General features: G+C 42.0%; 1 protein-coding gene across 2 annotated transcripts; it reads left to right on the plus strand.

Annotated features, from left to right (window-relative positions):
* The first annotated feature begins 11,601 nt into the window (after nt 1-11,601).
* Nucleotides 11,602-28,861, plus strand: OLIG1 (oligodendrocyte transcription factor 1). Of its 2 annotated transcripts, XM_069945418.1 has the most exons (3): nt 25,706-25,791; nt 27,876-27,898; nt 27,986-28,861. In XM_069945418.1, the coding sequence occupies exon 3, from the start codon at nt 28,127-28,129 to the stop codon at nt 28,820-28,822; it is 696 nt and encodes a 231-aa protein (XP_069801519.1). In that variant the 5' UTR covers nt 25,706-25,791; nt 27,876-27,898; nt 27,986-28,126; the 3' UTR covers nt 28,823-28,861. The 2 variants fall into 2 exon arrangements, with proteins under 2 accessions (XP_069801520.1, XP_069801519.1); XM_069945419.1 differs by lacking the exons at nt 25,706-25,791; nt 27,876-27,898 and adding an exon at nt 11,602-11,711 and having other exon boundaries at nt 28,231-28,861.
* Nucleotides 28,862-72,089: the final 43,228 nt, after the last annotated feature.

Consider the following 72,089-nt stretch of genomic DNA (forward strand, 5'->3'; position numbering starts at 1 on the left):
CCTATCCGTATTGATATTAACTGCTGGTGGACATAAAAAAAGGCCCTACACACTTTATATTAAGCCTCTGCCAGTGGTGGGATAAGTATAAAGTATATGGGGGACTTTTTTGTTCTCAGAGAGATAAGCCTTGCAAATCTGGTTGTATTGCATCTCCTATGAAGGGGCTAAAGAGCAGACCCTAAGACCTTTACCAGGGAGATTCCAAAAGTTTTAATACTTATAATAAAGCAAATATAGTAATAACAGACACACATCTTGAACCAGGCATCCATCTTGTTAGGATAAATGGTGGTCCCACAAACATCTATAGCGGAAAGAAATCTTTAGAGCACAACTTGCCGTACATCTATATAATCATTATTGGAAGTTTATAATGGAAATGTCCCTGTGAGCTGCTGCATAACTTGCTCCTATAAAGGTAAATCTGGCTGAAAAGTGGGATTGTATTTTGTCGGCCTTCAGGGGGTCTTGTCCCTTTCAGTAAATATGTTAATGCCCCTTCTGTTAAACCTTCATCTTAATCCAGAATGATTTAGCAAGCTGGAATAAGGACGAGTGATGCTCCCTAACGCTCCCCGCCGTAACAGACGTGACACTTATGGAAAAGATGTAAGTAGCACAGGAACAATCATTTTAGGAAAATTTCAAGATTCAAGGGATTTTTACTAAACATTTTTTTTAGATAAAGTTTTCAACCCCCTCAAAATTCAAGAATTTATTTATTTATTTAATTATTTAAAATTTTTTTTTTTAAAAAAAAATAAGAAATTATAATTTTGGAAATTTTGAACCAATCTCTGTACAAGTGTAAATTACACTTTAGACGTGTCTTACTAGAGGGGTGAATACTTTGTACGTCCCAATAAAATTAACGGAGTACACTGCGATGCCCATACCGTATGCTGGCCTAATAAAACTTCTATAAAGTTGCCTAAATAACAATTCTACCTGGAACAGTCACCATCATGTGCTGTAAGGTGGAGTTTCTAAGTAAACATCGCCATACAGTACTCAAGTTAAACCAACATAGTGACTATCTATCTCCTATCTATCTATCTCCTATCTATCTATCTATCTATCTATCTATCTATCTATCTATCTATCTATCTATCTATCTCCTAATCTATCTATCTATCTATCTATCTATATGAATAGCTGACCAGAGGGATGGTGTCCTGCTTCTGGATGTCCCATATTTACCTGTGGGGAGAAGAACCTAACAAAACATGTTCCGTAGAGGAGAAATGAAGCATCGCCTACAGCCCACTAAAATAACGGGCTATCCGTATAACGCTAAGTCCTCCAGGGAGAATAACTTGCTTTGTATGGACTCTTTGTGGGTTGTTTTTGAAAGCCTTAACATTTTTTGGAAGAGAGCCCCTTTAAGCAACTCTAGTAACCCATTGTGTGCTATAATATCACGGCCTATTGTCGGGTTCCTGTAGGGTTGATGCTAGATCGGACAAGGTCTGGATATTCAGATTCCTGCCATTAGCTGACATTTCTCTCCTCATCTTGCTGCAGGAGATGGGCTCCATAGACTTAGGGCCCTATTCCACCGGACGATTATCGTTCAGATTATCGTTAAATCGTTCGAATGTAAACGATAATCGTTCGGTTGAAATGCAGTTAACGATTAACGACCGAATGAGAAATCGTTGATCGCTTTATAAGACCTGGACCTATTTTTATCGTTGCTCGTTCGCAAAACGTTTGCAAATCGTTGCAGTAGATATGAACGCATTAGCAAAGAAATAGCGAAGAAAAAACGATCGCAAATACGATCATAAGTAACGATTATCGTTCCATGGAAATGAGTGAACGTTTTCAGGTCTTTCGCAATAGCGGTCGTTTGAGATCATTAATCGTTAACGATTATGTGAACGATAATCGTCCGGTGGAATTTGGCCCTTACTATAGAATCCATCTTCTAGCTGTCAGACCCTGGCCTATCAAGTCTTTTCAAAAATATTTTAAATGACAGCAAAGCACTTTAATGCAGCTCATGTATCCACAGCAAGAGACAAAAAGCACTCTATGTTTTTTTGCTGCAAAAATTTTAAATTCCAAAAATGTGATTATATTAGTAATGAGATCAATGTTTACGGTACGGGATCAGTGTTGGAATCTAAAGAATAAATGTGCAGTATGAATATAGCCTTAAAGTGATATTGTCACCCCCCCCCCACACACACACACAATCTATGTGCTGTTTTTTGCACCATCCACAAGCTTAGATGCTGCATATTTAATATATACATGTATAAAACTTGTCTATGTCTTCTTTGTGCTCTAAAATTGCTTTATTTTATTGGTGGACAGTGTCAACTAGGCTGAGCTTTACGACAGTTGGGCCCTCTCTCCAGCCAGGCCCAACTGCCGTGAAGCCCCGCCCAGTTGACACTGTTAAATGAAGTCAGAATAAGGAGGGTGACAGTATCACTTTAAGGGAACAATTGTCCCATCTTAGAGCTGCGTCGCTTACTCTATTGTCCTGATGTATAGTCTCTGTTTCAGCCTGAACCTGCATTGCTCAGTTTACCTATTCCTCCATTCTGCTCCCTTCTTCTCCTTCATCTCCTGCTATATTAGCTAATAACAGCTTTCTCCAGCCTCATTGTGCGGCCACCAGATGCTATAACCAAAGCATCATCTCACTGCCGTTAAACTTCCCTCCAAATGAAATTAAGCAGATTATCCAGTAATTTCCATCCTGGGCTAATACGCTCCGTCAGTGTCATCATCCATTCCTTGTGTTGCTCCCATATGTTCCATTAAACGGCTCTCGGCTCACATACCCCACAGGACCTCTATTACATTTGTTGAACATGAAGTATGACCCGTGATCATATAAAGTTACTGATTTGGACTCAGCAGTTTTGCCCATATGTTTACGTCTATGCCTGGTTAGGTTTAGGTTACCTATTCATCTTCAATTTTGCCTGGTTTGCTGGTGGTGCCAGACCCTCACAAGTGGAATTTGTTATGATCTGTCATCTCCTGTGTAATGCCTGCAGAACGTCACGCCATATGGTAACGCAGAGCAAACACTTTTCCCCTTTGGTTCGCTAACATAAATATGCGGAGCAATATGGCACGGCTCTGCTACATGCTAACATGTCACTGTCTTGTTACAATTTGTAGACACTCCTTTATGTTATAGTCCTGTGCCTGTAGTCGACTGGTCGCTGCTTATACCTTGGGAGAGATTGCAAGCAGTAGCGAAATACCCGCCAGGGATGGGTGACCTCCTCCATGATCATATATACCAGGGCTAGGGAACCTTGTCTCTCCAGCTGTTGCAAAACTACAACTCCCATCATGCATGGACAGCCTAAGCTTTAGCTACAGAACCAGGTGAGGTGTAAGGGAATAATCCATTGGAATACTGTAAGATTTACAGATCCCCAGGGCTGCCCAGAATTCTGGATCTGCACTGGTAAAACATAGAATTCAATAGCTGGAACATATTATTATATAATTACATTTTTCTATAGCCTTACAGAATCACAATTCACTGAAAGCTTTGTCCCATTTCCTTATGATCAGACTTTCCCTTGTCCTAGAAATGACACATAGTAAAGCCCTAAGGGGCCCGAGGGCCGTCTCTGTTTCCTCCACATGATGGATGGGCTCTGGAACACCAACCAGGTGAGTAAATGATGAAAAATTTCATGAAGTCATGAAGCTGAAAATTCTAATATCTGCCCCATAAGGAGTCTGTAGCGAAGGGGTGAGACAGTCCAGCAATGTACACACATATACCATTCACCATTATACTTAGATAGAGAATATTTCAAGGAAGAGGGAAGACCGCCAGGTCCTACAGGTTTAGGCTGTCATAGAACGTTTGTTTTCAAACGTATTTTTGGACGGCAGTCATTTTCATAATTATGATCATTATTTACGGTTGTAGTTTCACCCCAAAAGAAGGTTGTGGGAACATAGCCTTAATAAAAAGAATGAAAAATATATAATAAACTGATGAAGTAGAATTATAAATTGGTGACATAATAATAATAATAATAATAATAATAATAATAATAATACATATAAAACATATGATCTATTACATTCACATATTATTTATAATAATAATACAAGTATTATTATTATTAATAATAATGTTAATACATAATAATATTATTATTATTATACATAATTATACATGTTAATAGATAATGTTATTATTTTTGTTGTTGTTGTTATTATTATTATTATTATTATTAGTAGTAGTAGTAGTATTATTATTATTTCTATAGCGCCAACAAACTCCACAGCACTTTACAATTCTGGGGATACAAACATGGACAAAGTCAGGTATTACAGAGATACACATGCAACTATCTAGTCCCACATGGAGCTTACAATCTATACTCTTGCTGCTCCCTGCTCCTATACACAGTATGCATCACTGATCTTGTACACATACGTCTGCTTTGTACACAGACAAAGGTAATTTTTACATTTTGATACTTCATTCACTCCAATGGAACTGAGCTGCAATACCACCCCCAAACTGAGGACTCATTGGCGCTGTTTACACTGTGAACTTGCTTGCTCGGCTGATGTTGGGGGGAAGAACATGGATGCTTTATTCCGGAAACATCGCCTCTCCCATCCTTAGTTTGAGTGCGGTACTGCAGTTCAGTTTTTTTGAAGTGAATGGAGCTGAATTGTAATACCACACACAACCTGAGGACAGGGGTGGCGATGTGCTTTATCTAATGTTGGATAACCCCTTTAAGGCTTTCCTTGTAGTTCCCTGATATACTCTTCATTGTGAACCTGTACTTATTTTTCTATTGATTTAGTATAGGCCATGCTATTGTTGGTGTATGGGGTAGGGGGGAAACATAAAGGGGTTGTCCAGCGAAAATCTTTTTCTTTCTTATAAAAAATCTCAAGTCTTCCCATACTTATAAGCTGCTGTATGTCCTGCAGGAAATGTTGTTTTATATTCAGTGGCACAGTGCTCTCTGCTGCTACCTCTGGCTGAGACAGGAACTGTCCAGAGCAGCAAAAGTTTTCTATAAGGATTCATAGACAACCGAGACAGAGTTCCTGTCTCGGCCTGAAATGTCAGCAGAGAGCACAGTGTCAGACTGAAAATAAAACACCACTTCCTGCAGGACATACAGCAGCTGATAAGTATGGAAAGACTTGAGATTTTTTAATAGAAGTAAATTACAAATCTATATAACTTTGTGACATCAGTTGATTTGAAAGAAAAAGATTTTCGCTGGATGACCCCTTTAAGGATTGAGTCTGCACCTATATATAGGACTATTAGTATATACAGTGTTTCTGACTTGTCCCCATCTCCGCATTAGATGACCCCCTCCTGGTCTCACAGAAGGTGGCCATTTGGAACAACCTGCTGGTGTTTGTGGACAGCCAATCTCTAGGACTATTTAGGCAACAGAGCCAGGTTAAGCAGGTTGATAGGGAATCACCCAAGCTTGTCCTAAGGCCAAACCAGAGAGCTCCTAATGACGGTACGGAGCTGATCCTCACCTGGAAAACAAACAGGAAGGAAATGATTTAGAATTAAATCCCTTTGCATGAACTCCAGAGAAACAAATTGTCCATCTCTCTGGAGGCAGAAAAAAAAGCCCTTTAAATCTCCTGGAGAAGTCAGCGTGTCCATGCAATTAGCAACATGTCACCTCTGTGCTGCTGCGGGGAGGGGAGGGGCCTGCTCGCCTCTTTATTTACATAAGAAATAAAAAAATTCTTTTGTGTGTTATGAAGAACGGAGCTTAAAGGGAAAGATGTCGTATTAAGAAGAAAGCTGGTACCTGGGCAGAGTTGCCTTTGTAAGGTGCGTGAACCACGGGTCACCTGGAGTCTGCTAATGAGACGTCTGGCATTTCCACTCTACCAGCAGTCATTCTCCTCCTGTACTTTGCTTCTGTCCCAGATCACGGGTGACGCAATTCTGTCTTTTATACGCTGAAAATGAAATAAATTCAAATTGTCTTCGCAGACCTTTGATGAGCTTGGCGTATAGTCAATTTATACTGTGAAAGTGGGAATAATACCAAGCACCTACTTACTTAGAGGGGATGCAGCACATTTAGGGTCCCTTCACACAGACAGGATCTGCAGCAGATCCGCAGCAGATTTGATGGTGCAGATTTGATGCTGTGTTCAGTTATACAGATCAAATCAGCGCTGCGGATCCGCAGCGGAAAATCCGTCGCGATATGGTGTGTGAAGCTACCCTTACTAGGAATTATCATTAAATATGTCATCCAAGATTAGAAAAAAACATGGTGTCACTCTCATCCTCAGGTTGTGTGTGGTATTGCAGTACTTTTTTTTTTTTATTGAAGTGAATGGAATTTTATTGTAATACCACAAACAACCTGAGGACAGTGGAGGCAGTGTTTTTTTTTTTTTTTTTTTTAAGAGAAAACAGCTGAGGTTTTTGTAATCTTATCCAACCCCTTTAAGGGGTGTGACCTATGCATGAGCTAAAGTGGGTGATACAGAAGGCCAAGGGCTTGGGATCACTATTTTAATATTATTTGTAATATAGTATTATTGAGCTATTGTTATTAAATTAGCATTGTTATATAGCATTGTTATTCGATTAGATTATGGGACTGTTTTTGGTTACAGTATGTGAGAATTATTTGTGCACTATATGGCTATGTTCACACAAAGGATTTCTGTCAGTCTTTTGGTCAGTTTTATAATTGAAAGATTTGCACAGCTTCTGTTTTTTCAACCTACTCCTGGATTTGGTTAGAAAAAGACTGACAAAATACTGTGTGTGAACATAGCCTATGGCAGTGTTTATACTGTGTGGCACATCCATTAGAACATAGATACAGCCATAGGCCATAGCCTGCATCCACCTTTTCCAGAAAGTGGGATGCAAATGACGATTGTTTGCAAACCCGAATCTTTGGTAAGTTCGCTCATCTTTAGTGTTGAATATGGTGAGGGCACTGTATAGCATTATTATTGGCAACTGTATAGAAGTGTATTTTGGTCAATGTACGACACTGTTTTTGGGTACCATCTAATTGGGCATATGCTATTTGGATAAAAAAAAAATAACAAGTATATTATGATCTCTAGAGATGAGCAAATCTGAGTTTGTGGTATTTGATTACCAGTGGTAATGCAGTTTGATGCTGCTCTAGGGAGTCCTGGAACACATGGATACAGTCATAGGCCATAGGCTGCATCCTACTTCTTCAGCCACCAATAATCAAATGCTGCACGCTCGGGTTCAGATGAGGTTTGCTCATGTCTAGTGGCCTCCTAACTCAGATGTAAAATTGGGGAGAGAGAGGTGAACCATGTAGGAGTTCAACATATCCTTTTGCTCTTTTGTGTCTGTCAGCCGCTTTCTGCCCTCTGCCCATTCATGCATTCGTGCCCTGCCGAGCTGAGTGTGAATGTATGTGTGGGGGTCAGGAGTGATAGTCAGCCAAATTAACACTTCAGCTATCTGAAATCTATGGCCAGCAAGTACATTTTCCACTGGGGAACGCTGAACAGACCGCTGAACAGACCATCAGACGATCTAAGGTCAGAAAGATGGCATGTCCCCCTCTCCTAGTACGGTCATTATAGTAGGCGGCATCTTTTGCTTACAGGGTACGCACGAAAGAGAGTAGTATAAAAAACATGGCCACAAAATACTAGGTTATACCGTCACATACTGAAAATGATATCTTAATATTCATTGTAAGGCGTGGCATGACTATAGTGAATAGACTAGGTAATTATTACAAGTTTTAAGTGCCCAAAGAGGAAGTAAAGTCCGTCGATCAAAAACATGCATTTTCTGGCTTGCACATTATATTATAAGTACGCATCAAATTGCAGAAATTTAACAGGATTACAATGTAACATCCAATCAATAAGGATAAACAGTGCGCCATTAATGGTGTTACATAGTCTCAGCAGCAAAGGGATCAGATGGGAAAGTAATAACCCTGACCCGAGATTAAAGGCATCATGTTCTAATCCTTAAGGGACTCAGCCGGTAGATAAGGAGAGAGGACTACATATGTCCTATTACTCTACACATGTGCGTATTGATCAGTTGTGCAAATATTTAGTGTTAAAAACACTAGTAGAAGTAGAAATAATAATGTGCCATCCAGAAGAGGGATCAATAGTGTTAACAAGTCAATAAAACAATGCGATTCCCTTCAATTTTCTATAAATCACATGCAAACGCTTACAGTTGTTATTTTTTCATATGAATGTTCTTGATCATTAGTGACATGCATATAGCAGAGAGAGAGGGAGAGAGAGAGAGAGAGAGAGAGAGAGAGAGAGAAAGCTCCTCAAAAATCCAAATACTGCCCCTGCTGCTGCACATCCATGCCATCACATCTCTTAGCTACATCAGGAGAGAAGAGCCCATTACCTGTACTCTCCCCACTACTAAACAATAAGAACGCATTACTTTTACTCTCCCCAACATTAACAATAAGAACCCATTACTTGTACTCTCCCCAACACTAAACAAGAAGGATGCATTACTTTTACTTTCCCCAAGACTAAACAAGAAGGATCCATTACTTGTACTCTCCCCAACACTAAACAAGAAGGATGCATTACTTGTACTCCCCCCAACACTAAACAATAGGAACCCATTACTTGTACTCTCCCCAACACTAAACAAGAAGGCCCCATTACTTTTACTCTCCCCAACACTAAATAAGAAGGATCCATTACTTGTACTCTCCCCAACACTAAATAAGAAGGATCCATTACTTGTACTCCCCCCAACACTAAACAAGAAGGATGCATTACTTGTACTCTCCCCAACACTAAATAAGAAGGTTCCATTACTTGTACTCTCCCCAACACTAAACAAGAGGGATGCATTACTTGTACTCTCCCCAACACTAAACAAGAAGGCCCCATTACTTGTACTCTCCCCAACACTAAACAAGAAGGCCCCATTACTTGTACTCTCCCCAACACTAAACAAGAAGGATGCATTACTTGTAGCCTTCCCAACGCTAAACAAGAAGCACTCACCATGTGTATTTTCCCCAACACTAAACAAGAAGGCCCCATTACTTGTAGCATTCCCAACGCTAAACAAGAAGCACTCACCATGTGTATTCTCCCCAACACTAAACAAGAAGGCCCCATTACTTGTAGCATTCCCAACACTAAACAAGAAGGACCCTTTACGTGTAATCTCCCCAACACTAAACAAGAAGGCCCAATTACTTGTACTCTCCGCCAACACTAAACAAGAAGGCCCCATTACTTGTACTTTCCCCAACACTAAACAAGAAGGCCCCATTACTTGTACTCTCCCCAACACTGAACAAGAAGGATGCATTACTTGTACCATTACTTGTACTCTCCGCCAACACTAAACAAGAAGGCCCCATTACTTGTACTCTCCCCAACACTAAACAAGAAAGACCCATTACTTGTACTCTCCCCAACATTAAACAAGAAGAATCCATTACTTGTACTCTCCCCAACATTAAACAAGAAGGATGCATTACTTGTACCATTACTTGTACTCTCCCCAACACTAAACAAGAAGAATCCATTACTTGTACTGTCTGTACTCTCCCCAACGCTAAACAAGAAGGACCCATTACTTGTACTCTCCCCAACACTAACACTAAACAAGAATGACCCATTACTTGTACTCTACCCAACACTAACACTAAACAAGAAGGACCCATTACTTGTACTTTCTCTAACACTAAACAAGAAGTACTAAACAAGAAATGGATCCTTCTTGTTTAGTGTTGGGAAGAGTACAAGTAATGGGGCCTACTCTCCCCAACACTAAACAAGAAGGATCCATTACTTGTACCCAACACTAAACAAGAAGGATCCATTACTTGTACTCTCTGTACTTTCCCCAACCCTAAACAAGAAGGACCCATTGCTTGTACTCTCCCCAACACTAAACAAGAAGGATCCATTACTTGTACTCTCCCCAACACTAACACTAAACAAGAAGGCCCCATTACTTGTACTCTCCGCCAACACTAACACTAAACAAGAAGGCCCCATTACTTGTACTTTTTCTAACACTAAACAAGAAGAATCCATTACTTGTACTCTCCCCAACACTAAATAAGAAGGATCCATTACTTGTACTCTCCCCAACACTAAACAAGAAGGCCCCATTACTTGTACTCTCCCCAACACTAAACAAGAAGGCCCCATTACTTGTATTCTTCCCAACACTAAACAAGAAGGCCCCATTACTTGTATTCTCCCCAACACTAAACAAGAAGGCCCCATTACTTGTACTCTCCCCAACACTAAACAAGAAGGCCCCATTACTTGTATTCTCCCCAACACTAAACAAGAAGGCCCCATTACTTGTATTCTCCCCAACACTAAACAAGAAGGCCCCATTACTTGTATTCTCCCCAACACTAAACAAGAAGGCCCCATTACTTGTACTCTCCCCAACACTAAACAAGAAGGCCCCATTACTTGTACTCTCCCCAACACTAAACAAGAAGGATGCATTACTTGTACTCTCCCCAAGACTAAACAAGAAGGATGCATTACTTGTACTTTCTCTAACACTAAACAAGAAGGCCCCATTACTTGTATTCTCCCCAACACTAAACAAGAAGGATCCATTACTTGTACTCTCCCCAACACTAAACAAGAAGGCCCCATTACTTGTACTCTCCCCAACACTAACACTAAACAAGAAGGCCCCATTACTTGTATTCTCCCCAACACTAAACAAGAAGGATCCATTACTTGTACTCTCCCCAACACTAACACTAAAGAAGAAGGCCCCATTACTTGTACTTTCTCTAACACTAAACAAGAAGGCCCCATTACTTCCCTACAATGGAAAAGAATGGATCATCACTTGTACTCTTCCCTACAGGGGAAAAGAATATCCCATTACTTAATTAGATTGGGTTCACAATGCATTTTTTTCATCCATTTTTTTGCAAAAAAAAAAAAAAAAAACAGATGAAAAAAAAACTGATTTTTTTTTTTAACACACACAAAAATTAGGTTGACTACGTTTTTGTGTACGTTAAAAAATACCGATGTAAACAAAAAACGGAATGCAAAAATGCAGTGTGAACCCAGCCTTACCAGCTAATAAGATAAAATAAAAGCCTGTACAGGTACAGTGGGGGAAATTCAACAAACATGGTGTACAGTGAAACTGGCTTAGTTGCCCCTAGCAATCAATCAGATTCCACTTTTCCACTTTTTTGGGGAAAATAGAAGGTGGAATCTGATTGGTTGCTAGGTGCAACCGAGCCAGCTTTACTTTACAACATGTTTGATAAATCTCCCCCAATATGTATAACACAGTGAAAAGAAAAAAGAAAAAAAGGAGGTAAAAGCAAAACCAGTGCTGTCTCTGGAGTAAAGCCAGTATCTTGGATCAATCATAAGTAGAACAGTAACAATTTATTGCACAGAGTTGAACTCTGTGCAATAAATTGTTACTGTTCTACTTATAATTGATCCAAGATACTGGCTTTACTCCAGAGACAGCGCTGGTTTTGCTTTTACCTCCTTTTTTTCTTTTTTCTTTTCACTGGGTTCACTTTACGGGCCCTCTGTGAGGAGTATCTCGTCTTGGAGGTACTACCAGCATTTGCAGTCCAGGATTCATCAGCCGAACCATAGTCGAGTTGTGAAGGATTCACCCAAGATCCATACCCTGTTTAGGGTGATATGCTACTAGCCCAAGTGGCTAAAAGGTGAGCACGCTACCGCTCTCTTTCTTTATCAACCTAATCCCTCTGGTATCACACGAGGCGCCTGTGCCGTTTTTTGCCTCTTTTCTTTTTAGTACCAATATGTATAAAGTATTTGGCTTAGTTGTCAGAAACAAAACTCAGAAGTTCCTGGGCCTCAAAGGGAAATCTCTAACAGGGCAACCAACCTCCCATATGTCATTTATAATATTGGGGTCTCCTTATGTGGTACAGGGGGTTTGGCCTCATCTGACTCTACATCCTCTATTCCTACAGTATAGCTTTCTTTCTGATAGATTTCCTTCCTATCAGTCTAGGGTAGCTGAACGGGAGCCATCACTTTATTTGTTCTGACAATAGAAATCATGATATTTGGAACAATTATATATATTTTTTATTGTTCCAATTATCTTTTATTACATTCTCTTCACCCCCCTCCCCGATGACTGCCCACTACTTAGAATGGCTCTCTATACCAAGACTGATAATAGTGATGATAACATTGCACTTTAATGTGACAAAGAGGGCAACAGATGGCTGATGGGTCCCCGCTGCTGCGCCTGTGTTGGATTCTCGTTGCTGATCCTCCTAATGGGACAGATCATTGCCCGGGGGACCCTCAGCTTTGTGTATCATCTACTACACGGTCACCTCATCATTAGGAAGGAGCTTAAGATAATAAAGTAATGTGATGTCTCCTAGCCAACCCCCACGACTTGTCATAGAGAAGACCGGCCAAAACTGACCACACTAGCTGGACTGTGATTCCAGTGATAAGAATAGAGGTTGGATATTATCAATGTTCAGCATGTGGAAAGTCAACGCTACAGACCAATAAACACCATTACAAGGCAATCACTTTTTGACAACATATAACATAGACAAATCTTTAACTGTTTGGGTACATGACCCCTACCATCACCACCATCCAAAGACGTCTATGTTTTCAATGTATACAACACATGTGACAGTAAAAGTAAGAGGATCGAAGCCCAAAATCCGAGACTAACATTGATCACAGTAAAGCCTGCATCTAAACCTTGATACTCTTGGACCAGGCCCAAAACGGACTTGTTTCATTGAAGTATATAGAGCACCTCCTAGACCCCCACTGCAAAGTGTACATCCAGGGAAAATCATGATCTGGTTGTACGGTCAACCTACACTTGTCTATGTGGACATTGATGGATCTATGGCTATATTATATGTCATTCAAATATGTTAATACTAATGGGTTTCTGTAATTTCAATGACTATAATAGTATAATCCTTCAGGGTTAAGGGGCTTCCACCTGTGGCCCTTGGCTTCAATGAAGGTTCAGTAGAACTATGCAAGACCTACAGTCCCTCAGATAGTCCTGATGGTAGCACATATGTCCCTAGTCATCTCACACAGCATCTATCTGATAGAATGTCATTGTCCTGCACTTCTTCCTGGATTGTGAGGTTGCTTGTATATATGTGAATAGAGATACACCATCTACAGATGCCCCTTTGCCCCTCATTGTTGTCTTGTGCCTAGCTCTGAGTCTCAGGATGCCACCTGGACCCCCAGCCAATTTCCCAGGCAGCTGATTCAGTGAGAATAGGTCGGCACCCTAGGCCTGGGTCATCGTATTCATGTCACAGAATCACTGTGGGCAATTCATCTAAAATGCTGCTGGTATTCCCTTAAAGGCTGCAAGTTCAAGAAAATCTGACAATGGCCATTGAGGGAGGGCTGGACCATTAAAGCCGTCCATTGTAAAATTTCCACTTAAATCTCATTGTATTGCATCCGACTATTGTAATGCCATGTCTTTAGTTTTATTATAAGAATTTTAATAGAATTTTAATTAAAGGGGCATCCCATCCCTTATAAAAGTATCCTCTATCTGACATCTGGCACCCCTTGCAATCACCAGAATGGGGTCCCAACTCTTGGGTCCCACACTGCATGTATTATATATGTGAGCATTGGAGTCTCCCGAGTGCTGTACTTAGGTATCTCTGGCACCCTCATAGACAATGCATGGGGTGAATGCTGACCCATCGCTCCATGCAGCGAGGAGAGGTGGAGCCCTGTTCTGGAGATTCTGTTCTGTAGAAGTAAGCCCTGAGTACCTAGGCTTTGAAGACCTTACAAAGGTTGTCCCACGGAATCAAGTCCTGCTCTATCCCCATGATACTGGGTGAGAGGGTCTGGGTCTGACTCCGATTTCAAGAGCAAGGACCCAACAATCCCCACTTAATGGAGTGACAATGTGCATGCCTGACAGTTCCTCCATTTGTTGTCTATGGTAGGGATGGGGAACCTGTAAAACTACAATTCCCATCATGCAACAGCTGGAGGACCGAAGGTTCCCCATCCCTGGTCTATTGGAGCTGCTGAAGATTACCAAGCACTGTACTCCGCTATCTTCAGCAGCTTTTATAAAGAATAAATGGAGCTGCGGTCGGCCTATGTGACCCACACTCCATTCTCACTGGATTCCATCAGTAAATTCCAGGATGTTCCATAAAAGTTGGAAACCCGAAGGATCTGCCAGAGTGGGACAACATTTCATAATTATCCTATGCCCTGATGGAAAGTATTTGCATGAAAAGACAATCCCTTTAAATTTTGCTTTACTACTAAGCTCTCCTGTCCATGTGTCTGAGTAAAATTGAACTCTGTAAGGTGTTCGGCCATTTGCATCATATAGGACTTTTAAATAAGCTCTATGTACGGAGTGATGATGAAGATGGTAATAATGAGGATGAAGAAGATGAGGAGGAGGAGGAGGAAGATGATGAATAGTAGTAGTTACTCTGCAATAATCAGGATGATGATCATCACCCTGTCCCCAGATTACCCTCACCGGCTCCCCTAGTGTTTGTCATTTTCCTATGTGTGTGGCCAAATTGGACTTTAATCCCGTAGTCCAGTCCTCACACTAAGTGGCCGGATCAGCCCGTGTGTGGCCGGCTTAACCCCATCTCAGTCCCGCTGGGTGAATTTTAGCGTGTCCCTTTCTTTATTCATATGATCTCTTCCTGCTTCCTGCTCGGCCAGGATTCTGCACACTTGTGAAATTGTTTTCCAAGTTTTGGAACAAAGTTTTTAAAGTTTTTTTTTTTTAATGTATAAAATTTAGATCTAATACTGGAACTCCAGCTTGGAATAAAATGTCCCTAATATTCTTGCATTGTGGTTGACGACCACATCTGATTATCCATGTATTTGGTCAGGACATGTATCCAGATAATGGACTCTGGTCGTATTCACTACACATAATATATTTTTTATAAAAAGTTTTATTCGGAGCAGAACTTGTCTTGTTTGCAGTAGCCCCAGGGGCATAGGACATTATTGTGGAGGCCTCATTAGATATTCCCCATGTTAGTGTGAGCGACATATGTCTATTCAGTGCAGCCCAGCTCGGAGTCTGCCACATGCTTTAATGTTTGGCTATAGGGAGAGAAAGGAAGAGCAAGTGCAAGTTCTCCCAAGGACCTGTAGCCCCCAAACAGCTTTAGGACAATCCGGCTGCCTTCAGCAATTGGTCACGGTTTATTAGTAGCCTATAAACTACTCATCTGCTACAGGGGACAAGATGTTAATGGGACTTGTTAGTCGTCACCTGCAACTGCCGGACCCTACAGATCAGGCACAATGCTGATAATGGTAACAATAACCAACATTTGTAATCTTTGCCTTTGAGCTGCAGATCAGCATTTCTTTATTTCATCTGCACAATGCTTTTCTGCTTGTAGTGAATAGAGGCAGTAACTCGTTTCATCCTGCGGGGGCAGTGCAGCGAAGCAGAGCAGGCATGGTGAAATTAAAGGGAATGACCTATGCATTAATGCTTTTATGTTCAACACATGTCTTTAATATTTTATTTTAGTTTTTAGTAATATTTTCAAGCCAATGTTTCTAATTATGGACTTAAACAATAACTATTACAGCTGGATCAAAAGGGAGACAAATTATAAATAAAGAAAATCTGTTTTTGAAAAAATGCGGGAGATTTGTTTACATTTTTATGATACTATCTATCTATCTACCTATTATGTATGTATGTATGTATGTATGTATCTATCTATCTATCTATCTATCTCAGTGCTTCCCAACCTTTTCCACCTCGGGGCACCCCTTGGACAAAAAATTACCTCGGGGCGCCCCTACTAAATAATGTTCTACAAAATAAGAAAACCGTCATTCAGTGACTCACAGGTGACGTCTTCTTTGATCTGAGGCGTCACTTTCCCTTTTCCTCTCCATCCAGTCCAGTCCTCCATAATGATTTCCTCCAGCTACAATTCATCTTTTCAGAACCTGCGAGACAAACAATTTAGGCTCCGCACATTTCTAGCAACTTCCTTCCCTTTCTCCCCCCTGTAGGCTCCCAAAGTAACTGCGCTGTTTGGTGTTATGTGCAGTAAAGTGAGTAGGAATGTGGGATGCCCCCTGTATGTAGGATCCCCTGCTGTGCCCCCATAAACTAATAATGCCCCCAGATGTGCCCCCATGAACTAATAATGCCCCCAGAGGTGCCCCCATGAACTAATAATGCCCCCAGATGTGCCCCCATGAACTAATAATGCCCCCAGAGGTGCCCCCATATACTAATAATGCCCCCAGAGGTGCCCCATGAACTAATAATGCCCGCTGAGGGGCCCCCATAAACTAATAATGCCCCCAGAGGTGCCCCCATGAACTAATAATGCCCCCAGAGGTGCCCCCATGAACTAATAATGCCCCCAGAGGTGCCCCCATGAACTAATAATGCCCCCAGAGGTGCCACCATGAACTAATAATGCCCCCAGAAGTGCCCCCATGAACTAATAATGCCCCTAGAGGTGCCCCCTATGAACTAATAATGCCCCCAGAGGGGCCCCTAAAAAAAAACAAATATCCTACTCACCTAATCCACGCTGTGTGGCTGCAGGCAGCAGCTCTCTTCCTCTTCTGGCTCCATCTTGCGAGCCGCAGGGACGGGACCTCCGGCAGGCGTGATGACGTCACATCATCACGCCTGCCGGAAAAGTCATGTCCCGGCATCCCATAGGCTGCAGGTATGAAGTGCCGGCAGCCCATGGGAGTGAATGTAGTTGCAGGATGCTGACAGGTCCTGCTCCTACATTCTGCTCACTTTAATGTTCCGCCCGCTCACTGTGCGGGCGCAACATCAAATTGATCAGTGCATCCCGAGAAGCTGCGCGGCCGCAGCCTCTCGGGATGTTTAAAGAGACAGTGACAATTCCCACCGGGATCCTGCGGCACCCCTGGCGGGTTCTCCCGGCGCCCCAGTGTGCCGCGGCACCCCGGTTGGGAAATGCTAATCTATCTCCTATCTATCTATCTATCTATCTATCTATCTATCTATCTATCTATCTATCTATCTACCTACCTAGAAAGAATACACCACTTCCTGCAGGACATACAGCAGCTAAGTACTAGAAGACTTAAGATTGTTAAATAAAGGCAATTTACAAATTTATGTAATTTTCAGACACCCGTTGATTTTTACCCTTAAAATCTCCTTCATTTTACAGCATTGCTTCTCCATAAATACATGTAGCAGAGCTGAATTTCCATCTATTACCTCCATGGGCTAAATAGTCCAATGTAAAAACGACAGCTACTGTATAATATTCCTATAATATCTATAAAGCACTGATCATATTACTTATGCAGAATGGATAGTGTTAATAATGCAGCAAAATTCCTGCAGCTTGTTAATGCAGCTCGTCCCTTATAAATCCAACCTTTTAACCCTTTCCGGTCCAGATCTCTCTGCTAACAGGGAAGAAGCAGATGATGTGTCAACCTCTGAACCTGCCACATGCTGTAATGCTAAGGGACTGTAGGGATAGAAAGGAAGAGCAAGTGCAAGTTCTCCCAAGGACTTATAGCCCCCAAACAGCTTTAGGACAATCCGGCTGCCTTCAGCAATTGGTCACGGTTTATTAGTAGCCTATAAACTACTCATCTGCTACAGGGGACAAGATGTTAATGGGACTTGTTAGAGCCGTCACCTGCAACCTCCAGACCCTACCGGGAGGGAACAATGGGGGTAATCGTGACAATGACAAAATATATGGAATGTTTCCTTTCAAGTGCAAAGCAGGGTTTCCACAAGCAGCTAGAACACTGATAGGAAGACCTGAGATATCCCTCTACCCATGGATATTATTATGTTTTAATGTGGTATAAAAAACAGATACAAAATAATAAAAATCCTATAGCTATAAAGTCATTCAGCTTGGATCAAAACTGCAAACACATAATAAGGGTACAAACACACACACCATATACGCTGCGTATTTACTGCTGCGATACGCAGCAAACTCGCAGCAGATATGCAGCAGATTAGATCTAAATAACTGAACACAGCATCAAATCTGCACCATCAAATCTGCTGCGTATCTGCTGCATATACGCTGTGTGTGTTTGTACCCTAATTATGTATAAACAGAATGATCATATAATAGCTTGTACTATAGCAGGGGTGTCCAACTCGCAGCTCTCCAGCTGTTACAAAACTACAATTCCCATTATGCCTGGACAACCAAAGCTTTATGCATGTTGGGAGTTGTAGCTGGAGGGATGTGAGTTTGACACCTGTGTACTATACCATTAGTTGGACAGAACAGCGCATAGAGTAACATTGCAATTTTTCAGGTTAAAGCCTACAGTACTAGAAAGGAAATGTACAATTTTAGGCTGCGTTCACACTACGTATATTTCAGTCACTATTGCAACCAAAACCAGGAGTGGATTAAAAACACAGAAAGGCTCTGTTCACACAATGTTGAAATTGAGTGGATGGCCGTCATATAACAGTAAATAACTGCCATTATTTCAATATAACAGCCATTGTTCTAAAATAACAGCAAATATTTGCCATTAAATGGCGGACATCCACTCAATTTCAACATTGTGTGAACAGAGCCTTTCTGTGTTTTTATTCCACTCCTGGTTTTGGTTGCAATACTGACTGAAATATAGTGCTTGCTGTAAAGCATATCTCCAAAAACTGTTAAAAGAGCCATATGACTGCCCCCACTATAATGTACTAATAAATTAAATTTAAAAAAGGTACGATCAGAAAATAGAAACATATTAGAAAAAAAAAATCCGGCTCTGATCAGTAAAAAAAAAAAAAAAATCAAGGTTATATATTACCTTAATAATAAAAATAGGAAAGCTTATTGTAACATTAAAAAAAATGTCACATGTATGTGGTCATTTTTGTCCCATGTGCTTCATAGCTTTTTTACGTTTTTTAATTATTATTTCAGTGAGTTTTGTTTTTTTTATTTATATTTTATTTTATTTATATTTTATTTTTTTATAAATTTCTTTTGGCTGTTTACAACAAAAAATAAATCTGTTTTTTTCTCTCACTTTTTCAGTTATAAAGCTGCAGTCACTTATAACAGGGGTTATCCAGCGCTACAAAAACATGGCCACTTTCTTCCAGAGACAGCCCCACTCTTGTCTCCAGCTTGGGCGGGGTTTTGCTGCTCAGTTCCATTGAAGTGAATGGAGCTTAAAGTGACTGTACCACCAGGCCCAGGCTGAAGCACTGGAGGCGGGCCGACCCACCCTTAGTGGGAGGAAACCCTAGCCCTTCTATGATAGGGTTCCATTGATTCTAATGGAGTCACGTCACGGAGGGGCTGGGGTTTCTTCCCCACCCGCCCCCAGTGCTTCAGCCTGGGCCTGGTGGTACAGTCACTTTAATTACAAATCACACCTGAACTGGAGACAAGAGTCGTGTAGTCTCTGAAAGAAAGTGGCCATGTTTTTGTAGCACTGGATAACCCCTTTAACTGCCACTGCAATTTTTTTTAATGAAAGCTAGAAGTAGATGCAGCAAAGGGCAGAAGTTTTAGGGGGACATTTATCAAACATGGTGTAAAGTGAAACTGGCTCAGTTGCCCCTAGCAACCAATCATATTCCACCTTTAATTTTTCAAAGAGTCTGTGAGCAATGAAAGGTGGAATCTGATTGGTTGCTAGGGGCAACTGAGTCAGTTTCACTTTACACCATGTTTGATCAATGTCCCCCTTAGGCTTTAGGCTTCCCTCAGACACAAATTTTACATGAGAGATGGTAAAAGAGCTTGCTCTGTCCTCTCCCGGCATTGACCTAGTATTGCAGTGCTTCCAGGTTCAGGGCACCCTAAAAAATAAAAAATAACGGACATAATTTTGTGCATCAAATAATAGCTGTTATTTAACATACTATTTTTTAAAGATCCATTGAATTTTGTTGACAAAAACGGTGAAAGGACGTCCAAAACAAAAAGTGTGAACAACTTAAAATAATGGCCGCTGTTTGCTAAATATCGGCAGCCAATAAATGTCCTGGACAATAATTAATTGGGGACTACAAACAACGGCTGTTATTCTATGTACTGTGTGAACTAACGGTCGCTGTTTCCATAGACTTTCATGGAAATCAATGAAGACTGAAAATAACGGCTGTTATTTTACTAAAAAAAAAAGACAGCGTGTGAACAAAGCCAAAATTTGCAATGTATTTGATGTGTCATACTTGCCACATTGTTTGTGAGTTTTGGCAATTCACCACTAGGTCCAACAAAGGGAGCATGGCCTTGGCAAAGGGGAGTGACCAACATTTTGACGTACAATTCTTAACTTGCATAGTAATGTATTTTGTAAAGCTGAAAAAGAGAATTTTCCAAACTTAAAGGGGTAGTGCGGCGGTAAAGAATTATTCACAGAATAACACACATTACAAAGTTATACAACTTTGTAATGTATGTTATGTCTGTGAATGGCCCCCTTCCCCGTGTCGCACCACCCCCACCCGTGTACCCGGAAGTGTGGTGCGCTATACATACCTGTCACGTGCCGACCCCCGTCTCCGATCTTCAGTCAGTGACGTCTTCTTCGGCCGGCCGGCGAACAGCTCCGACTGTCCCGAATGCCGGCCGCCCTGTGCAGCGTCATCCGATGCTCAGCCGCGATTGGCTGAGCATAACTGTGCTCAGCTAATCGCGGCTGAGCACAGTTGTGACGCGGCGGAGGGGGGACGGCGGCAGCGATTAGCCCATCCGTCCGAAGATGACGTTTGGCACAAGATGGCGGACGGCCTCGAAATGGATCAGGTAATGTATAATGCACCACACACTTCCGGGTACACGGGCGGGGGTGGTGGGACACGGGGAACGGGGCGATTCACAGACATAACATACATTACAAAGTTGTATAACTTTGTAATGTGTGTTATTCTAAGAATAATTTTTTAGCGTCACACTACCCCTTTAAGGCAAAATGTTCCTTCCTGACTTTAAGTCTGGCGATCAGAATAAATCCCTGGATCAACGACCCATCTGTGGGATTCGGTGACTATAACCTGTAATGTTACCTGGGAGTGACTTACTGAAGAGCATCTCAGCTGCTGGAAGGGATGTGGACTGAGCATAATGACTATCAGGGCCGGCTCCAGGTTTTTGCGGACCCTTAGGCGACAGATCCTTAGCGGGCCCCTCATCCATCCACTATACATCCATCATCCACACACTATGCACAATCACATAAGACACCAGTAACATAGACAAACACACATTATGACTGACACTGACTCTAACTGACTGACTGACACAGACAGTGACTGACTGAATTAATAAAACTGACTTATTGACACAGACACTGACTGACACTGACACACCCAGCCACTGACACACAGCACTTACCGCTCAGTCTTCTCCCTCTTCCTATCTGTCAGGCTGTTCTCCATACTGTAAGATGGAGGACCTTCGGGTCATGTGATCAAGTCCTTCACCCTTTCCACTCTTTGTGCAGGTCCTGCTCCGTTCCTGTGTCTTCTAATGTTCAATGCTACCCTGCACTACAGTAATCAGGCTGAACATTAGAGCACTGGGCCCCTCTCCCTCTCTGGGCCCCTAGAGGTTCTGTAGGCCCTGACACTTGCCAAGGTAAGCCCTGTGCTGACGCCGGCCCTGATGACTATCATAGTGGTCCTACAGATACTCAATTGGGTTCAAGTCTATAGAATTAGGGATCAGGGTAGTACTGGGAAGTCTTGGATATGCACTTCCTGGGTTATAGCTCACATTGTCTTTCTGGAAAATCTCATCCTCCCCAGGGGAGGCAACTAACATGTATGGGTGTATATATTCTACAAGGATGGATTCCTACCGAGGTTGGGAGGGCACCTCCAAACGGATGAGTGGCCCTGAGAACATCCCCCAGAATATAACACTGTCCCCATCAGCTTGGGTTCTTCCAGCAATGGCTGCAGGGTGTTTGTTCTCTGCTGTTTCTCCCCTGAAACGTTGATGTCTCCATCTGTTCCATGAAGCAGAAAATGTGACTCATTGGTGAAGACAATCCTCTACCGATTCTGATATTGCCGTGAAAATCGAAGGCTTTACAGCCAATGCAGCTTTGTTAGCAGAGGAGCAGTGACTATCCGTCTGCTATAGAGTCCTATACGCAGTAGGGATCACCGAACTGTTGAGTTAGACACGTCTGGTAGCCTCCTGGCTCATTTTGGGCGGTGAGCGGCTCCATTGTAGTGTGTCAGTCTGCCCTTGTACACCGAAGTTCATCTTTAACGTCAATGGTACATGGTGCTCCGCCGCTTCCACGGCGCTTATTCCAATGGTGTTATTTCTCTGCTCACAATACACTTTCACTACAGCAGCAACTAATTGATGGCCAATCCTAAGGATTGACTGTCAAGGAAAAAATTCCTGGAGAACTCATTTAGAACATTTTCCACTTCACTGTTTGCTAACATTGTAGTTGAGTCCTTACCCGTAGAGGGTTCTCACTACCCATTATAACTGGGATAAGACCACCTCGGACCCTTTTCCCCAGGGATCCAATGGCAGTCATATGTTTTCCTTGTATGGTAAATATATCCTTGTATCTTATGACATATTGATGATTGGTATATACCAGTCAGTCAATTTTAGTACAATGAGTTGTAGGGTAACAGAACAAGGCCATGTTCACATGGCGTATACGACCGGTTCGTTCCGTGACCTGGCCGGGTCACGGAGTGACCGGTCTCTGAAAAGATCCTCCTGGCCGGTACTGCAGTACCGGCCGGACGATCTTTCCGGCCGCAGTGTTCTGATGCGGGCGCATCATCGCGCGTCCGCATCAGAGCTCCTCACAGCATACAATGTGTGTGAACTGACATGGTTTTCTACGGCCGCATTTCTGAATTCAGTTTTCTGGCCACAGAAAACTGACATGTCAGTTCTTTCCGGCGCCACTTGGGATCCCGGCCAGAGCGTATACTATGTGTATACGCTCCAGCCAGGATCCCATAGAGCAACATGAGGCTAGTGCACTCGTACAAAGTATGGCCATTGTTGCTGATGGCAACAACAGCCATACTTTTACGTTGTGTGAACATAGCCTAACACAAAAAGGGACGATTCACCCATCTGATTGTACCAAGATGGGGAAATGATGCAATAGACCATTGTGGGGATATCAGCGAAAAATCTGCAAAATACATAGACCCCATTTTTTCAACCCAACAGAATGGTTCATGGGGAAACGTTCCAGTTCCCCCGCCTGACAATGCGCCCTCTTTTCCTCAGCAGGTGTCCTGCGGAGCAGCCAGCAGTAACTCAATAAGACACATTTATTACCTTTGTAACTTTGTATATAGCTCATTGTCCGGCTTCTTCTGGAAATTGAAGGCAGAAGGATGAGCGTTCAGCATCTCTATGCTCCTTTCTCCCATTCATTGCTTGGTGCCAGTGCATTTGCTCTGTTTGTTCCCACTATGGCTTACTTTCCTGTTACACTCTGCCCATTCATTTGGCAAATGTGCCACCGGATGGTCAGATTGAGATCATGGAAATGACTTCAGAGACACTTTTGTTTTCTTTCCTCCTCCCTTATGTCTTTGAGCGCTCCTAGCCATGTGTCAGGATGAAAGGATCCATTTTATGACTTTGGATCCAAAATGTCCAACGGCCAGCGAGTCTCCGCCACTTCTTTTCAGGTTGACTGGAGCACCACGGATACGCTGCCAACTTCTCTGCCTTTCTTTTTATATCGCTCCATCACAGGGGGCATTGTGCTTTCAATGTGCCACAGGCCTACAAGCTAATTGTTTCATTTTATAGAGTATTTAAAGGCTTTGGAAACCAGGAGACCATTGAGAAGATGTGGTAAAATATTTTGATACATATAAGACTTTCGACATGTGATAGATACACTGTTATATGGTTTCGGAAGGCAGATGATAGCAAGGCAATATATTTTTGATGCACAGAAGTAGGGATGGTCCGAAACTGCCGAGGTTCGGGTTTGTATGAACCTGAACGCTCGGCATCAGATTCCCGCTGTCTGCCCGCTCCGTGCAGCGGGTGGATACAGCGGGAGAACCGCCTGGAAAACTGGGATACAGCCTATGGCTATGGCTGTATCCCAGTTTTCCAAGCGGTCCTCCCGCCGTATCCACCCTCTCCACGGAGCGGGCAGACAGCGGGAATCATTTCCGAGAGTTCGGGTTCGTACGAACCTGAACCGATCTCGGTTTGGACCATCCCTACACAGAAGAGGCAGATACAAAGGGCCACTATGATTGTTATGGTGCATGAATGGGCACCTTTAAAGGGTAGGGTTAAAAAGACAGAAATTTCCAAGATTACATGATTATATTTTAGATGAGCTATAGAATGACTGGTTGAAGACAACACAAAAAGCTGTTGGCCATGTCCTCATTCAGCTAACATCTTTCTTTCCGATCCTCCCAAACTCTGTCACTATGCCCAAGCTAAGATCTAACATCCTCATCTCCCCAACACCTTCTGGGGGGCCTCTAAATACATGAGGTGGTTGGTGGTTCTCAGAGAAGTTGGCCAGTTCGGTTGACACATCTGCTGGGTATGACCAGCGTTGGGGTCCTTTTACATGGCCCAGTGCACCACCACAAATGATCACAGATCGTTCACAAGATCGGCACTTATTTGCAGAGCTATAACAAGACTCAATGAATTGGCCACACAAACAATCTCTGCATCATTCATGCGGCCTATTCACTTTATGATAGTTGCAGAAAAGATGTGATCAGCTCTCAACCATTGGCTGATCGCTAACCCTTTTACGCAAACTGATTAATGGAGGTGGGTATTAGGACCATTATAAAGGAAGTTTAGTTGACAAAAAACAGTATCAAATATAGTATTAGGGAATTCTGGGTTAAAAGGTTTGTTTCACTACGGACAACTCTTCTAAGTTTGCCAGAGAGGCGGAGACATGAACCTGCAGTGATCAGCCAGACATTTTGCTTGCAGTGGCCACTACTGGAGACATAGAATATTGCATGATTACCATGATGACAGACAATCAGTCAGTAAAGCTTTAAGGCCTGACATGGGGACATATTGTTCTGTTCTTATGCACTATAACATTGTCATATTCTTATATCGCAATGACATTTTCCTACTGCACTGTTACGTGGTGACTCAATATTTAGATATCTACATATTCAATAGTATTACTCCCTTAGTTGTCCGTCCAATTGCAGCACCCACACCGTACTGCTATGCCATGACATAATTGTGTTAAAAGCACATTGGACTAAACAGTCTGGCATTCTGCTGGGGGGTGATTTACAGTACACTACAATAGATGGCATGTGATGAGAGAAGGGGTTATTGATGCTCTTACTTTTCAAGGTGCTATGAGAACAGTAATAAAAGAAACAAAAGCAGCACAGGAAGGAAGAGGTTATCATATTAAAGGGCTGAAAACTAGGTTACTGATACATTATGTTAAATTAAACATATATTTTAAATGTACAAGTATTTCTTAAAATGTATAGTTTGAGAGCTATAGACTCACTAACCCTTCAAGTGCTGCTTTGTTTTGATAACCTGTTGCCCTTGGTTACAGCCCACCAGGCATCCACCACATTGGGTCACATGCTCAGTTTAATTGTAGTCACATGATTTGTCCCATATAGGCAGTTTTTTTCACTTCTCATGCAGCAAGAGGGATTATGGGAAAGTGTCTGCACTGTTGCATGGCGGCAGCAGGGTCAGAGTTCAGAGAGGAAACCTAACCAGAGGGTGACCAGATACACAGGTAAAAAAAACTGTACAGTGATATAAGCTATTTTGAGGAAAACTGCACATTTGTTCTCCTTTACATATAGTAGGGAAAATAAGTATTTGATACGCTGCTAATTTTGCACGGTTTCGGGGCTGTCTCTGGGTAGAATTAAGTTTCAGCTCCCTCTAAACATTTTCTATTGGGTTCAGGTATGGAGATGGGCTAGGCCACTCCAGGACCTTGAAATACTTCTTATATAGCTGCTCCTTAGTTACCCTGGCTGTGTGTTTCAGGTTATTGTGGTGGAAGACCCAGCCACGACCCATCTTCAGTGCTCTTACTGAAAGAAGGAGGTTGTTGGCCAAAATCTCACAATACATGGCCCTATCCATCCTCCCATCAATACGGTGCATTCATCCTTTTTGCAGAAAAGCACCCCCAAATTTTGATGTTTTCACCCCTATGCTTCATGGTTGGGACTGTGTTCTTAGGGTTGTACTTATCCCTCTTCTTCCTCCAAACACGCTGAGCGGGGCTGATACCAAAAAGTTCTATTTTGGTCTCGTCTGACCACATGACCTTCTTCCATGCCTCCTCTGGATCATCCAGATAGTCATTGTCGAACCTCAAAAAGGGTTGGACATGTACTGGCATCAGCAGAGGGACCTTGCTTGCCTTGCAGGATTTTAATCCATGACGGCATAGTGTGTTAACAGTAATTCTGCAATCCCAGAACTCTACAGGCCATTTACCAGGTCCTCCCATGTAGTTCTGGGCTGATTCCTGTCCTTTTTCAGAATCATCCTTACACCACGTTGCAAGATCTTGCATGGAGCCCTGGAAAAAGGAAGTTTGTTTCTTCCATTTTCTAATAATTGCACCAACAGTTGCTGCCTTCTTCTAAAGCTGCTTGCCTATTGACCCTTAGCCCATTTCAGCCCTGTGCAGGTCCGCAGTTTTGTCCCCGGTGTTCTTAGATGACGCTTTGGTCTTGACCATGGTCGAGAGGTTGGAGTGTGATTACGAGTGTTGACGTTGGTGTTTTTTCTTATAGAGGTAATAAACTTGCATTCCCCCCAAAATTTGCAAACTCTTTTTCCACAAAACTGTAGATCAATATTCTTAGTATCTCTTTCTCTATAACCCTCTAACAACAAATGAAAATTAAATCTCATACATAATACATTGGAATACATATACTAGAGCCGACTGAAGACATACATTTGCAGATAGGTCATAGATAGATATGATACATAAGAGATAGATAGATAGATAGATAGATAGATAGATAGATAGATAGATAGATAGATAGATAGATAGAGGGCCGTTTCCAGGCTTTATGCCGCCTGACGCAAACCTGGGCTGCCGCCACCTCTCCCGTCTCCCCCCCCCGAGGGCCCATGCTTGCAAGCCCCCCCCCCCCCGCGCACCTATGATTGCAAACACAACCAGCCCCCGCGCCGCACAACACCGCACCGTCACGCACCCCCCTCCCCCGGCACTTACCAGAGCGCAGGGCAACACTTCCTGGAGAGTGCAGCTGCGTAGTGCCGCGTCGGATGGCTGCAACCAATCAGGGACAGGGCAGCTGGGTGACGTCAGGAGGAGAACCTGGCGGTACATGGGGATGCCGGGGAGCGCGGGGGGCAAGATGTGTGGTGAAGGGTGAGGCCGTGACTGCTGCTGTAATTTTAAATGACAGCGGTGAAGATCTTGCCGCCCCCTGCAGGGACGCAGAATCTGCCGCCTGAGGCGGAATACTCATTCCGCCTCATGGCAGAAGCGACCCTGGATAGATATTGCTTTGTCAATTCACTGTTTATAAATACACTGTTATTGCTGTGCTTCACCAGTTTGATGAAATAAATTGTTTTTCTTCCCCTTACCTGGAGTGCTGTAGAGTCTACCTTCCTAGATAGATAGATAGATAGATAGATAGATAGATATGAGATAGATAGATAGATAGATAGATAGATAGATAGATAGATAGATAGATAGATAGATAGATAGGAGATAAATAGATAAATAGCAGTTTAAATTTCTATATAGCGCACATTGAAATTGAATATTATTATATTATTGTGTATATTATTTTTTTTTCTTTGTTTTGGACCCAGGACTATAGTGATTTCCCATGCAGGTTGGTATCAATCTTGAAGGCAGCCCTGGCAGCCAATTGCAGCTGTTGCCGGTATCTGACTCTTGAATGGGCTGTCTCATCCTCTAGTTTATCAATGACCATTTGAGAACAAGCCTGGTACAGATTTCCTCTGAACATCTTGCAGAATTCCTCATCCTTGCTGCCGGTGAGATGTTTCCTAGACCTTTGTAAGCTCCTAGATACAGGGTGGACGGGGGCCTCCATAGTATGCAGATCTGCAGGTTCATAGAGAACAGAGAGAAGATGCTGAGACATTGTCCAGGTGACCTGTCAGCTGCCAAATTGACCCAGGACCATCTTTCTGCCTGCAGACATCCTCCTTCTCTTATAACCATGAATGAGGGCAAAGACAAGATCCTGTCCACTGTTCACATGCACAGATGTGGACGGCAGAACCGAGATGTAAAAGAAGAGCAGCAGCAGCTGAGGAAGAAGATAAACAGCAGGGAAAGAAAGAGAATGCAAGACCTTAACCTGGCAATGGACGCCTTACGAGAAGTCATCATGCCCTACTCTGCAACTCATTGTCAGAGCTCACCAGGGCGAAAGCTTTCCAAGATCGCCACCCTACTGCTGGCCAGGAACTACATACTATTATTGGGTAGTTCTCTCCAAGAATTGCGCAGGATCATTGGGGACATGAGTGGCCCTGGACCCAGGTTGCTATTGGCTGGCTTGCCTCTATTTGCTGCCCCAGGATCGGTGTTCTTTTCCCCAAGTTCTGGTGGAAACATTGGAGATGCTCAACGCCCTACCAAGTTACACTCGCTTTCCCTGGAGGAACAGCAATGCTCAGCATTCAGTGTACCAGGGGGTAGCAGTCTATGTACCTGCACTGTCTGTAGGTTCTCTCACTTCATTCCAACCAGCCTCAACATAAAAGCCATACAACTATCCAAATAAAGCAAAGGGCATGAAAGACACCACCTGAGCCATACATGGAGGCGGAGGCGGCAACACTTTGACACTTATAAGACTTCTGCCAATGGATCTCCAGTTTGTCCAATGAGTCCTATATTTCTTACCCTATAGACAACATTGGCATTGCTGTCGCTTAAAGGGACACTTTCAAAATCTCTGCTTGCTGTCAATGAAGAGTCACCTTCTTGTTTCCTTCTAGTGGCTATAAATCCATCATGGTCATGTGATGAGCACTTAGAGCTCAGATTTGTGTCTGTGTTTAGCCAGATTTCTATTGGATGACAGCAAGCAGAGATCTTGAAAACAGTGAAGAATTGATATTGGAAAATTGTATGACTTTTTATAGTGCAAAGAATAACCTTTATTTGTTCAAGCCATAATATTATGTATTATATAAGAGGCCAACTTAGATAGTACTATAGTCATGTGGGTTTAGTGTACTATTTGAGTAGCTTTCTTTATATCTGTGATGACTGTGGCTGTAAGATGTTCTTCCACCAGTAGTACAGAAGCTATGGTTATATACATTGCTTTATAGAACTTTACACTATTATATTTTTATACTACCTGAACTACATTTATTTGTTTCAGTGTCTGTCTTGTCTTCCTCTTTGTATCATTGAAGACATCTTTCTGTTCCCTGGTTTACTTTTCAGATATTGTCGCCCTTTACAATGGCTGATATCCTGCTAGAATATGGTAGATTATATATTTTTATACCGTTAGTTTTAACATAGGATTTTTAATGTTTAAAATTGTTTTGAGTTTAGTATCTATTGGTGTCTTTGTGACTTATTTTTATACCATTGCACTAATAAAGTATTTTGCTTAGAAAAATGCTGTCTATCCTGTTCTCAAATGGTTTTGCTAAACCTGAAGCTTGTCTTCGTATTTATTTATTTTTTGGATTCTGCAATTTTAGTATTCAGTTCAGGCAACCTATTTTCTAGGATTCTAGATCTATCTATCTATCTATCTATCTATCTATCTATCTATCTATCTATCTATCATTTTATGAGCTTGTTGACACATTTAACCCATTTAATCAATAAAGTTAAATAGATAGAAAGATAAGATAGATAGATAGATAGATGATAATATAGATAGATAAAAGACTATATAGGTAATATAACCCACCAGAAATATTAGAAATATTAGATATTCATCCATAAACACATTTGAGGACCAGGAATATTACAGATAGCCCCTTCCCCACCCTGGGCCAGAAGGGACATTAGCTTCTAGACTACAGTGGTCCATCAAGGATATGAAACAGATATTATTACTAGACTCTAAACCACCCTGTACAAATCTCTGATAAAGTAATTGAAAAAATAAGGGGCATTTCTCCTGTGGGCACCAACAGTTTTGGAGACTCACCTTAAAATATGCAGCTTGTCTATGACGCCCTATTAGGCTGGGTTCACACACAGTATATTTCAGGCAGTATTTGGTCCTCATGTCAGGTCCTCATAGCAACCAAAACCAGGAGTGGATTGAAAACACAGAAAGGATCTGTTCACACAATGTTGAAATTGAGTGGATGGCCGCCATTTAATGGCAAATATTTGCTGTTATTTTAAAACAACGGCTGTTATATTGAAATAATGGCCGTAATTTACTGTTATATGGCGGCCATCCACTCAGTTTCAAGTTATACAGAATGTACCTCCTGTGTGATTGGCTGAGAAGGGACATATGACCACATTTCTATGGCACCTCATCATGGACTCTCTTAGCTGACTGGCACTGTTTTATGTACAGCACCTACCTACTATCTTATAGGGGCGCACAGATGGTTGGTGATATATATTGTGCAGATGAAATGCTATGTATAGCTGGTTTTAAAATCTAAAAATAAAACACCATATTGTTTATAGGACAACACATGGGCTAACATGTTGCAGTCTCCTCCGCCGTATTCATTGATATGGTGCTGTATAGGGTAACTTAAAGTGAACCGCTGTAAAGCTGCGGGTGTCTGCCATTGAAAGGATTAATCTGAGATCTTTGTAAGCCCCATCACAGGATTCCTTTCTCTTCTGATGATGGACTCCTAGCAGTCTCCGGCCTGGGACCGATTGTCTGTCCGTCTCCTTTGTGTCATGTCGCATTGTGCATCATCTTTATGATTCAGTAAAACTTGTAGCCCCTGAATGGTCATCAATAGATTCATTATTATTAGCAATGGACGATTGTGTCCGGCAGCCGCAGCACAGGTGGATCGTATCTATGAGACGCATATTAACCAACATTTTCTCTTTAGAATACGTTTCCTTTCATTAAAGGGAAGATTATACAAGTCACAGGATACAATAAGACACCCGACTGCATTGTTAAGGGAGTGTTCACACATTACAAGTTCTGCAGTACTTGTCTATATAATCCGGGAGACTCCTGATATAAGAAAGATTTCCACCTGAATCCATACAGTTCTGGGGACAAGTTATCATTGCATAGTTGCCAACATTTGAAATTCTTTTACAGGGACACTTTAGTGTTGAAAAGGGGTGTGGCTTATTGTGGGTGTGGTCTCTGTGGGGTGTGGCCTATCATGGGTGTGGGTTCAAAATTTTCCAGTTAGAATTTACAGTTAGAACAACACAAAAGGAGCATTACACACCCCAGTATGAGGTCCCCAGTATATTACACACCCCAGTATGAGGTCCCCAGTATATTACACACCTCAGTATTAGGTCCCCAGTATATTACACACCCCAGTGTATTACACACCCCAGTATGAGGTCGCCAGTATATTACACACCCCAGTATGTGGTCCCCAGTATATTACACACCCCAGTATGAGGTCCCCAGTATATTACACACCCCAGTATGAGGTCCCCACATAGTATACACTCCGGCCGGGATCCCTAGTGGCGCCACGAGAAACTGACATGTTGGTTTTACTGCAGCCGCTATTCATTGAATAGCGGCCGCAGAAAACCCTGTCAGTGCACACAATGGAGCGTGCGGCTCTGGGCGCACACTCTATTGAGTGCAGCGGGAAATTCGGATGCGCCTGCATCATCCGACCGCTACTGCTGTACTGGCCGGAATGATATTTTCTGACACCGGCCGTTCTGTGACCCAGCACGAAACAGCCGGTGACTTACAGAGTGGGAACATGACCTTAGGCTGTGTTCCCACGTTAGGATTTTTTAACCATCATTCTCGCCAGATGTCAAAAAGATGACCGTCATTATGAAGGCCACAAATAATGATCATGATCATTATCGCCATAGGCTGTGTACTCACATAGTTTTTTCCTAATTTTTAAAAAGATGTCCGTCATTTTGAGGTCAAAATGGCATCTGTAATTTCACGTTTTGGCTGCTTATCAGTGCAATGAAGGCTGTTGGTACATTATTCTAGTTCAAGTGGGCTAATTGGCCTTTGGGAGTTTCTTTAATTGAAAAGTCCATTGAATTTAATAGAAAAGATAATAATTTTGATAATAATTATTTCTATTGATATAGCGCCAACAGATTCTGCAGCACTTTACAATTCTGGGGGTACATACATAGACACAAAGTAATCATTACAGAGATATACATATAGTTATCCATACATGAGGAGTGAGGGCCCTGCTCTCATGTATGAGCTTAAACACTATTAGGAGGGCGGTGAAAAAAAAAACTGTGTGTGAACAACTAAAAATTTACGTCCAATGTTTGAAAAAGCTGTTCAAAAATAATTGTCACGATCATTATTTTGGCGTCCATGCAAACAATGTCCATCATTTAATACACTGTGTGCATTGGGCGGCCGATGTTCGGTTGACGTCAGTGCATTCCATTGAGGTCAATTACAATGCTGTAATAACAGATATAATTTTAAAAAGGAAAAGAGTACGCCTTTTCACTTAGCCTTAGAGTTTTGACTCTAAGGCTATGTTCACACTACGTTTAACAGCGTCCGTTGCATGGCTAAACTGCCGGCCACCAGACATTCTGATACCTCTGTATCGGCTGCAGGAACATTCTTTTTTTTAACAATGACTTGAGGGCACCATTGGGTGAGCCCACAAATCAATTAACCATTCACTTCAATGTAATGTGCGGCCGCCGCACATTACATTGTGTGAACATTGATTATTTCCAGATGTTCTTCATTGAGCAGCGTCTGGAAATAATAGGCAGGTACATTATTTTAACAGCCATTCTAAAGAACAGGCCATAACATAACGATTTGTCAACACAGTGGGTAGCATTGACTTCAACGCAATGAAGCCCCTGCAGTCAAGAATGGACACTGATTCCATTGCAATCAGCGTCCGTTCTTTACGGAAATATAACGGTTGTGTGAACATAACCTAAAACTGTCTAAAAACTAGTCAATTTTTGTTTAGTTCTCCCTGTCGGTTACATAGTTCACAATCATTATTTTGGTCTTTTATTTGGGTAATAAAACAGCCTAAAAAACGTTTTTTCTATGGTTTTAAAAGATGACTACAAAACTGAACTCAATTTAGTGTTGAAATTTTCAGTAAAAATTTGATGGTTTCTTTACGCTCCCCTAAATTACGGTAAGTGCAAAGTCCTTTTTTCAGCTTAAGAAACTAACAATTTTCAATACAAAGAAAAGGTGGTCTGCAAATTATTATTAGCATTTTCTATAGCACAAAAAATGGACCAAAAAATTACACAAATTGAAAACAAAATGGCAAAAATTTTAAGCTGTTTTATTTTAGTTTGTGAGCCAGAGAATCGAGCGTGCGGATACATGCATTTGCCGAAGGAATCAACAGAAATGACAAATTACTATATGCCCCATACAATATGATACATGATAATTACAAAGATTTAAATCTATTAAAAAACAGTTAGTTGTATCAGAGCCCAATCTCTTATACATAAAAAAGAAGTATTTCACTTGACTTAGGGGACAATAAAAATTCAAGAAAATTCTAAAATGTTTCTAATATAAGAAAAAAAAAATCCAGAGCAAAACTTACAGATTACAATTGTTTTTATTTACAAATGTAAAAAATAATATTTAAAGAAAAATAAAAAAAAAAATTGACTAATTAAACTCTAAGTATAAATTCAACATGTGGACGACTTGTCACTTGAGGCTAAATATTCAGTCTTTTTTTCTTATCCTGTCTTCTCATTGCAAGGTTTTGAGTGGTAAAAGCAGGCTCCTTACTCATTGAAGCTCACAGGCCTAATAGATTTCGGTGTTTAGGAGGTCAGCACAGAATTTAATTTAACACTTTACAATACGCCCACATGTCCAGAAAATGTGGACAGCTTGATAGGGTTCACCGAGCCAAAGAAGGCCGGCTAAAACAGTGTATTAATGTATAGGGTGAGAATGACAGCAATCAGTTCCCTTGTGAATTGGAAGGAGAAGTTGGAGATGAAGCAATTACCAGCCATTGCGGATTAATAGTGAAGTCTGAATGCCAAACCGTATATGCCCGGGACAGAATATGTTACGGATAGAAACCAACAAAGAGAGTTTCTTACTATTAAGTGAGATTAAACTTAATGGCCTGATTTAATCACAAAAGCAGAATTAAATTCAGATGGTAACATCAAAGTGGACACATGATCCCAGACCGATGCATACATTTACATATAGCTGGCATGGCTTGGCTGGGGCCACAATTGGGATAAACTTTTTGCTGGACCATTAATTTTCTGTTCATGCAGGGTTTTTTTCCCTCTTTTTTTTTTTTTTAACTTCACTGTATTTATCTCCAAATTGCTTCTTTTTTTTTTTTTTTTTTTTTTGTAAAAAAGACCGGTCCTGATTTATTCATGAGAACTGTACTTTTTTAATTATCCCCTAGCTGAAGTGCGGCAGGGATGGGTCAGTAGGGGAAAGTGGACTGAAACCGCTAAGACTCGGAGCGCCAGATTTTCAGCATATTCTTCTACGACATTTTGTTCTAGTTAAAATAATATGACATTCTTTAAAAATCTGGAATTTTCTTGATTTTTTTTTTTTTTTTTTTAATTTGAATACAAAATGTTTTTTTTATGGCCAAAGGAAAGGGTGGGTTTTGCAGAGGGAAAACATAAAAAAAAAAAAAAATGTAATAAAACATGTTCCTATGGACGAGATTTGTTGGACCCCATGCAGAATTTTTATCATCTACTTGCTTTCATTTTGGGTGCATCTATACTAGAAGCTAACAAAGACAGCAGAGAGACCAGTACAATATAGGGTCCCCTTACTATCATAGAGCACCCCCTAAATGGCTCTCTAATAATCCACCAGTAAAGGTGCCTATACACCTTCAAAGACTGTTAAGCTGGCCATACACCATCAATAACTGAAGGACGAATGACGGTTTAGCCATCAGTTATATCTCCCGTCTGGTCCTTGTACCTCCCCATTGGCTGTGCTGAGCGTTCCTTTGTTTTGTATGGTGAAGGGAGGGTTAAAGGGGTGGTGTCACAAAGAAAACTAGGTTTATAGTGATGCATTATGCTAAAAAGATTGTTCACCAATTTTTTCTCTTTCAAATCAACTGGTGTCAGAAAGTGCCAGAGATTTGTAATTTACTTCTATCAAAAAATATCAAGTCTTCCACTACTTATCAGCTGCTGTATGTCATGCAGGAAGTGGTATTCTTTCCAGTCTGGAGAGCAAGTGTGATGTAAGCTAACTTACTAAAAACAGCACATTTGTTCTCCTTTACATATATGCATGTATGTGGTAGACATCTGATTATACCCTCTATGTTTTGTGACCACCCTTTTAAGTTGAAGCCAGGGCAGAATGTAATTACTTGTCTGTCTGTGTAATTCTCCACTGTGAGAGATGTTGTATAAGTGTGCGTTCACACGTACAGGATACACAGCAGATTTTGATGGCACAGAGTTATTTAGTTACATTGATATCAAATCTGCTGCGGATCCTGTATGTGTGAATGCACCCTAAGGCCGCTCTCCACTGATAGAGGTGCTGAATGAGGAACTCCTCTCTACTACTACAGGTTTGGTAAATGGTTATCTACATTAGACAACACCACTAGGCTATGTTCACAAAATGTTGAAATATCTGTTTCTTTGGACGGCCGTCATTTAACACCAAAAGACGGTTATCTTCTGATGACGGACGCAAATAATGATCATGAATAGAGATGAGCAAACCGGGTTCAGGTTCGAGTCAATCCGAAGCCGAACGATCGGCATTTGATTAGCTGGGGCTGCTGAACTTGGATAAAGTTCTAAGGTTGTCTGGAAAACATGGATACAGCCAATGACTATATCCATGTTTTCCACATAGCCTTAGGGCTTTATCCAAGTTCAACAGCCACCGCTAATCAAATGCCGAACGTTCGGGTTCGGATGGACTCAAACCTGAACCCGGTTCGCTCATCTCTAATCATGAACATTTTTTAAGGCCGTAATTTTCAGAAGATGGACGTATTTTGGCATTAAATAATGGACATCCAAAAAAAAGTCCGTCATTTTGATATTGTGTGGGCATAGCCTAAGGACCCTATTACACGGGGCGATAGAGAGGAGGAAACAAGCGCTGATGTCGGCCTTCTATTACACAAGACGATTATCAGCCATAATGACTGATATCAGCCGAATATGGATGATAATTGTTTCGTGTAATAGGGCCTTAAGGCTATGCTCATACATATCCATATCATGGCTGTCCATTTGGGTCATAAGACTTGTTGTTGGGTCAGGACTTACAGTCACAATGTGGACACAAAAAAGGCATTGGTATTCCACTAGTGTAAACCAGACATAGTCAGTAAGAGAGGAGACATCAGTGCAGCCATTTTTACATGAATAGATGGTTTGGCCTCATTTGGTTACTTGTTTAGTATTAATTGTAGTCAATCACTAATATAATAATAAGTAAAAACACAAAACTTCATATATGCATTTATCTAAATAAAACACCAATATAAAATGTGGATCCGGTTATGTAAAACATTTAGGCTGTAAGAGAAGGAGAAACCTTTGGCAAAACATCATGTTCTCTAATTTTAGCGAATCATCAGCTGTGGTCAAGGTCAGGCCAGAAACAGAGGAGACAACTGTTCTATAATCCTATAATACAGTAATATGTATATGATAACCCAGTAATTGTAATATATAAATCCACACTATAAGAAAGGATTGGAGACCTAGTGATACTTCAAAATGCTGTATACACAAGAAAGCATAGTCATATAAAGGTGGCCATACACTGCAGATTTGGGGGGCACTTTGGGGGAAAGTTGGGTGTCCCATACACTTTAAACAGTTGCCTGTTCCTACCAAAGTCCTTGGGTTTGACCAACTTTTGACTAAAGTCTATAGGGTACCTTTAGGGGAACCAAAAATTGTTCCATATTAAAAAAAAAAAAATTGTGAACATACTGTATGTGTAAAAATTTCTGGTAAGATGTAATTTTATATCAGATCATTATTGGTTACATGTTTTGGTAAAGCACTCCCCTTCTATAGACCTGACGGCCGATTGACGGTTTAGCCATCAGTGATCTTTCCCACCCAGCCCGATTCTTCACATACACAGGATAGCTCAGCACAGCGTTCCTGTGTTTTCTATGTCGCTCAACTGAGTTTCGGTAAAGCTCTCCCCTTCTATACACCTTGATGAAACAATGAGGATATGACATGACCCAAAAACTGTCCAGAAAGATCACTTCATAAGATTACGAATATGATTTAAATTGCAGTGTGATCATATGATTAAGCAACCTTAGATAAGTCTTAAATTATGTGGTTCCATCGGCAGATAATACTACAACTCCTTGCTACAATGTTGTGTCCTTCTCCATGATCTAATAGTCTCAGGGAAATTGCTGCTCTGTTGTCTTCAACCCAACACCCTGTCTAGTGAACATCCCGTATAGGACTTCCTGTTTCTTTGTACACTGTAGCTGGGAATTCAGCCAACTTTTTGTCCCACTACATTTTTTGACTATTACCCATCCCACAGTGATTGAGTTGGCTTAATTTCTGGATAGAGTGTCCTGCACAAAGAAACAGAAAAACAGTACAGGACATCAGACAGGACATTGCGTTGAAGACAACATAACAGACTAATAAACAATAAAAAGGTCAAATAAGATGGTAGTCAGCTTATGATTAAAAAAAAAAAAAAAAATGAAGCTCATGCTGCTAGGAGCAACCAACGCCTTTTCGTGGAAATGCGCACTTAGTCATGGTCATTTTTCAGCCTTCAGCCTTTAATTTTCTTTTGGGTAATTTTTTGGTCCTTTTTCAAAATGTCTAACTCTAAATGTTGAATATCCTGATCACATGGAGCTGAAGCCTTCTGCTACCTCCACAACCCTATTCATTTTACATCTTTATCTATTATCGCTGTAAAATTTAATATGTGTGAAAAGCAGCCGGTTTCCTCTTTGATTTAGTAAAATCCAGTGGAAAAATACAGCCGTTTTTTGGGCCATTGTTGGAAGTGCTACAAAATCCTGTGTAGTGACTAAATTGGAATCTGTATGGAGGACAAAGCTGAAAGAGATCTATCAGGTATTAGATTAATGTGGTTGAGAAATATTTTGTTCCAAGTTGCTCATTAGAACAAGAGAACAAAGGAGACGCAAGGTTTTAATCTTTATGTAAATGAACAGACAATCCATTTGTCACCAAAATGGTTTTACTAATGCCGACAATACAAGAAGAGTTTTCAGTTCCCACTTGAATTTTGTATCTTCAGGCTGATCAATGGTAAAGCCCTATTGATGCTGAAGAGGATATGGCCTGGGGCAAAGTTGGGTTACATATTGCTCCAGATCAAAACTAGACTCAAACTCTTTTTAGTCCAACGTAATCGCAGCTAGAAGACCCTCAAGTGTGGAAATGAGATTGGTAGATGGAGCTCCAAGGGGTCATCCATAATGTGTTGGCTTTACTTTTATCTCGTACTTATTTTCAAGAGGAAATTACTCCTGCCATGCCACCTCTATGGAGGAGGACAACTCCAGTGTCTCTCTCCGAATCCTCTCACTTCAAGACTGGGAAGACCAATTTCATTGCACAAAGGCTTGGAGTGTTGATGTGAAAAGGTCACCAAACAATATCAACTACAGCTTGGGGCAATAGCTTTGATGGAAGGACTAGAGCTTAGAAGCATTTCACTTCTAGTAATACCATTTACACTGGCCTCCCAACCAAACCTTCCCATGAAGGACGGAAGGACAAAGGCTTCTAATCCATTACTCAATGGAGGGGTTCAAAATAATTAAAATATAATGAGTTCAAGTGATTGGGGTAAAAATGGTTCAAAAAACAGTTTTTGGGTCTCTCCATTGGGGTGAAGGGTATAGATGTGATGTATAGTGAGTTCTGAATACAGATCTATTCTACTGCTTTAGATGGAAGACAGTCATAAGGCTGTGTTCACATCACGTCTAAGTCTATAAATATAGACATATATCAGCATTTATCTCCTACTGTACAAAAAATAAATAAAATAATAATAATAATAATCAAATATATACATACATAACGCTACATGATATAAGCTGTCCAGTACTAATGTATAAGAGGGCAAAAATGCCCTATGGATATGTAGACATATAAAATAGAAGCTAAGACAGGGATTAATGGTGTTTTCCAATTAGAGCTAACTTGTCCCCTGTCCATAGGATAGGGGACAAGTAGGAGATTGCGGGGTGGCGGGCCCGACCTTCAGCTCTTTCTGGCGGCTCCATACAGAATGAATTGAGCCGCAGGTCATGTGCCAACCAGTGGCTGTATTGAAAACAAAGGAGCCAAGGGCCGATCTGGAGATCACCGAGGAGCATAGAGGTCGGGCTAGCCCACCCCTTCCTCAAAAGGAGTCTGGCAGCAGCTCCCTTTCCTTAACCCACTGACAATAGGTGAACTGACAGCTGTCTAACATGTGACCAGCTTATAGGGGTAGACCATGGGGCAGAAAAGATCTTACCTGTTCTGCTCCTCAGAGATAGATTACTTCCCACTGGCCATCTCTGAAGTATACCTTTTTTGATGAGGAGGGGTGGTGAAGCTATGCCTGAATGTGCGGTCCTATAGCTGTAGGTGGTCACAACATCAGCCACATACAGTTATTAGACATCATCTGTTGTGATTTTCAAACATGTTATAGGACAACGATAGGACCATATGTAATGTGTAATAGGGCCCTCAAATTATATATATATATATATATATATATATATATATATTTAAATTCACAATATATGTAGAAGGAATAAATACTTGATTCAATGATGACATGAGCCGGAGAAAGATCTATCAGGAGGAAGAATAGGAACTCAATGTGGCTGACAATATAGTAACATGTCATGTGGAGACAACAGCACCGAGAAGCAGCATTGTCTGCAGTGACAGCCTGAATCCAGTCCCGGCTTAGTGACAGGGACATGAGAGTTTACTTTACAAGTCCTAATACTTGTAATGAAATTACCTCTCATTAGCAGAGGATTAATGCCGCCCATACACACCACAGGCTTGTTGTCATGTGCACTGGGCTTTGGCAGAATCTGCTGATTCTATGATATGTAAGGGACCCGGCAGACCTTGTTGATTATGAAAAAGTTAAGACAGGAGATAATCAAAGATTACACAACTTGAGCATGCTCGTGTACAATCGTTCAGCATTTGAACACCGGTGGCTGAAGAAGTTGGATGTAGCACTAGCGGGTCCTGGAAAACATGGAAACAGCCATAGGCCTAGTGCTTCATCCAGTTTCTTCAAATCGGAACAATCGGACTTAAGCACGCTCCAGTTGTACTCATCTACAGAAATAAATTAAAGGGTAGGGGTCTACTAATCAAATAAATGGAGCACAGCCCGTGCCGTATTCATGCTCTATGGGCTTCCATATTGAGCCCAGTGCGCTTCAGTCATTCCAGGGGACAATTTCCTCAGTCTTCATTATTGGTAGAGGTCCCAGTGAACCGCTGTTTCAATGAATCGCGTGTACCATGTGACAGGTCAAGTCAGGATAAAGAAGGATCAAGCATGGTTTATTTCAATACCTGATCCTTTGTTTGCAAAGGAAATACCACTGCCAGAGGTGTGTGACAGCACTTATCCCACTTCTTCATTGAGAACATGTGCACACTGAGCGTCCATGTGCATGGGGAGGATGGGAAGATTAGGTCAACGATAGAGATGAGCGAACCGGGTTCGGGTTCGAGTCCATCCGAACCCGAACGATCAGCATTTGATTAGCGGGGGCTGCTGAAGTTGGATGAAGCTCTAAGGTTGTCTGGAAAACATGGATACAGCCAATGACTATATCCATGATTTCCAACTTCAGCAGCCCCCGCTAATCAAATGCCGAAAGTTCGGGTTCGGAGGAACTCGAGTATGCTCAAGGTTCGCTCATCTCTAGTCAACGAGTTTAGTTGACAGTAGTTGAAGATGTATGGTGAAGTCCCGAGAGAGAAGATATTTATCTCTTGATGCTTAAAGGGTATATGGAATAGGGTTACCTAGTAGACACCCCCCCCCCGTTCTACTACAATTTATATAAATCATATTGCAAATATAATACTAAGTACTGTACCAACTACTACACATATGTGACACTGATATTCTCTAAAATTACAAGATAGAACCTTCTATGAAGATTTTCGTATATTTTTGATACTGGAGATAGATAGATAGATAGATAGATAGATAGATAGATAGATAGATAGATAGATAGATAGATAGACAGATAAATAGATTAGGAGATGATCCATTAGGTACAAAATTGTCAAATGTATAATTTTGGCAAATTGTGTTTTTTTTGTTTGTTTCGCCATTCCATAAAATTCAGCATTTTATAACTTTTTATAACATTGTTGAATAAACCTCCCCTCTAGAACCTACAGAGTCCTCATAACCCTGTAGTAACAACTCCTAGATGACTCCAGTAAAACAACTAGAAGAAGAGCTGACAGCCGAGGTTAAGGGAATAACAGGCATGTCATAAACAGATATGGTAATATAGCCCCAGCGCCGTGTGTCCTCCATTCATAGAGAGTATTGTAAAGACGTTTCCAGTTTGGCTCCAGATGCGCTAGGATGAGCCATCTGGGTCCTAGAAGGTTCTAAGTTTCCCAGGGCTGTGATCCATATGTTATGGCTCCTTGTGCACCCTGTAGTCAGCAGTAGTCATGCTGGGAATTAGCCTGATTGTTATTCAGGTGGTCGCCCTGGTCATGAACTGCACTAATCAAAAAACAAACTGCACCAAAACACAGCGCCCCACACCCTGGGCCGGGCCTCCCCCTGACCCCTGCTAACCGCACCCTCCAATAGATGACATGGAGGGGCTTCTTCTGGAGTCCTGCACCTTCCACAGTTACCAGACATCTGTGTAAGTTCCCACCCTCCTTGTGTTGGGCATTAGGGTCAGTGATGTTCAACAATTCAACGTGGGAAGTCTTCCAGAGGAAGTACCAGGTCATAAATTTCATCTAACAACAGCAATCTATCAAGCCGCCCCTTGTTACTATACCTCCCACTTATTGTCAATGGCAGAAGAATACACATACAGATTGGCTTTACCACATAAGTGAGGTTACAGTGCAAATTGTGCAGAAATCTATCTATCTATCTATCTATCTATCTATCTATCTACCGATCTATCTATCTATCTATCTATCTATCTATCTATCTATCTATCTGTATATCTATCTATCTTTTTATATATATATATATATATATATATATATATATATATGTTTACTATCTATCAATCTATCTATCTCATATCTGTCTGTATATCTATCTTTCCATATATATATCTGTTTACTATCTATTTATCTACCGATCTATCTCCTATCTATCTATCTATCTATCTATCTATCTATGCAAAGAAGGGGTCCGTGGTCCGTTACGAGTCTCAAAACACGGGAATAGCCAGATATCCCTCTCTCCAGAGAAGGAAGCCCGTTGCCAAGGGGTGCCTCCTAGTGGGGAGAGCACCAAACCACCCTGATACGTAGTCCCTCAGGTACTCACTCTGTTGCGAGCTTTGGGACCTTAATAGGGAAACACCAGGGTGGCCCCTGTGAGTCAAAGTCTAACTCTGTGGCGAGTATAACGACATAAGACAAGGGTTACCAAGGCTAGGCATCCATCCACAGACTGCAGTTTCGGGGTATTTGCCCCTCGACAGTGTGGAGTAGGATCTAAAGACTACAAAATTCGACTGCAGCACATCCAGACTTTTGAGGTGAAAAACAAGTGAAAGGTTTATTCCATAAGTAATACACAAGGGAAAAACAGCGACGTTTCGCTCCTCCAATAGGAGCTTTTTCAAGCCGGTGAATACACACATAAAACACAGGTGTTATATACTTTCGTGATAAGTTAATTAGTGACGTGTACTTGAGTGGGAGTGATCAAGTCAACAAAGTCCAATCTTATTGGTGCAACACACATTGGTGCTTCTCGTAAGGGAAAATTAGTTCCAAATAAAGTGAATAGTCCAATACATAACGATTGAATTCATCAGTTAAATATAAAGAAAAAAATACAATACAATATGGGGCAATGGTGGTTTTCTCACGGACAGTAACTGCATCGGCATCCTCTTCCATGTGATGGACGTGAACCGCACTCTCGCTTGGAACGCACGGCCATGATAATGCAAGGATGAAGCGTCTCAGTAACCAGGCAACCAGTTGTGATGTCAGATGAAAACACCAGAAGGTGCAGTAGGTTCCCGTATTCAGCCCTGCCGATATGACCTACCAATTATCACAGATATCCAAAAACATCCGCAAGTGGAGAGCGATCTCATTCAGGCAGCATCCCTCTCTCACAGGAGTGCAAATCCTAAAGATCTAAGGTCATCTGTGGGGGCTCATCAGGATTCGGCCATGGGTACAAGTAGCGGTGATTCACCTAGGTTGCTGTTCATACTGGTCGTAGTAAAGGAATAATATAACGATGAATGTATTGGGAAGATGCAGCAGTCAGTCACTGTTGGTGAGTTTCCACGTAGTTTGCCCCAATGGATAGGCTTGATAACATGGAGATCTAAACGTAAAAGAGATTAAATATAATTATTTACATGAAATGAATTATATACATAGGTAAAGGTGTATTCATAGATACTCTGATGTGTTGGCACCAGGCATCATGGACTATAAACAGGAATATTATGACTTATCTAGCATAACAATATTTCGGTAAGATTTTAAAATCCACGTTCAGTCCCCGTGGTTTCAGGGATCCAAGGCGAAATATCCATTGTAATTCTCTCTTTTTAAGCATATATGTACGATCCCCACCGTGGGACAAAGGTGAAATTTGGTCAATTAACATAATTTTTAGGTCACTTTCTTTGTGGTTATGGTCCAGAAAATGTTTAGACACAGGGAGATCATGTTTGCCTTTCCTAATTGTGTAACGATGTTGAGTTAGCCTGGTTTTCGCATCGTATGTAGTCTCACCTACATAAATGAGATTACAAGGACACCATAATACATAAATAATATATTCTGAGTTGCAATTTAGAAACTTATTGATTTTGTACATTTTACCCGTAATAGGATGTTGAAAAAATGTACCCTTTTGGACATACCTGCAGTTTACACAACTACCACAAGGGTAGCAGCCAACCACACGTGGACCCAAAAAGGTAAGTGAAGAGTGCGTAGGTACTGTAACATCTGTTTTAACCACAATGTCTCTGATGTTGGGCACTCTCTTGTATGACATAAGGGGTCTAGTTTGCAGACTTTCAATGTGAGGATAACTCTTCTGTACTATGTGCCAATTATTTTGGTAATGTTTGGACTGAAGGAATTATACATGGTAACAAAAGGAATACGGTTCATCACAGGTCTATCTTGTTGTTGTGTAAGCAAAGTATTTCTATCACGTTGTTTCACCTCCCATGTTTGTTGTGAAATTAATGCTTTAGGGTAACCCCTTTTTTGAAAGTTACTAGCCAAAGTTGTTACAGCCTAAGTTTATTTTTCTCTGTAACAATTCTCTTAGCGCGTAAAAACTGACTTTTGGGAAGTCCGCGCTTCATTTGAAGTGTATGATTGGAGTCATAGCGTAAAAGTGTATTTTTATCAGTGGATTTTTGTGACATGTTCCTGTAAAATTCTGTCTAGAAAAATAGCAGCATTGCTCAGTATAGATCCCCTCCCTGAGACTATCGGTCTCCCTGGAGGATTTTTTAGATCCTTGTGGATCTTGGGTAAAAGATATAATTTTGGAATTAATGGATGTTCGACCCATAAAAAGTCACTGGTTTTTTTTATCTATAATGTTGTCACTTAATGCTGAATTAATCATGGATTTTAATCTTTGTTTGATAGATTCCGTAGGATCTCTATCAAGTTTTAGGCAAGTAGTATTGTCACTCAATTGTCGTTCAGCTTCCATAATGTATTGTGCAGTATCCATCACTACAATTCCACCCCCTTTATCTGCAGGTTTTACTGTAACCTCTTTCATGTCAGATAATTGTGATAATGCAGTTTTTTTCCGTTGTTATGCTAGATAAGTCGTAATATTCCTGTTTATAGTCCATGATGCCTGGTGCCAACACATCAGAGTATCTATGAATACACCTTTACCTATGTATATAATTCATTTCATGTAAAAAATTATATTTAATCTCTTTTACGTTTAGATCTCCATGTTATCAAGCCTATCCATTGGGGCAAACTACGTGGAAACTCACCGACAGTGACTGACTGCTGCATCTTCCCAATACATTCATTGTTATATTATTCCTTTACTACGACCAGTATGAACAGCAACCTAGGTGAATCACCGCTACTTGTACCCATGGCCGAATCCTGATGAGCCCCCACAGATGACCTTAGATCTTTAGGATTTGCAATCCTGTGAGATAGGGATGCTGCCTGAATGAGATCGCTCTCCGCCTGCGGATGGTTTTGGATATCTGTGATAATTGGTAGGTCATATCGGCAGGGCTGAATACGGGAACCTACTGCACCTTCTAGTGTTTTCATCTGACGTCACAACTGGTTGCCTGGTTACTGAGACGCTTCATCCTTGCATTATCATGGCCGTGCGTTCAAAGTGAGCGTGCGGTTCACGTCCATCACATGGAAAAGGATGCCGATGCAGTTACTGTCCGTGAGGAAACCACCATTGCCCTATATTGTATTGTATTTTTTTCTTTATATTTAACTGATGAATTTAATCGTTAAGTATTGGACTATTCACTTTATTTGGAATTAATTTTCCCTTACGAGAAGCACCAATGTGTGTTGCACCAATAAGATTGGACTTTGTTGACTTGATCACTCCCACTCAAGTACACATCACTAATTAACTTATCACAATAGTATATAACACCTGTGTTTTATGTGTGTATTCACCGGCTTGAAAAAGCTCCTATTGGAGGAGCGAAACGTCGCTGTTTTTCCCTTGTGTATTACTTATGGAATAAACCTTTCACTTGTTTTTCACCTCAAAAGTCTGGATTTGCTGCAGTCGAATTTTGTAGTCTCTAAATAGACACCTGTGGACCAAGGTGTGACAGCAGGCATCTATCATCATCTATCTAGCAGAGTTGGTAAAGTCAGATGTGTACCACATACACCCGCCATGCTGTAGTAAGTGCAGGGGAAGTGCACTATAGGTGCATTTCTCATAATAAGTGTGTATTACTAATTTTCACAACTTTTGTTGGGCAATAACATATCTTAAAATTATTTTGCTCGGACTTTAAAGTGACACTGTCACCCCCTTTTTGCATTCTGACATCTCTACACAGGTGTAAAGGGTAAATTTAGTGGTATTCACACCTTATTTTATATCATATGTCATGGTGCTTGTTCAAGTAAAAAGTCATCTTTTATCAACTGCAGATTGTGTTAAGTGGGTGGGGCCTTGCGGCATTAGCGCCACTTAGCCCCACCCACAACGCCACAGTTGGCCCCGCCAAATGTGAAATATGTTTAATGCAAAGCATTAGTTTAGACTTTGTTTTCCTAATTGTAAAAACCCTTTAAGGGTGCCTTTACACCTACCGACTCGCAGCGTTAATAACGCTGCAAGTCGGCTAGGTCCTGGCAGATCACTGTCAGTACATACACGCAGCAGTCTGAACGACCGCTGCGTGTATGTAAATCTGCCGGCTGCTTAACCCCTTCTGATGCCGGCCGCCTCCCGCTCCACTCTGTATACCTACCTCCACGGGGTCCCGGCGTCCTGCTCTCGCGCCCGGCCAACCAGTGTTTTGCCCTGCCGCAGCCACTGATTGGCCGGGCGGGAGAGCAGGATGCCGGGAGGAGGTAATGTATACAGAGCTTAGCGGGAGGCGGCCGGCCGGCATCAGAAGGGGTTAAGCAGCCGGCAGATTTACATACACGCAGTGGTCGTTCAGACCGCTGCGTGTATGTACTGACAGTGATCTGCCAGGACCTAGCCGACTTGCAGCGTTATTAACGCTGCGAGTCGGTAGGTGTGAAGGCACCCTAAAGGAGTACTCCAGCGAAAAGCTTTTTCCCAGTTATTGAAACACATTACAAAATTATATGACTTTGTAATATGCTTCAATCACCTATCTGCCCCCCTTCCCTATCTTTTCCCCACCAGGAAGTGAAGTAAACCTAATGACTGTTGACCCCAGGATGCTCTGTGGAAGCCATTTTGTGACAATGACATAATCAAGAGGGAGGTGGGTCTAAGCCCTGTTAGGCCAGCCTCTCTTTGTCAGATGACTCAGGTTGTTCATCTCTGATTGACTTAGCAAGATGTAAGCTATCTAACAGTTTTACAGAGTCAGTTAGACATCACAGAAGACAAAGTGCTTCATGGGAAAGCGCAAACCAGGAAGTAAAGAAAAAATGAAGACACCAACTGGGACCTGCAAATAGCAGGAAATTCAGACGGAGACGGACATAGGAGGGATGATAAGTGGGAAAACTATGTTTATGATTGATTTTTCATTTTTTTTTCTGTGCCGGAGTACCCCTTCGGTAAAAACAGGTAACTTATGTAATTGTGGGTCAAAGGGATGGAGTAGAGCATAGGATTAGTTGAATGGTAGACCTGTGTAGCAATGCAGCACTACATAGATGGATATGAGATAGATAGATAGATAGATAGATAGATAGATAGATAGATAGATATGAGATAGATACATAGATATTGACCTTCTTGTGATTGTCGCAAGTCAACTGTGACCACCAGTGATTGGCTGAGCGGCTTGTCAGCTCAGAGACCAGCTCTGAAGCTGCAGCCACGGTGCCAGAATGCATGCAGAGCGCAGGAGAAGACTGGAAGTGTGGAAAGGTAATGGTAACTGTTTGAGCAAGAGCTGCACGGACATGGCTAATGATTATGGGGCTGTGTAATAGGCCGACTAAACACAATATTGATCGTCCTTCAGAGGCCTGTTTAATAGTACCCTTAGGGCACTATTAAACGGGCCCATGGGGGCCCGATAATAAATGTAAATGAGCGCCGATCTGCTAGATCGGCGCTCGTTTACTGGGCCTATTACATGGCCCGATAATCGTTTGACAAGGGCTGCAGGGACATTGTTGCCGATGTCCTTGCAGCCCTTGTAAACGTTATACATTACCTGTCCAGGTTGCAGGGCTCCTCTTCCTCTGTGCTTCTCCCCGGGTCTGTGTGCTCCAGCTTCAGAGTGCCCTTTCTCAGCTGACAGGCCACTTAGCCAATCACTGGCCGCGGCGGTCCCGGCCAGTGATTGGCTGAGCGGCCTGTTAGCTGAAAGGCCGCTCTGAAGCTGGAGCGCGGGACCCGGGGAGAAGCACAGAGGAAGAGGAGCCCTGCAACCTGGACAGGTAATGTATATCGTCAGTCGCCGGCCGCGCACCGCTATTACACATAGCAAAGCGCGGTCGGCGCCCGACAAATATAGGTCAGAACCTATATCACCGATTCGGCCGATTATCATTTTGTATAATAGTACCCTTAGGCTCCTGGCACACTGCCTAATTTGCGGTCAGTATAGTATAGGTCAAGTAATAGTCTATAGATACCACATTCTGCGCATTGGTGTGAAGCCTAGACTGTAAAAAAAAAAATAATAATTAGACCTGTACTTATACAGTCCGGGTTACACTCTGGCCTCCACAGTCTTTAGGCCCCTTCACAATTGCACAGTCTGTGCACTACGGAGCCAAACACATGCAGGAGGCCTTATACACGGATGTAATCCTCATGGATATGCCCTTTAAAAAACCCTATTTGCCCCACCAAAACCCCAAAACTTCTCCCTTCTCTCCACAGGACACCCCTTGGTGCTATGCAGCGTACTGGACTAGATGGAGGCGCGGCGGCCCGTACCCGGCGGACCATTATCCCAGTTTTAATTAACTATGATATGGTTCACGAGGCAGCCGGCCCTGTTCATTTGAATGACAACAATAGCATGTGAGCTTATTCCTGGCACTGATGGAAAGCACGAGTTTTCTCTTCGGAGCCAGTTTAGGAATGCGGGTTAATGCAGCGGCCCTTTCTTTTTCCCCCCACAGCTCGGGATTTCTGTGAGGTTGGCAGAAACTGACACTTTTTCTTTTGCTTAATTAAGTTGTTCAGAAGAAGGCTGGTCAGACAGTTGCATCTACGTGGGGAGTCTTGCAAGGGAGAGAAAAGCGTGGGCGTTGTCAACATTAAAAGGGGTATTCTCTTATTGTTTGGGTGTAGACGGGTCATTTTTTCTCTGTTACTGCTGCCTCACTGACCACAACACTGAAAAGATGTGAAAGCTGATTAGGCGCAGCTACCTTGGGCTCGGAGAGAAGAAGAAAAAAAAAATAGCTAGTTTCATTTATGAGACATTTGCTGCAAAGGCAAATGGGGAAGTTTATTTCATTGTGGGCATCTGCAGCTGGGGTTCCTGTACAGTGCTGCCAGCTGGACCCAAAGCCTTTGCTCCATTTAAACTGTAGTATTCTTCTTGCACATCAATTTAGCCCTTTCACAGGAGACATGGCAGCCTCTAATGATAAAAACAAGATCGATGCTGGAATGTTAAAGGGCTACTAGACCTAGGAGTAAAAAATTGCTAAGTTTTTCTGGTGATAAGGAAGGCGAACATAGGGGAAATCCTTCTAAACTGAAATGGCTGATAACAGAGACCAATAGATTGCATTTAACTGTAAAGCAAATGGCGATAAGATAGGACAAATGGCGGACTGAATGGTTGCAGATGATATGGCATATAAAAAAAACATGTTCATACACTGTAAATTAATTTGATTAAAAAATCTCAAGTCTTCCAGTCTTTATCAGCTGCTGTATGCCTTGCAGGAAGTGGTGTATTCTTTCTAGTCTGACACAGTGCTCTCTGCTGCCACCTCTATCCATGTCAGGAACCGTCCAGAGCAGTAGTACATCCCAATAGAAAACCTCTCCTGCTCTGGACAGTTCCTGACATAGACAGAGGAGGCAGCAGAGAGCACTGTGTTAGACTAGAAAGAATACACCACTTCCTGTAGGGCATACAACAGCTTATAAGTACTGGAAGATGAGATTTTTTTAAAGAAATAATCTGTAGAAATCTGTACACCAAACCTTTCTGACACTAGCTGATTTGAAAAGATCTTTTTTTTCTCTAGAGTACCCCTTTACTAAATGGGTCCCCTGTTTAAGTGTGTATTACATAGAACAGTGTAATAAAAATCATCAGAGGAACACCTCTTCCTGTATTTGAGGATTTGACTCTGACAGCTGATTAAAGCAAAGGACCATATGAATGATCTAGTCACCACTTGTTCATCCCTGGTCGCACAATTACCGAGCAATCTAACAGGTTCACTACATGAGTGTTGATCAGATCGGCCATGTAATATGGCCTTTACAAGGATTATCTTTTGCTGACCTGTCCTCTCCTGCATTGCATAGCTAACCCATTGATGTGAATTGACATTGTGTAATACTCAATTTCCCCTGTGGGGGCACTGCAGGGAAACTGAACACTACTAAAGTTTCCTTACTGATCACCAAGCAGCAGATTATCAGCTTATTAATACTGTTCTAAGGGCACAATTAACAAAATTGGTGTATTCGGTCAGCTATAATCGAATGTGTATGACCGGCATACAGCCCACTGAGCTCAGCTGCATGGCAGCCATATCTGCTTAGGGTTCTCCTCCAATCAGTATTGTCCATAGTGATGACCTTCTGAAAAACATCTGATTACCATGGTAAAATACCCCGGGGGTTTTATCAAGGTTGTTAAGGCAATAGATGACATCCGTTCATTAGGTCTTATCAGTCTGGTCAATGAGCATTAATACACAATGAGATAATTGGCAATGAAATGCACATTATTTGTGCTCAATAATTTACCAGAAAGGAAATCTCAAAAGGGAATATTGACGTAAATCATTGTAAATCAGAGTGGGAGGAGGTGAGCGGGCCTTACGACATGGAAGAAGAGCTGATTTTTGCAGGAACTGGGTGGTTTGCGCAAAAATCTGCACCTTCTCCTAGGTGTACGCAAGGGGGACAGTTGCCCCTAAGTGTTCAGTTTCCCTGCAGCACCACAACAGGGCAAATGTCATTGTGCTGTCTGTGTAATGCAGAACAGGATAGGTCCTCCACAATGAGAGACACTCTTTGTAGCAGCTCTTAGCATTACGATCCTAAACCGCAACCATCCCTCCCCTATTTCTTTAAACTTTTTAAAACTTTAATAAACGTGTTTCTTAGGTAAACACCTCGTACAATGTTTCTATAGTTTTCTGCATTTGTTTATTATTCTTGCTGAAATAAGATTTACATGGACTTTTTTACAGGTTTTCTTGCCAAAGAAATTGTTGAAATTGAGTGGATGGCCGACATTAAATGGCAAATAACGGCCATTATTTTAAAATTATTATTTTCCATTCAATGATGACGATCCACTAAATTTCTACAGTATGTGAACACAGTCTTCCTGTGTTTTCAATCCACTCCTGGTTTTGGTTTAAAAATATTGAGTAAAAATACTATGTGGGAACATAGCCTAAAAGTAAAATAAAGATGAATAATAATAAAAATGTTACAAATAAAATTAAAGTGATAAATAAAAAGTACTATGACCACTCATTTTTAACCGTATCAGTTTGATTTATAAAATAAGTAATGAAAATAAAATAAGCTATACATCTCAACACTCATCTTGACTCATCATGGTGCACCCTTTATTACTAAACACCATTAAAAGAAAATAGGCAGAATTTTTTGCATGCATAAAAAAATTCACATGGCGTAAAAGCTACTATTTGTAAGTGGAGATAGTGCTGACTCATCAAACATCTCAACAACCTGAGTAGCCTTAAAAATAATAAAAAAAATATTATGGAGGACCGAATTGGAGGCAAAAGCAAAAAAATAATAATAATCATTATGAGGTAAAAAAAAATGTCGTCTGCACGGTTACAGGCACATTACAGATCTGCGTACTCCAATTGGTGACAACATAATGTTTCCTAATGGCGACCTTTGCCCCGTCTTTGCAAGTGTTGTAAGATTAGAAAAATCTGGCACCCGCTACACAATACCTTAGTGGACCCTGCACTTAGATTTAAGCTTTAAACCCTAAGCCTTAATCTCTGTTTTTACCCAGCAATGGCTCCATTTCTACAAAGGGCTGTGCACACTAACAGATGTTGTCATTATTTAGGCCAGGAAATCCATACTACAGATCTTACTGGTATATATTCTTCCTCTATCACAAGTTAACTATGTGCGGTGAAATCATCAGCTCGTATGCTGTGGAAGAGAACTCCTATCAACCTCAACCCATTCTGTTGGGTTTTAGTTTTATTTAGATTTTTTTTTTTTTTTCAATTTTTCAACACTGACAAGGTCCAAAATCCTCTGAATATTCATTTCTTAATACAATGTTATGGTGGTCAGAATTTAGAGTTCCATACGTTTTGCCTAGACATGCAGTTAAAGAGGTTATCTAGCATTAGAAAAACATGGCCACTTTCTTACAGAGACAACACTGCTTTTCTCCAGTTCAGATGTGGTTTGCAATTAAACCCTTATTCACTATAGTGGAACTAAGTTGCAAAACCTGCACCCAAACTGGAGATAAGAGTGGTGCTGTCTCTGGAAGAAAGTGGCCATACTTTTGTAGCACTGGATAACCCCTATAAACAATCCAAAATTGGCTGCCTGCAGCCACCACTAGAGGGAGGCAAGGATCGTCTCTAATCTTTGTGCTCATTAAAAGACATGTACATAACGAAAGAGATTTACTTACTTTTTTTCCTGCACTGTGGATGTTTACTCAAAGGGGGCTTTCTAACCTAAATTATCTTATCCCCTAAACATAGAGGGAAAGAAGGTTCTATAATTTCATCTCGAAAATCTATGGCATATCTAAAAACAACAGGCAATAAATGTCTAAAAGAGAAAAGTCCCATCACTGGAGCTCACATTTGTATAGAGAATGAGGATCTCCAGACATACCTGTTGTGGTAGATACTAGACACCGCATCCAGGGGGAGATTGCTTGATAGGTGACCATGCATATGGAGCTCTTTCCATTTACTTCTATAAGAATGAGAAAGTTCCTTCCATACTTGTTAGAGGAGGCGACTGGATAGATAAAACGTATGGAAGGAATGGTAAGTCTTCCCATGGGCAGCAACATATGAAAACTTAGTTTGAGTGGAATATCGCTTTAAGCCATTGAATGGCTTTTTCTCCACATTCTAGAAAAATTATTAAATAATGTCCACAGACTCAATCCTGGTATTAGGAAAACTTTAAGCCAGACCCATTGGAGGAGATTGACCTACCAACTGTGGTAGATCCCGCAATGGTGGTCAAGTATAAGTTGCCCATATACCTATTGGATATTCCGCCCAATCTTCCTATACACATGCACATACACTCAATAGTGAGAGAGGTGTAAGCCACTGGTAGACACCTGCAGCAGCTTATCTCCAGGGAGGGCAAACATGGCCCGGTCCTTTTCTCCCACCAGAGTCAAGAGGTACCCATCTAAGGTGCATTAAGTGCCAGGTATCCCGCCTAGCACTACAAACGTTGACGCATTAGATCATGGTGCACTTCTTGTTCCCATGCCAGGTACAGTCATATTTCAGTTCTCTGCTTTGTGTTGGGGCATATGCAGAAGAAGAACGCTTCCACATGTATTCTTGCCAGCCCTTCTTATTGCATCTCAATAGAGGCTTTCTTAAGCAGACAGTTGTGAGCACTCATCGGCTTTTATTCTCGGTAATTACTTGATTGTTCCTTTGTCTATCTGTATCTGTGAGCTAAATGCTACAGAACAAAAGAAATCAGCAGGTACCACCAAACTATTGTACAATATATAGGGGATGGTAGGGCAATAAGCTTATTCACATGTGCACAATGCACGTGGACGTCTGGATGGTAATACTGGTGGGAAATGTATAAAAATGGTAAGACCGGATTCATATATCATAATATTATGTGTGTGTGAAGATACTTCCAAAAAATACTACAATAGGCCTTTAAGGAAAAGTGGTTGGTGTTAAGGTGCCCATGTATGTTCAATAGCTTTTAGTCGAAAGATCATCGGCCAACAGTTATCTCTGTTTTCCCCATACACATGAACGTTTGACATGGCTGAATGTTCATGTGTATCCTATGGAGAGGGGTAAACTACAGACAGACTGCTCTGGTGCCGGCTTAATTAGGATGGGCATTGGAAATCCAGTTCCACTACCTACAATTGGCCGTGGTTAGTGGGTCCTGGCAATATCATCTGAGTAAGTGCTCAGAAGAATGCACGTCCCTGACAACTGACCTGGGTAAATGGGTCAGCGATCAGCCAATGAGAAGGAGAAAACAATTGTTTGATTGTTTGTGTGGCCAATAAAATAAGTGGTCTCAGCTAGATAGAAGATAGATAGGAGATAGATAGATAGACAGGGGTTCCCAGCGTCTGCATGTCCTGCTCAGCCAATCAGTGGCTGCAGCGGGGCAGCGCACTGATTGGCTGAACGGGAACGTGCGGACACTGGGAAGCCGAGGCGCGGAGCAGGTGATGTATGCTCTGGCCGGCGGGGGGGATCTGCAGCGGATTTCGCTGCAAATTTGCAGTGCGAAATCTGCTGCGGACGTGTGAAGCTAACCTAAGAGTACAATAGTATTAATGCTGCACACTGATCAGGGCCAGCGTCAGCACAGGGTTTACCCGGGCAAGTGCCAGGGCCCACAGCACCTCTAGGGGCCCAGAAAGAGAGGCCCGATGTTGTAATGTTCAGCCCACTCACTGTAGTTCAGGGTGAGTGGCTGAACATCAGAAGACAGGAGCAGGACCTGCACAGAGAGAGCAAAGTGTGAAGGACCTGATCACATGTACTGAAGGTCCTCAACCTTACAATGTGGAGAGCAGCCTGACAGAGAGGAAGGGGAAGAAGACTGACCTGTAAGTGTTGCGTGTTAGTCAGTCAGTCAGTCAGTGTCTCAGTCAATAATGTGTTTGTGTATGTTAGCGGTGTCTCAAGTGTGCATAGTGTATGGATGAGGGCCCGTCGACCGAGGGCCCGCAAAAACCTGGAGCCAGCCCTGACGCTGATGCACATGATTAAAAAATCCTATAATTTTTTTCTATAACATTTTTAGAATAATACATTGTCATATTTCTGCGTATCACTATCTCTTCCTTACCCCACCTTGTGGCGGCTTCCGTTATATCAATGTATTATGTCTAAATTAATGGCACACGTCACTAATATATCTGAGATAATTTTTGATCCCTCTTAGCTGCTCCTGTTTTTTATTGTCCATTAAAGAAAAATATCTGTCTATTTTATTAAAAAAAAAAAAAGAAAAATTTTATTTGCATAGATAAAAATAAATCTCAGCATCTATGGCTGGTATCAGAACAGACTGAATGTGACTAAATATTTGTTCCAGATCAGTGGTTCCAGCTAAGTTAATGACTGTGACAGCCACCCCCTGAGGTGACTACTCACAGAGGAAAACAAATAAGCTGACACTGTGTGTATTATCCCCGAGGAGTGCTCCACTTCACTCCCAAGAGTCGGCCATCGCTACTGTAAGTAATACGACCTGCTCTGTGCCCTGCTGTGACTCCACACATCAACTACCGAGGCCCTGATGTGGAAGAATTAGCAATCATATTTAGGATCATACAGTAAATAAATAGCTATTACAGCTGAGGATTACTGGTACACTTAAAGGGGATGTCCACATTTGAGCGGTGTGTTCAAGATTACATATACAATTATTCTATATATATACTGCACATTGATCCTGTATACAGTTGAACTGCTGGTCCTTAGTAAAGTTTATGCACTACCATGTCATTCCATTCACAGTTCATAGTACTTGAAGCTATAAGGGATTTTAAAATTCATGACACCAAAAAAATAAATAAAAAAAAGCACATCTGATATCATATCTACAATATATTGCATGGTATCCCCTGACTGACACTCTCAAGGGTACTGGTTCCCCTTGTGGAGAGAAAGCTACTTACAGGCAATAGTCGCTGGGAAAAAAGTATGCAAATTAGCTCTCCTCCTCAAAGAATAGAGCTATCTGACTAGTGACGACCTATAGGTAACTTCTCTATAAGTCTATAAAAAACAATCTCCATGAGCTGCATCAAAGGCAAATGATTTGGCGATGTCCCTATTAACATTTAAAGACTATTTGACTTAGGAATTCGCTAACTACAGGTGGCACTAGAGATACTGTTCTCTTCCCCCTCATTCAGCCAAACTTGGTGCCATTACTTCTTTTCCTAATATTAACACATGATAAGCCCACGTTAAAGAGAAGGTTTTACCTCTTGGGGCCCCTGAGCCTGATCCAGGATCTGTTATCCTGCCACTACCAAGTTATCCTACAGTTGTTCCAGATGCTGCCTAAGGACAGACATGGGCCACATATGGAATCACTGCATAGTCAGAAGGTTTTCCCTGCCTATAGTCCAAGCTGAGAGGAAAGTTCTACTCAAGCACCTGTTGTTGATCCAGACTGGGACAATTGACTAATCAAGAGAGGTAGCAGTTACTCAAGAACTATCTTGTGTTACCTAACTCTCTTCCATATAAATATTTATAAGGACCCTCCGCAGTGACAACACTCTCTGTCGCCACTCACTTCCATATGAATACACTGCTACCTGCATCCAGTTTTCTATGGGGATTTGCTACTGCACTTCCTGACATGAACAGAGGGGGCAGTAGAGAGCGCTTGTGTCAGACTGGAAAGAATATACCACTTCCTGCAGGACAAATAGCAGCTGATAAGTACTGGAAGATATTTTTAAAGTGAATGTACGTCAATGGAGCCGCGAACAGAAGGGATATGGTCACACTGGGGGATGGCGGGCCGGAGCTCAGGAAAAGATTGGCACAGACCGCAGGAATTGGGCGGCATTTCAAAAAAAGGATTGTGACACTGGGATCCCTGTGCCGGCGCCGAGTGGCTGAGGTAAAAAAAATAGAAGTGATGTACCTGATGGTACATTCTCTTTTATTAGAAGTAATTTACAAATTTGTAAAACTTTCTGACATCAGTTTATCTGAAAACAATTTTATTTTCTCAGATTACCCCTTTAAGTGCTTCAAAGCATCCAGAGACTGTATTCCAGTAAAACCACTCAAAGAACAACTGCTAGACCCTTCAAATGATAGACAGCAATGGTCCTTAGTGACATATAAAGGGGGCTCTAAGGTTCCATGGTGCGGTCCATTGGCTCGATGGCAAGAATGCCCAGTCTGACAGCTTCTTTGCACCCAATAGATAATGTTTTTATGAACCGGTTGTGCATTCGAAAAACCAGCCTTGATAGTAGGGCCAGGGCACCCCATATAATATGGACTATGTAGGGTGCCTTAAAGGCTATGGAGCTAATAGCAGCCCTTTGGATATAATTTGGATAATACGAAAAAATCCAAGTGTTCCATTTCTGATTGGTCACAATGAGTCCAGTTCTCGTCTCCTTCTCTATGCCTTAACACGTTCGGCCTTCCTCGAACCAGACAATCCTACAAGTTACAACACTGAAGCGAAGAAGCAAAAGGCCCCGAGAAGGATTCACAAGGGCTGGAACGCAGCCATTCCCCATAATCCTGGCACCGGCAGTTCCTCGTGGAGCTCTGCGGTTCATAAGGACAAAAAGAACAGTTTTTAGGAGTCCAGTGAATTGCTGACAAATGCATAACAAACTGACAGAGAGAGCAGAGCGGCATCTCCGAGCCGGATCACATCCGATGTATAGCACAATTGGGGATGGTCACTTTCTGCAGGTGTTCGTCCAGTGGCCATGAATTTGCATGCATTTGCATACTGACAGGCGTTTGGCAGACACAAGCTCTGAGAAGGTCTGGAACCAAACCAAACTGTCAGCGCCTTTCTCCTTGCCAGTCAAGGTTGGCTTACTAACAGCGACTCAAGGAATCATGCACAAGAAATAGCTTTACCCTACAACAGCTGGGGATTATTCTCAATGATACTGTAAATTCAAGTATATTGAGTAAATATATGTTAAAAATAATTAGGACAGGCTAAGTGGAGCCCCTTCTTGTTCAAAAAATGTTTTTAAATCAACTGGCGTCAGATTTGTAAATGACGGCTATTTAAAAATCTCCAGTCTTCCGGTACTTATCAGCTGCTGTATGTCCTGTAGGAAGAGGTATAATCTCTCTTGTCTGACACAGTGCTCTCTGCTGCAACCTCTGTTCATGTCAGGAACTGTCCAGAGTAGTAGCAAATCCCCATAGAAAACCTTTCCTGCTCTGTCTGGACATTTCCTGACATGGACAGAGGTGGCAACAGAGAGCGCTGTGTCAGATTGGAAATAATACACCACTTCCTACAGGACATACATCAGCTGATAAGTACTGGAAGACTTGAGATTTTTAATAGAAGTACTTAACAAATCTGTATATCTTTCTGAAGCCAGTTTATTTGAAAAAAAAAAATAATAATAATTCTTTGGAGTACCCCTTTAAACAATACTGCCATATAGCGCCAAAACAATATTGCAAAGTACCTGTCATTACACAGACATGTCAAAAGCTTTCATCAGTCAGTGTAACAAGCCGCCAGGCACCCCTCCCTTTGCGATCTAGACAGACCCAATAGACTTACGTTGAAAGTCCGTCTAGGTCACATGTCATAGGGCCAGGAGTGAATGTGCTATGTGTGTACTTCTCCCTGATCACTTATAATGCGACCAATCAAAACTTTTGTCTATGTCAAAAGTTTTTCCTAAATGACAGTGCCCATTTAATTATTACCGTCATAGCCTGCAAAATGATACTGCTACTAGAGTTCCTATAGTTGGGGCCCCCTTAAAAAAAAAAAAGAAGCCAGTTTGCTACTCCCTAAAACTGACAGTAAAAGTCTAAGCTCACTGATAAGAGTATTATTAATAATAATAATGATAATAATAATATGCTACTGACACCTGGTATAAAAGTTTGTCAATATAATATTTTAATTTGTTTCTAGGATTAGAAAAAGATCTCTAGAAACAGCGCCACCTTTGTCCACATTTTGTGTGCGGTATTACAGCTTAGTTGTATTGAAGTGAATAAAGCGGAGTTGTAATACCACAACTTTTCTCTAATCCTGGATAAATCTTTTAACAACTATAAACAGAGTTTCTTATTGTAAAGGACGTGACTTGGGTATTTTCCATATTAAATGACCAATGACCATGACCAGCGGCAGTAATAATTATCAGAGGAAAGCTTTGGCTTCTTCATCCATGAATCTGACTAAAAAAAAAATATATAGTATAAGAAAAACATACCAGCTTTCTTCCAGAAACAATTGTGCCACCCAAATGTATGGGTGGTATTGCAGCTCAGCTCTATTGAAGTAAACAGAGCCAAGCTGTCATACCACAAATAACCTGAGGACAGGTGTGGCGCTGTTTTTGGGAAGGTAAGGCAGTTTATGTTTTTTTAATTCTAGATAACTCTAATTTTTCTAATCCTGTATGTGAGTGTGTTGTTTAAACTCTATGGCCAGTCTATAAATGGTTAATATTATTTAGTGAGAAATATAGTCTGGGTGGTTGTCACTTCCCTGTAGTCCTGCAGGTTCCTCTCTCGTGGGGACCACCAACTGGCATAGAGAGTCTTACAGAGTAGGCAATGCTCCCTGGGAAAAGGTTATGCAAATCTGCTCCAGAAGAAGGAAATTGTCTCTCTACTGCCACCTATAGGAGGTTGCTATCCTTCACATCGACTTATTAAGCTACATTAAGTGGCAATTGCAGCTTTATTGTTCCCCAAATTTCCATGGAAGCTACTACTATTGGTGCTAGGTATAAAATGTGACCTCTCAGCAAATGACGGGAGTGATCTGTGTTTTTTTTTTAAATGCCCATATACTCTTATATAGAATGTGCACTGCACCAATGAGACTAAGAATAACAACTGGAACTGCCCTTTAAGCTTAGCTGTGACCCAGTAGCATGGTAAATGTGATATTCACTCTTGTCTACCTGGGTTACACTCGTGGTAGATGGTTGACGCTTATTAGACAGGAACTGAATTATAACTATAAAATGTGCATATATTAGTAACATCTGGATAACATCAATCATCGCTAGAAAAACGGATAGACATATCCATCTGCTTTAAAGTTTAGGACAAGTAAAACTTTAGGATGATGATAAAGAAAACGGATAAGGAAAAAAAGTCGTTACCTACTGAAGAACCTCAGGGAGTAAGCATAGCCCTCCAGCAAACCAAGTCATATATCTATGGGGATCTGAATCCACTGCTTCTTTTATAGCTGAATGATAAAATTCTGGCTTCCTGCAGTCACCACTAGGGGAGCTCTCTGCAGACATAGCTGATAAGCTCCTTAATGTTGCATTAGCAAGATATTAGCATTGTATCAGCCAGCTCTGTGTAAGGAGAAATGGGATTCAGAACAATGTAAGGCTAGGTTTACAATATGTAAAAAAATGTCCATCTTTCATAACAACGGCCATCTTTGTGCAAATAACATCTGTTATTTCACAAATAACAGACGTTATTTGCACAACATCCATCTTTTTTACATGGTGTGAACATAGCCTATTAACAATTACTGCAATATACTGTATAGTTCTGGTGGTGGGCCTTATTTTAAATGGGAAGGGGGGAAAACGCTGCTTTTAGACCCTTCTGGCAACTGCTTATCTCCAAAGGATCGGCAATGTTAAGATTTGGCCAACATCAGCTATCTGAATACAGCCAAGAGGTCCCATATACATTAGACCTCTTCTGATCCCACTGTGATTAGTGAAATTTGGTAACATTTATCTAATGTGCGTGTCTGGCTTTACAGTGGTCAAACAAGAGTACGGGGCGCAGAGCAATGATTTCATCAGAGTCTGTGAAAAATTTGGGATTGAATTCCTGTGATAGCTATGGTGGCACCAGCTTAGCTCCATTGCCTAAAGGAAGTTTCATATAGTCTGTAGCCCACCTTAAATCTCTTCAGGCTACTGCACATTCCCCCTCTGCAGCTCTGCTTGTTCAGCTTTGCTGCCCGTCATAAGGATGTCAATGCATGAAGTGGTATCCCTTACAACAAACACAGATTTTAAGATATCTGACAATCTGACTGTAAGCATCCCACCATAGCCACTTATGTGATGTTCTTATGCAATGTATGATACATTTTTTGCTTTGATTCCAGAGTAATTTAGCATTATAGCATGTGGAAGCATCAGCAAGGAACTAGATTTATGTCGGTTAAAGTTGCAATTTTTTTTTGGACCAACTGTCCATCTTGTTTATATGGGTGACTCCTGACTCCTAGACAGGTGATGTTGGGTAGACAAGGATCAGGCATTGAATTTCAGCTGCCTGATAGAGTGGTTCCTCAACATACAATATTTATTGGTTCCAGGGCGACCATTGTATGTTGAAACAATTGTATGTTGAGACCAAAATTCTATGGAGACCTGGCCCAGATAAAAGCAGCACAGGACATGTAGTATCACACTATACACAGAGAATCACTACTAGACAGCCAACCAGTGCAGGCACTTCACTAATACGTAGGTTTTACCCAGTTTCATTGGTTGATCATCTAGTTACATGTGCCGCAGATCCTGACTGTCTATAGCATTGTATGTTGAGTCTGATCTCAAGTTACGATGGTGCAGAAAGGACCATTGTATGTTGAAAATATTGTATCTGGAGGCCATTTTAAGTTGATGGATCACTGTACTTTGGTTCAAAATGGAAAAAAAGCTGCTGCCATAGGAATCTTTCAATGGCTTCCTCTTCTTTCTCCTCTCTGGCGGCAAATTATCTCACCACCATCCAACATCTGTCATCAGGAGAGAGTAGGGAGACTCCATACAAACATGGCCGGCCTTAGGGTAGATGGTGCCCTGTGTGGAATTTGTTTTTGGCGCCCCCCCCCCCCCCAATACACCACTCAACGACACAGCACAAATAAGAATAAACAGGATATGAGGCCAGAATGTAGTACTGCACTACTAATCATTTTTACTGCCCGCATAAACCCCTTTAAGGGCACACTCTAAGTATCCCCACACAGTATATTACTACCATACAGTGATTACATATGGCCTCCATAGTGCAACTGAACAAAACAAAACAGAAAGACATTACCAATGGTACCACTACATAATACCGTTACACCATGACCACTCTCACTACAGACCCTATAAAAGAGTGCAGGTACATCCAGTGACTCACAGGGGGCATTTTCTCTGCTCAGAGTCTGTCACTTTTTCTTTTTCTCTCCATTCTGCCTGGGCCACCTTGCAGTCCTCTCCTGGCCATGAAACCTCTCTCCAGAATCTTCCAGGAAAACATTTTAGGCTACTTGCTCCAGCACATATAATAGTTAGATCCCCCTGTGCCCCTATATAGTAGACTGGCCCCTCTGTGAAGCCCTTATATAGTAGGTGGCCCCCCTCTATACAGTTTTCATATAGTAGGTGACCCCCTTTCTGTGCCATCTTCTATAGTAATTCCCCCCGCCCTATAGTTAGTGCCCCCTTTGTGTAGTCCCCTATCGTAAAGGCCCCATGGGCTCTTCTCATAGTAATGCCCCCCCCCCGTGTGCTCCCCTTATAGTAATGACTCCTCCGTGTGCTCCCCTTATAGTTAATGCCCCCTCCCCATGTGCTCTCCCCATAGATATGCCCCCCCCCCATAGAAGCTTTGGGTATTGGAGGTGAGTCTGACAATCTTGGGTAATGCATTCCATAGAACTGGGGCAGCTCGGGTAAAATCCTGAAGACGGGAGTGAGAGGTGCGGATTAAGGTAGATGTTAGTCTTAAGTGATTAGAGGAGCGTAAGGCACGGGTAGGGTGGTAGACAGAGATGAGGGAGAAGATGTATGGAGGTGCCAATGTCCCATTGGGTGCGTTTTGTATAGGGCTTCCGTTTATCGCCATCATGATCGGTGGGGATCCTGGCGGTCGGACCTCCACTAATAGGCAATAACTTTTGAAGACTGGAAGAAAATCGTAAAAAGCTAAATTGCGCAAATCAATAATCAAACCATTTTTGCAAATCCATCGTACCCCAACGCCACCAGACAAGGAAAGAAATGAGACTATGTAAAACCAGCTCCACAGACCTTCACAAGACACGTATTCAACCTAGAAGGGGGCGCTTTGCATATCTCCCCAAGCTGTGAAATTCTTATTCTTCATCTTTACAAAGTGATGGACACTGAAATTTCAGAAGTGACACAATGAAATCTGTTTATGAGGCAACAATGAAAGCCCTGTGTGCCTGTGGATGGGCAAAGTGTCTCAGCCATCTGGCCTATAGCATCACAGTGCAACATTGTGCCGGCTAAGAAAATGATTATATCCATAGTACAAACCAATGCGACCTCCACATAAAGACTTCCTCTAAGGCTATGATATCATGCCACAGAGAGGACACCGGCACAATTGAATCTGCTCGCTGAGAGCACTAGTGACATAGGACTATTAAAGGAGGTTTCATAGGAGGGTTTTTGTCTTATTGAGCGAACCACCCAAAATGTGACTGCAGCCCCTGAACCATCTTTTCATTTACTCTTAAGGCAACAGTGGGGGTCTGTGCGAGTGTTGGCATGGCTCTGTAGCTCCTTCTTGGGCCCAGGAAGTCTACGGCTATTTGCACCTGCGTAGCGTCCCTTTTAAACAAAGTTTATACTGATGGGGGCAGAACCACCTGCACCGCTGCTATGTTCTTCCACCCCCGATATGTCAGAGACAAGAGGGTCTTTCTCTTCTTTGCCAGTCCCAATGAGCAAATCTGCTTCAGTATTGCAAATAGTTTCTTAGCCTGACGAGTAACTCGTGACACTGAGGGCTGGGGCTTGTAAAGAGGAGAAAAGGCTATTGCCTGGCTGACTGAGACCCTGCTAGCCCAGGCTGGGACACAATGAGCCTATAGCAGAAACTGTGGAGGAAGACCCCGACTAACAACCGGTTGTATGTGCAGAAACTAGAAGACATCACTTTTTATTTTTTAGTTTATGCTTGTTGGGGTCATTTACATCATTCATCTTACTACTGCCCAAAAGGGTAAAATACACTGGCACCTGCTGAGACATATCTATTAGTTCCATTTGCTTTATCTGACTAGACCCAAACCAGAACTAACACTGAAGAGACATAGTCATCAGTGGTAGATAAATCGATAGATAGGAAATAGATAGATAGATAGATAGATAGATAGATAGATAGATAGATAATAGATAGATAGGAGATAGATATATAGATAGATAGATAGATAGATAGGAGATAGATAGATAGATAGATAGATAGATAGATAGATAGATAGATAGATAGAGAGATAGAGAGAGAGATAGATAGATAGAGAGATAGATAGATAGATAGATAGATAGATAGATAGATAGATAGATAGATAGGAGATAGATAGATAGATAGATAGATAGATAGATAGATAGATAGATAGAAGATAGATAGATAGATAGATAGATAGATAGGAGATAGATAATGTGATAAACAGATAAATAGATATAAGCACAAAAAGGACTGCAGCACCTCAAGAATGTGGATTTATTGTCACATCCGCGGCCGCGGCACATACCTCCCGCCACGCCGCTGCTGCCCCTTCTCCTGCTCTGTGCTGGGGCTCCTCCTCCTCCAGCTCCCTGTCAGCCCGACGGGCGCGTCGCTGTCTCCTAGGGAGCGTGTGCGCGGGCTCTGCTATAACTTAAAGGGTCAGTGTGCCTTTAATTGACTGCTGCTTTGCTCTGAGACTCCCCTATAAATTGCAGCCCTGCCCCACCACAGGTATTGGAGCCTTTGCATGCTTCCTAGTGTGTTTTGTCCCAGCCGCCCGTTGCTCCTGCCTGTTGTTCCTGTCCGTTGTTCCTGCCCGTTGCTCCTGCCACTTGCGGTTCCTGCTCGTGACTGTGTCCGTGTGTGCCACTGCCTGCCTGTTGCCCCTCTATTCCTGCTACACCTCGTCCCCCGTCACTAGCAAGCCAATCCAGGGGTAGTGACCTAGGGGTTGCCTGCCGCAGCAAGTCCATCCTGCCTGGTGAAGACCAGCGGCCCCTTAGGGCAGTGATTTTCAACCTTTTTTGAGCCGCGGCACACTTTTTATACTTAAAAAATCCCGGGGCACACCACCAACCAAAATGGCACAAAATAACACTAAAACAGTACATATTATACATATAGTTAATAATATAGATTCTAAATGTATTTATACTCACTCAGTGTGAAACCTGGGCCTGTTTTCTTCTCCCCCCTGTGCTTCACTCCCGTGCTTCTCTCCACCATACTTCTCACCTGTGCTTCTCTCCACCATACTTCTCCCCCCCTACTTCTCTCCTGTGCTTCTCTCCACCATACTTCTCCCCCCTGCTTCTCTCCTGTCCTTCTCTCCACCATACTTCTCCCCCCTGCTTCTCTCCTGTGCTTCTCTCTACCATACTTCTCCCCCCTGCTTCTCTCCTGTGCTTCTCTCCCCATGCTTCTCTCCTGTGCTTCTCTCCCCATGCTTCTCTTCTGTGCTTCTCTCCACCATACTTCTCCCCCCTGCTTCTTTCCCGTGCTTCTCTCCCCCATGCTTCTCTCCTGTGCTTCTCTCCCCCCATGCTTCTCTCAACCATACTTCTCCCCCCTGCTTCTCTCCTGTGCTTCTCTCCTGTGCTTCTCTCCACCATACTCCTCCCCCCTGCTTCTCTCTCCTATGCTTCTCTCCTGTGCTTCTCTCCACCATACTTCTCCCCCCTGCTTCTCTCCTGTGCTTCTCTCCTGTGCTTCTCTCCACCATACTTCTCCCCCCTGCTTCTCTCCTGTGCTTCTCTCCCCCATGCTTCTCTCCACCATACTTCTAGCCCCTGCTTCTCTCCCCCATACTTCTCCCCCCTGCTTCTCTCCTGTGCTTCTCTCCCCCATGCTTCTCTCCTGTGCTTCTCTCCACCATACTTCTCCCCCCTGCTTCTTTCCCCCATGCTTCTCTCCCCCATACGTCTCCCCCTGCATCTCTCCTGTGCTTCTCTCCCCCATGCTTCTCTCCTGTGTTTCTCTCCACCATACTTCTCCCCCCTGCTTCTCTCCTGTGCTTCTCTCCACCATACTTCTCCCCCCTGCTTCTCTCCTGTACTTCTCTCCACCATACTTCTCCCCCCTGCTTTTCTCCTGTGCTTCTCTCCCCCATGCTTCTCTCCACCATACTTCTCCCCCCTGCTTCTCTCCACCATACTTCTCCCCCCTGCTTCTCTCCTGTGCCTTTCTCCCCCATGCTTCTCTCCTGTGCTTCTCTCCACCATACTTCTCCCCCCTGCTTCTCTCCTGTGCTTCTCTCCCCCATGCTTCTCTCCACCATACTTCTCCCCCCTGCTTCTCTCCTGTAATTCTCTCCACCATACTTCTCCCCCCTGCTTCTCTCCTGTGCTTCTCTCCCCCATGCTTCTCTCCTGTGCTTCTCTCCACCATACTTATAATCTGCCAATGATCGCTGCGCATTGTCGGGGAACAAAACACAGGGGCACCATAGTTTGGGGAACTTTCCCCCCGCCACACCCGACCATGCGTCGCGGCGCACACTGGTTGAAAATCACTGCCTTAGGGTACTATTACAAGGAACGATAATCAGCCGAATCGGCCCGATTCGGCCGATTATCGTTCCATGTAATAAATACAACGATCAGCCGATGACAACGATCATTGGCTGATCGTTGATAAAGGTTCTGACCTATTTTTGTCGGGCGCCGACCGCGTACCGCTACGTGTAATAGCAGTGCGTGGGCGGCGACTAACGATATACATTACCCATCCACGTTCCAGGGCTGCTCCTGCGGTCTTTTTCTCCCCGGGTCCCGCGCGCTGTAATGTCAGAGTGGCCTGTCAGCTGACAGGCCACTCAGCCAATCACATGCCGCGGCGGTCCCGGCCTCTGATTGGCTAAGTAGCCTGTCAGCTAACAGGCCACTCTGACGTTACAGCGCGCGGGACCCGGGGAGAAGAAGACCGCAGGAGCAGCCCTGGAACGTGGATAGGTAATGTATATAGTTATGCAAGGGCTGCAAGGACATCGGTAACGATGTCCTTGCAGCCCTTGTTTAATGATTATCAGGCTGTGTAATAGGCCCAGTAAACGAGTGATGATCTAGCAGATCGCTGCTGGTTTACAGGTATTATCGGGCCCTGCTTGGCCCGTGTAATACCACCCTTAGACTCTGCTGCCTGGTGCGGTTTACTCCATCGCTGGTGACGGTCCAGTGGATCCACTACTCCAGTCATTACATTTATTTACCCATGTAAGTGCAACATTTTAGCGTAATCCATATGAGCTTTTTCAAGCTGCTTAAAAAAGCTCTTATCGATTGAGGTTGAAACATTGCACTCACTTGGGTAAATAAATCCACTTTATTTTTTGGCATTTTTGGGGTGCTGCAGTACTTTTTGTGCTTATATATAGCTACACCTTGGACTTTTTTTTTTTTTGCAGATCGATAGAAGAGGGAGAGAGAGAGATAGATAGATAGATAGATAGATAGATAGATAGATAGATAGATAGGAGATAGATAGATAGATAGATAGATAGATAGATAGATAGGAGATAGATAGATAGATAGGAGATAGATAGATAGATAGATAGATAGATAGATAGATAGATAGATAGATAGATAGGAGATAGATAGATAGATAGATAGATAGATAGATAGATAGATAGATAGATATTAAATAGGTACTCAGACAAAAACAATATTTTTTTCAAATTAACTGGTTTTCAGTTATATAGATTTGTAATTTACTTCTATTTAAAGAAAAACTCAAGTCATAGTTAATAGTTTCATAGTTAATACGGTTGAAAAAAGACACATGTCCATCAAGTTCAACCAAGGAGGGGATGGATACAGGGAAGGGGGAGGGGTGATAGGTTCTATACATATGCATCTATATTATTTTGGTCTAAGAACTTGTCTAGCCCTGTTTTGAAGCCCTCTACTGTTTTTGCTGTGACCAGATCCTGTGGTAGACTGTTCCACAGATTCACAGTTCTCATGGTAAAGAAGGCTTGTCGCCTCCGGAGTTTGAACCTTTTTTTCTCCAGGCGGAGGCAGTGCCCCCTTGTCCTTTGAGGGGGTTTAACCTGGAACATCTTTTCCCCATATTTCTTATAGGGGCCATTTATATATTTAAATAAGTTAATCATATCTCCCCTTAAACGTCTCTTCTCCAGACTAAACAAATGTAATTCTTTTAATCTCTCCTCATAACTAAGATGCTCTATTCCCCTTATTAGTTTAGTTGCCCGTCTTTGTACCCTCTCCAGCTCTAGAACATCCTTTTTATGAATCGGGTTCCAGAACTGGACAGTATACTCCAGATGAGGCCGCACCAAAGCTTTATAAAGCGGTAATATTATATCCCTGTCCCGAGAGTCCATGCCTGTTTTAATGCATGACAATATCCTGCTGGCCTTAGAAGCAGCTGACTGACATTGTGTGCTGTTCTGTAGTCTATTATCTACAAGTACACCCAGATCCTTCTCCATCAGTGACTCTCTCAGAGTAACTCCCCCTAGGACATATGATGCATGCGGGTTATTAGTACCCAGGTGCTTCTCATACTTATCAGCTGCTGTATGTCTTGCAGGAAGTAGTGTATACTTTCCAGTATGACACAGTGCTCTCTGCAGCCACCTCTGTCCATATCAGGAACTGTCCAGAGCAGGAGGTGTTTTCTATGGGGATTTTCTACTGCTCAACACAGTTCCTGACATGGACAGAGGTGGCAGCAGAGCGCACTGTGTCAGACTGAAAAGTATTCACTACTTCCTGCAGGGCATAAATCAGTTGATAAGTACTGAAAGACTTTAGAAATAAATTACAAATCAATATAAGTTTCTGAAAATCAGTTCATGTGAAGAAATGTTCTTTTTGCCAGGGTACCCTTTTAAGATAGATAGATAGATAGATAGGAGATAGATAGATGATAAATAAATAGATAGATAGATAGATAGATAGATAGATAGATAGGTAGATAGATAGATAGATAGAAAGATAGATGATAAAGAAAGAGAAATATATACATATGACATTGAGAGAGAGAGAGAGAGAGAGAGAGAGAGAAAGAGATCAAGTTTATGTGAAAGAAGATGGATGAAGGAAGGAAATAAACAGGTAGATGGATCTTGAATATAGGGCAGACCTGTTGCATATGGACAAGTAATGTTCTATAGAACTTCCCCCATCACATTGTGCCGGATTACAGAATATTCTCGGTTTACTATATTCTGGGTTTGTTGGATAAAACCTTGTCGGATAAGCAGAATGTATAGATTTCTGACATTGTAATTACAAGTGACATAGAGACACAGGGAGGACACAGATGGGGTGAAGCTCGGTTCACAGAGTCAGCTCAGAGGTCAAGAACTGTGGCTGTGAATGGAGGACACTGGGCCGGTGTCATCTGTTGTGACCTTGTCAAGCCGCTTTATCTCCCAGGTAGAAAACATTCATCAGTGCTGAAGACTTGAAAACTAGTGTGAACAAAAGTAAAAAAAAAAAAATAATTCTTTTGGGGTAGGAGGGGGTCATCTCAATTTTTGCACGGAACACAGGAAAAGTCACACATTACCCATTGCTCACAAAACTTTCACCAAGTTCCCCGTATATTGGATGCCGCCCTGATGGGTCTTCTTTCTACTACTACTCTGGTTAATTGTCCAGAAATATCATTAAGTCAAGAAATGTTTTCCAGCAAATTAACTCTGACTCCCAATGTCTAATGAGCGGCGGAGGCTGCGGCTTTAGTTTACAGGATGCCTGGTGCCATGTGTCTACATCAATCCCAACGGCCGCCAAGCGGAGGCAGAGACACAAGCCTGAAAAGGAGGAGAGGGGTCGTAGACGAGCGGTCGTTACAACGCGGAGATAATCCTCCAAGTTATTCGTTACCTAAAGTAATCCTGCACTAAAACAATTGGACAGCATAGTAATCCATGCAACCGGACAGAGGAGGTGGGGGGGGGTAGAGGGGGGTACATGGAGTGCTCCAAATTTATTATGAGTTAGAAACTTTTTTTAATGTGTTAAACAGAGGGCTACAGCGTCCTGATAGAACTGGTGCAAATTATGTCAGCTGGGAGAGTGATGGGGTTTATGACATTTATTGATAAAGTTATCAGTGGTCATCCATTACAGTGACATAGATAGATGGAAAGATAGACAGACTGACAGATAGATAGACAGACAGACAGACAGATAGATAGATAGATAAATAAATAGACAGACAGACAGACAGACAGACAGATAGATAGATAGACAGATAGATAGATAGATATTAGATAGATAGATAGACTGAAAGATAGATACATATTAGATAGACAGACAGACAGACAGATAGATAGATAGACAGATAGATAGATAGATAGAAAGATAGATAGATATAATAGATATATAGATACATACAGTAGATAGATAGATAATAGATATATGGATGGCTAGATCGATAGATCGATAGATAGATAGATAGATAGATAGATAGGAGATAGATAGATAGATAGATAGATAGATAGATAGATAGATAGATAGACTGAAAGATAGATAGATATTAGATAGACAGACAGACAGATAGATAGATATAATAGATATATAGATACATACAGTAGATAGATAATAGATATATGGATGGATGGATAGATAGATAGATAGATAGATAGATAGATAGATAGATAGATAGATAGATAGATAGATAATAAGAACCTGGCTTCATGCACAGTCACTATGTATTACATCACAGACTATATTGGTACCTGGAGATGTTTCCTGGTAATAATTTCACACGTCTCTGTGTCCATGTTGTAATGCTCCCTTGTACCTCTTCCCCCGGAGATCCCCAGCCGCATTGAAGCAATAAGGTGTAAGAGAAAATATAATGCAATTTGTATTAATTTCCTGCTATAGTTGCATCACCACCCAAGGCCTTCAGTGCCCTCAGTCCCCCAGGACTGTGCCCAGCTATACACGGCTCAGTTAGGCCTCGGCCTGCTCATAGGAGCCACATTTCTGTTCAGGATACATGTATAAAAACATTGCACATTTTTTGACACTCTCAACACCTTATCCCCTAACACTTGGAAGTGGTGTGGTTAATGTTGTGGTGGGTGTCAGTCCTCCACAAAAGATGGCTGGCAGCTGCCACCTAGGACAACTTGCTGTATAAATAGTCAAACTTGACTTCAATTGGAGCAGAATAAATACTGTATACAGGGAGCGCCCCCTTATGGTGGCTGCAGGCAGCAAGAATTCTATCATCTTATTTTTGTGACTGTGTGAAGGGAGACTGGGAGCTCTATATCTCTTTATCATAGAAAAATATACCTTTCATTGGATAGGTTCAAACCTAGTGGCAGCAAGAGGAAACTTTTTGTTAGAGAGAGCAGCCTACTGATATTGATATGTTTATATAGGGGTATGCATGGTTTATGTGGGGTTCTTTGCTGACTTGTTTAAAGGGGCACTCTTCTACTAAAACTATTTATAAGCAAAGTGTTATGGAAATGCTTTTTGTATGAAAACTCCACTGCCACTGCTCTGGGGGCTACTTATAAAATGACATGGCTGGAATTTGAGGGGGCACTCTTCTGACACTATATGAGAGGTCACCCATCTGGCACGCTACATTAGGGGGAACTCTTCTGGCACCGTAAATGAGGTGGCACTTCTCTGGCACTGTATATGAGGGGGCACTCTTCTGGCACTGTATATGAGGGGGCACTCTTCTGGCACTGTATATGAGGGGGCACTCTTCTGGCACTGTATATGAGGGACCACTCTTCTGGCACTGTATATGAGGGGGCACTCTTCTGGCACTGTATATGAGGGGGCATTCTTCTG

Source organism: Dendropsophus ebraccatus, chromosome 11 (genome assembly GCF_027789765.1).
Source record: "Dendropsophus ebraccatus isolate aDenEbr1 chromosome 11, aDenEbr1.pat, whole genome shotgun sequence".
Classification (NCBI taxonomy): Eukaryota; Metazoa; Chordata; class Amphibia; order Anura; family Hylidae; genus Dendropsophus; species Dendropsophus ebraccatus.

Bases quoted from the DNA above. Each gene is read 5' to 3' on its own strand.
- OLIG1 (XM_069945418.1), top strand. From the start codon at position 28,127: ATGCAGATCTGCAGGTTCATAGAGAACAGAGAGAAGATGCTGAGACAT.